This window comes from Papaver somniferum, chromosome 8 (genome assembly GCF_003573695.1).
Source record: "Papaver somniferum cultivar HN1 chromosome 8, ASM357369v1, whole genome shotgun sequence".
Lineage (NCBI taxonomy): Eukaryota > Viridiplantae > Streptophyta > Magnoliopsida > Ranunculales > Papaveraceae > Papaver > Papaver somniferum.
Genome location: NC_039365.1, coordinates 82584001 through 82656089, shown reverse-complemented (window position 1 = coordinate 82656089; position 72089 = coordinate 82584001). Strand labels below are relative to the sequence as shown.

The 72089-nt window shown below is 36.9% G+C and overlaps 2 long non-coding RNA genes across 3 annotated transcripts; both read left to right on the top strand.

The window, feature by feature from the left end:
* Positions 1-45793: 45793 nt before the first annotated feature.
* Positions 45794-47222, top strand: LOC113302903. 2 transcript variants are annotated; one of them, XR_003337180.1, is made up of 4 exons: positions 45794-45879; positions 46125-46266; positions 46349-46393; positions 47148-47222. It is a non-coding gene; the product is annotated as an uncharacterized LOC113302903 (long non-coding RNA). The 2 variants fall into 2 exon arrangements; XR_003337181.1 differs by lacking the exon at positions 45794-45879 and adding an exon at positions 45918-46004.
* An 11215-nt stretch (positions 47223-58437) lies between these two features.
* On the top strand, positions 58438-62410 carry LOC113306895. The gene is made up of 3 exons (XR_003338884.1): positions 58438-58537; positions 58648-58772; positions 59345-62410. It is a non-coding gene; the product is annotated as an uncharacterized LOC113306895 (long non-coding RNA).
* Positions 62411-72089: the final 9679 nt, after the last annotated feature.

Sequence of the window (72089 nt, the reverse complement as noted above, 5' to 3'; positions counted from 1 at the left end):
ATTGGTGTTGGTCATTCCTTTTTTGCTCTCGCCCGATATGGCCACATACTCTATTCGCTTAGGGGTCTCTCCAAAAAACTGAATTTTCAGATTGCAAATCAGAGTTTATTGTGTGACGCAATCCTGGCTGCGAGAAGTCCCTAGTCATCCTTTATTGTCTATATAATATCTCTATGTCGATCCGCGGCAAGGCGGAGAACCTCCAGTCCCCGAGTAATTCCATTTGAATCAATATTTTCCTGGACAATGCGCTTCAAAGCGTTGCATTCGTTGGTATGATAATGAATAAACCTGTGATAGTGGCAATATCTTGAATCTAGCATCTCCTGATCAGTTGGTGGACGCTCTACCGGGGGTAGTTGGTATACTCCCTCCCGTACCCAAATTTCCAGTAACTCTATAACTCTTCTGATAAGCAACAATAAGCGTGGATATTTTGAGTCTGGCTTCTCCCGCATCAGTAATTGCCGTGGCGGAAATTTTCGCATGCTTTGGCATGAAGCTCTCTTTGAGGGCGGAAATGACACTTGAGCGATCATTGATTCATGAGCGGACCATTTACTTCTACCGTATTGCTGAAATGTAATTTCTCTTGAGAGGCTGCATCAGCGACGACGACACGTAGTGGCTGAACTGGATAATGTTCATTGGCGCAGTGTTCGTTTGTATAAGCGTCTTGGTAGATTTCCCCATCTTCAGGTTCTTCTCTTTTCAGCAAAGCAGTTGTGGTTGCGGACTGTTGGACAACTCTTTGAACTTCTGCAAGGGTTTGAAGATAAATGTTTTCCAGCAAGGCTTCATAGGCAGGCTCTTTACCTTTGTCTTGTAGATGTTGTGGCGCACTTGGAAAGTCTCCTCCCTCGGTCTTGTGAAATTGTCTTGGCTTTATGTGTTGGCAGAATCCAATTGGCCGTTCTTCTGCTGCTCCTTTATGATGTGGCTACGTGCTCCGTTAGCATCCTCATTGGTAGAGGTGCAAACTTTAGACAAATATTTAACATACTTCGTATTACTCTTGAAATTAGCGAGATCCTCTGGATAATCCTTTGCTGTTTTTTTCCACAATCGGCTTATTATACTCTTCAGGATACGAAGCGTCTCGTTTTATCGCCTGATAATATCAACTTGGATGGCAACCATATCCTCTAGAATTTTTGTCATGTCTTCCATGGTAGTTGGCTTCCAGCTATTCATTGCTTCTGCAAGGTTGGAATGACCCGAATACATCTGGAAAGAATCTTTGACTGAAATGGGTTTCAATTAACGATTGAATTGGGCTTAAGACCAATTGGGATGGAAATTAAATTGAGAATTGAATTTACAACCGAGATATTGAATCTCCCACTGTGGTCTCCAATTGTTTATGGGTAAAAACTGTTTCTGTTGGTTTTGGTAAATGTGGGTGTGTGGATGAGAAACAAATCTAAACCTTAAACAAATGCACTGCACGGGAGTACTTTAGATTCGAGAGATCAATTTGTATAATCCTGGCCTAAACCAAGAAATGGTCGTTCCAGTCTTGCTTCGGTCACAAAGTGAAGGAGAAGGGTTGGTCTTAGGGAGGGAAGCGAAGAAGGTGTTGGAATCAGAATGGTTAATTCTGACGGTGTGGTTATTTTATGACTTGTATCAGAATTTGGAACTGGCTTGCGGAATGTAAGCTGTCAGTTCTTTGGTGTTTTCTGGATACTGTGTTGTTGTTAACCAAAACTCTTTTTTTGGGTTTAAATAGGTAGAACCTATTTATACAAGTCATATTGAACGCACCCTGATCTCGTAGAAAGCGGGAATGATTGAGTGAGGGAGAAGTGGGGTAATGTGTAAATGCCAGAGACCACGTTCCCACTATGAAGGAGACGGGTTAGTTTACACCCACTACTTCTTGCCGCCACTAACTGCCCTGCTTTCTGACACTTTCTTGCAATGGGCGTGTTGCACACCGCACGCTGTAAACCGCCATACCAGTAACCTGATGAGCATCCCCCAGTTTGTGACATGTTTGATGTCTCGAGTGTTTTCGTGGAAAACGTGTAGCTGTTTGCTATGTGTGGCAAGTCAAAGTCAGAAGACTTGCCGCAGGAAGATAACACGTGATGCTATTTAGGCTTTCCTTGGCTGATCGCCTAAGACTTTCCACAGGCCTGTCAATTCGGTGGCGAATTTGGACGGCTGAGATTGTAACTCATGAGAAAGGGTGGCCATTGATTATGTCCACATTCTGTTGGCATCTTTTAATAGCATAGTGGATCCATTGGCGCATGTCAGTGACATGGTGGGATAGCCAAAGCTAGGATTTGGCGTCGTGGCCAAAATTAGGGCTTGGCGGCATGGCCAAGCTAGAATTTGGCGCATATTGGTCTTAGACCCAAATACGGCTTCGGCAACATTGGCTCCAGATGCCATATCAAAATTAATGCCCTAGGGAGCATTACTTGGCTTGGTTGGCGTGGCAACCTTAGCTAAGTTAGAGTTTGGCCGAAACCCTAATTTACGCGTGTGGCATGTGACCGCGGCACGGTGACGTTTTTTGTGCAAACGGAACCATGGCCACGCCAGAGGAATTATCGTGAAGCCAAAACGTGGGATGGTCAAAGGAGCAAGGGAGGCTATGAGTGGCCATAGCATGGCGCCATTTTTAGGGTTTCCCAGTCCCACATGGCTCGTGGCATGTTGTGGGGCCCAAAGTGGTGTAATTTGGGCCACGACCAAAGTTAGGGTTTCAACTAATGCCACTAAAGGAAATCGTGTTCTAGTTAGGAAACCTTGACCAAACTCTGTTATGGCGTTGGCCACGAACAGAAAGTAGGTTAGCACATAGGCGCGCTATTTATTGCATGTTGGCACGTTCGGCATGCTGCTGTGGAAAAGTGGCACGTTTGGCATGTTTGGCATGCACGTTTAGGGCATTGACGCCTTATGTCATGTTTGGCATGTCACTAGCATGCCGGATCCGAATGACACGTTTGGCATGTTTGGCATGCCAATTAGCATGTTGGCGCGGCTTTTGGAAAGCCAATTCGGCATTGTGACCATCTGTCACAATTTTGCCTCTTTTAATACTGTGGCAGGTTTAGAGCGGCCTGATTGGTCGATTAACAAGAGGGGCATGCCAAGCATGGGCGTGGCCTCACTTCTAGAGTGTGTATGGTGGATTTAAAGCGACCTGATTGGTCGATGGAAAATAGGGCCGGCAAGTATGGTCCCAGCCACAACTCATGTGCATGTGGCGGGTTTAAGGCGACCTGATTGGTCGACGGGAAATAAGGGCCGGTCGAGCAGCATGGGGTGTGGCCACTTGCAAGTGGCGCCAGCTGGCCTATGGCATGTCCACACCTCCCTTTGTTTTTGCTCCTATTCCGCGGCTCCTTTTATTCCTTGTTTTCTGATTGTGGGTAGGATTTTGCACCTACTAATCCATGGCGGATTAATTTCCTAGTTCACCTAGGCTTAACTTCGACATGCAAGGTCTATAATACTGCGCAGGGCGCAAAACTCTAATTTTTACAAATTAGTCAGGGTAATATATGAAGGGTAAATTTATTAAATACCCTTAGTTTTGACACCCAATAGATATACCCTTATACAACAATATAAATATCCCTATCATTTAAATACCTTATCCATTAAAAATTAGATTACCTTAATACCCTCATTTACAATATTATTTTCCATTTAAAAATCTTATCCATTAAAAAATAGATTTTTCTATTATTTCACATCCACCAGCAGCACCATTTCACCACCACCAACAGCACCGCCGCCACCACCACTCCGCCACCACCACCACTTACTAAATACAACCACCAATAATATTCCACCACCGCCACACACCACCACTTTTGTTGTTGTTGCCGCCGCCATCAATATTAGGTGTCAACAACTGAAGTTGATCCAAAAAATCAAAAGTTCAAAAATATTTGTCAAATTTGGTTGTTGATTCAATTTTTCTATTGTTGATACACAAACATTGGTTGTTGACTCCCTAAACTGAGGTCAATTTCTATTGTTGATACACAAATATTTGTTGTTGACTCCTTACACTAAGATCAATTTCTATTGTTGATACACAAATATTGGTTGTTAATTCCATTTTTCCATTGTTGATACACAAACATTGGTTGTTGACTCCCTAAACAAAGGTCAATTTCTATTGTTGATACACAAATATTTGTTGTTGACTCCTTACACTAAGATCAATTTCTATTGTTGATACACAAATATTGGTTGTTGATTCCATTTTTCTATTGTGGATACAGAAACATTGGTTGTTGACTCCCTAAACTAAGGTCATTTTCTATTGTTGATACACAAATATTTGTTGTTGACTCCTTACGCTAAGATCAATTTCAATTGTTGATACACAAATATTGGTTGTTGATTCCATTTTTCCATTGTTGATACACAAATATTGGTTGTTGACTCCCTAAACTAAGGTCAATTTCTATTGTTGATACACAAATATTTGTTGTTGACTCCTTACACTAAGATCAATTTCTATTTTTGATACACAAATATTGGTTGTTGATTCCATTTTTCTATTGTTGATACACAAACATTGGTTGTTGACTCCCTAAACTAAGGTCAATTTCTATTGTTGATACGCAAATTTTTATTGTTGACTCCTTACACTAAGATCAATTTCTATTGTTGATACACAAATATTGGTTGTTGACTACCATTTCTATCATTCTTTATCATTCGAGCCTCACCACCACCACAATCACCACAACAACTTCCACTACCACCAGCACAACACCAAATAAACACAATTCATCTAAACCATTACCAGTAAACAATTGAAACACAATCAAAATCACAAGATCATTGACACCAATACTAGTGCAATCAAATGTTTAAATCAAATGTACATTGAAAACAGATTCAATCATTACCGTCAATAGTTGATGGAGTAGTATTCAGAAACTTGTCGTCCAACCTCACCACCACCACCACCACCCCGCCAGCAGCGTACAACATTTCCAACACCACAAACAACCAGAATCACCATTATCTTTATGACCAACTTTAATTCATCATTCCAACCAGAACCAACACGATCTCCATCATCAAAATTCATCGTTCTAACTTCACCAGCATCACCAACACCACCATCAGACAGAATATCCACCAACACCACAACAACCATAACCACCACTATCTTCAAGACTGATTTTATTTCATCATTCGAACCTGAACCAACAAAATCTTCATGACTGATTTTATCTACATACTACCACCACCAGCAGAAACTCAAACTAGAGAAAGAAGATAATCAATTGATAGATTGAAATACATGCCTCCTTCATCGCCGTCGCCACCACCATCATTGTAGATATGGTATCTTCCTTCACCACCACCACCATCACCACCATGATCTTCTTATAATAAAACAGAGATTTGATATCCTCCTTCACCACCGCCACGACCTTCACCTCTATTATTCGAAACTAGGGTTGCTGATGGATCTTAAATTCGAGCTTGTTACTCTATCGATTGAGAAGAAGAATTTTCAATTGAAAAGCTAAACCCATTGAATCTATAACAGACATCAAAAGAAGAGGAATACTAACAGTTGATAATGATTATCAAGCTTGATTTCTGGATCTGAATCAGGTGAAAAATCGATCTAATTCAGGTGGTGATGCTGCTGCTTGTGATGGATTTGCTGGAAGCATAAGAGGTGCTTCCGGAACTGATGACGAGATCGGTGGAGGTGGTGGCGGAGGTGACTGTGAAGATGTAGTGGCGGAGATGACGATAAATAAGTTGATTTTCGGTTTTTAGTAATGAAGAAGAAGAAGTATCGAATAGATTAGGGGTATTAAAGGAAGTATCTTATAATTGAATTTCTTTGTTTTTAGATTAGGGGTATTAATATAGTGGACAAGGGTATTTTTGAAGTCCATGAAAAGGAGGGGCATTTATATAATTCCCACATATCTGAATCTTGTGGATTATCATAAAATTGATTGAATTCTATGTATTGACACAGAGTTCTTTAAGTTTATTGCCAAAGAGCAGTATGCTTTCCGATTGAGTACTTTTATGCAAGGACCTTAACCTTGATACTTGGAAATTCGTGCTACTCTGCTGCGAGTGAACACAGATTGTCATGCCATATCAATATTAAGGGTTCATCCGGGGAACATAGCGTAGGAAAAATACTCCACAGGCTCCGGCATTAGTGAGTAATGTATCTAGGGGCTTATACACTCATTAGGCTCTATACTAGTGAACAATTCATCTAGGAGCTTGAGTTTCAATATAATATGAAGAGAGACATAGGCACTCATCATATTTTGATATATTCTCCGAATTCTCTGCGGAATATAGACATATAAATGTCTACTGCATATGATGTCAGGTCAGGTAGATAGACTTTTACAATTTTCGCTCTATAATAAAAACCAACATCAACAAAAGTATATCAAAGAGTTATATCTCAATTTCCCGATTCAATCCTCACTCAAAAAAATAGAAATCTGTGAGCCTGATTGAATAAAAGAGAAATAACTTGAACGGTACCAAAGACCAATGTTCAAGGACCAATCAATTTCAATCAACAACCAAAGGTTGGATGTACCAATTGATCGATTCAACGCACAACCTGTGATATTTCAATTATATAACAAAATATAATGCAGAAAAGAAATAACACAGACACCAGAAGTTTTGTTAATGAGGAAACCGCTAATGCAGAAAAACCTCGGGACCTAGTCCAGATGGAACACACACTGTATTAAGCCGCTACAGACACTAGACTACTACAAACTAACTTCGATATGGATTGTAGTTGCACCACAATCAATCTCACACTGATCCAAGGTACAGTTGCGCTCCTTACGTCTCTGATCCCAGCAGGATATTACGCACTTGAGTCCCTTAGTTGATCTCACCCACAACTAAGAGTTGCTACGAACCAAAGTCGAAGACTTTAATAAACAAATCTGTCTCACACAAAAAAAAGTCTACATGAATAGATAAAATGTATCCACAGAAATACCTACGAGTTTTGTTCCGTCTTTTGATAAATCAAGGTGAACAGGAACCAAATGATATACCGGACTTATATTCCCGGAGAACATCCTAGAAATATCAATCACCTCACAATAATCTTAATTGACTAGTGAAACAAGATATTTTGGAATCACAAACGATGAGACGAAGGTATTTGTGACTACTTTTTTATCTTGCCTATCAGAGAAATTAATCTCAATCCAATCTTACGATTGTACTCAAATACGATAGAAACAACAAGATCGGATCACGCAACTATAGAGAAAATAGTTGGGTCTGGCTTCACAATCCCAATGAAGTCTTCAAGTCGTTAACCTACATGGTCTCGAGAGAAACCTAAGGTTAAAGGAGAATCGACTCTAGCTTATACAACTAGTATCACACAGGAGGTGTGGGGATTAGGTTTCCCAATTGCTAGAGTTCTCCTTTATATAGTCTTCAAATCAGGGTTTGCAATCTAAGTTACCTTGGTAACAAAGCATTCAATATTCACCGTTAGATGAAAACCTGATTAGATTCAAGCTAATATCTTTCAACCGTTAGATCGAACTTAGCTTGTTATACACAAATGAAATGTAACTTCATTTAGGTTTGAGTAACCGTACCTAAACGTATACACCTAGTTGGTTCAACAATAGTTAACCAATGGTTAGCCATATGAGCACTTTCATATCAACCTTATTCATCTTCACCATAACTAGTTCAAATGACTCAAATGATCAAGTTAAAGAGTTTTTCAATTGCTAAGATCTCATAGAAGTATACAAGACATAATCAAGGCAAAAACGATTTTGATTCACTCGAATCGATTCATGAACATTATATCCACGGTTTGCAAAGGTTGTATTCCTTAATTTATAAATATCTTAGTTCACGAATAAACCGTTTTTAGAAAATAACCCACTTAAGTACGCATACGGGTACGCATACTTAAGTACCCAGATTGAGCTTATTTTTGGTTCACAAACTCCAACAGGAATTCGCGGGATGTGAAATTCTGACAGTACGCGTACAAGTACGTGGACTCCGGTCATCCTAAACCAGTAAAGTACGCATATTTTGGTTCAAGGATTTTGGACTTACACAAGTATGAGTTCACATACAATGTTTATATCCATTCAAGGTTATATATTCTAAACTCTCATTTCAATCATTGAAACATTCTTAGAGGATGTTATATAGTTGTTATCCACAAACTATTTTTCATCAAAGCGGTTTTCAATAGATTGAAATGATCAACATGACTTTCGTCACGAGTAAAGATGAACTTGGCCAAAGCGAAAGCTTACAAACATATATTTCGATATATAGATAAGCGAGATAAACTCGGCTCGAAAAAGCAAATGTATATAATCGAAGTATATATATCAATACCAATTTTGTCTCAAGATATGAGATAGAGTAGATATACTTTTGAGTGATAGATAAGTTCAAGTCTCCACATACGTTTTAGTCGATGAAGATCGACCAGTTCCTTGAGTAGTTCTTCGTCTTTGCATGATGAACATCGTGGAGTCTAGAGCTCAACTACACTTAATATGTTAGTCCGAGACTTAGCTATAAGTAGACTAGAAATCAAGACTTATAGTTTTAGCAACTAAACTTGACAAATAAACTTGAGATAGCAACGCTTGCGAGTTCGACCGAGCATTGCTCTAACAATATCCCCTTTGTCAATTTTAGTGAAAAAACTATCAATACATATGGAATACAAAATAAATAAACTTTGCAGCTTCTCATCCACATGCTTTATCTCCTTGGTTTTTCAACATTACTCGAAATCTTCGTCATTTCCAAGTACTCCTATGATTCCAAAGGTATTCAATTTAGCATCATCGTTATTGAAGATCCGTAGCCATAACAATGAGAAAACAATAACTCTCAATCATTGTTATACAATGTCATAGTATTATTACACAACATCAAAGTTCAATTGTATGACAACTTTGACAACAATACTATGGTGATATGTACCACTCCCCCTTAGTCAATACTTCATCTCACATGAAAACCACTCCCCCTTACATAATGATCCGAAAACCATATGTATTTATAGTGTGAACTACGCATTAGTTCTCCCCCTTTTTGTCAATAAAATTGGCAAAGATACGAAAACTAGTGGGATCCTAATGAAATTTTCAAAGAGACACTTCATGACCAAAAGAAAGTACATATAAACTTTTTTAGATGCAATCATATAGTCGAAACTAAATGCATTCATCAAAGAGTTTATAAAGATACAAGATAACCCCTATAATATTCCACAGCCGCACTCCCTACAAAGATTTGGCAATTAAGCACAAGTTCAATTAAGAACTCTCCCCCATAAAATGTCATTCCCGGAAGAACAACAAGAGCGACCTTACTTTCACAAGAAAAGAAGGATTTATTTGGACATTAACAAATCAAATAAGAATATGAATTTGTATCCAAAAATCTCTATTAAATTAACCACAAGAGAACCCATGATTAATTTAATTGGAAATGCTCACATAAGAGAACTTACGAAGCCGCACAGTACTTTCACATAGAAGTGGATCAGGGAAAAATCAATACCCCGGAATATACAAATATTCATTCTATTTTCATAAATATTTGCATAATGACATCATATACTTAATCTTTGTTATCAAAAGTTCATTCTATTTTCCATCGATATTTGCATAAAGACATATAGTTCAAGATTTCATCAATATTTGCATAAAGTTCAAGATTTCATCTTGCAATATATGAAATCATAAAGATTTGCATAAAGTTCAATATTTCCATCAATATTTGCATAAAGTTCAAGATTTCATCTTGCAATATATGAAATCATAAAGATTTCTCTGGACATTAACAAATTACATGAAACATGAATTTTTATCCAGAAACTCAATTAAAATTAACCACAAGAGAACCCATGATTAATTTAATCGGATATGCTCAACATAAGAGAACTTACGGAGCTGCACAGTATTTTCACATAGAAGTGGATCAGGGAAAAATTAATATCGCGGAATATACAAAGAATCATTCTATTTTCATCAATATTTGCATAATGATATCATATACTTAATCTTTGTTATCAAAAATTCATTCTATTTTCCATCAATATTTGCATAAAGACATATAATAGACTTAACTTTTGACATATATGGGATAATCATAGTTCACGGATGCAAACACACATATCCCATAACAATTTTTGCAATATATAAAACCAATAAAGATTAATACTGCAAAATCATTTTCCAAACAAACTTTAGAATTTAAACAAATAAATCTAAAAACATTGCAAGATGAAAACGTTGGACATAGCTATGTGTACTCACAATAATGGCTATTCCAAACCCTAGTTTTTCTTCTTAAAAACACAAGAATAAATTCTCATAAGAAGTTTCCTAGACATAATCAAAACAAAATCTAAAACCCAAATAAAACTGATAAAACATAAAAAACTAATCATCATCTTCATCATCAGAGACCATAAGAGTGACTTGAATCTTACCCATGTCATCCTTGATTTCTGGAAACTTAGTGGCAATCACAAGTAATTGTTCTTGCAAACACCTTACCTTGACACTAATCTTATCAACACCTTTAAGAATTTGATGAAGAAGATCCATGGATGAAGTATCACATGAGCCATCAAGGTTTTCACATCTTTGTCTCTTGCAAGCATTCTCTCTCATACGTTTGAAGGTACATGGACGAACAAGCTTGGGAGTCCTAATGGAGTTGCCAATCGGAGAAATGGAGAAGGTGCGACAAATTTTCTAAATCAAGCATGGATAGCCTAACTTATTATTGGGAGATGTCATTGACAACATTTGATAAATAATAAAGTCATAAATGTCGAGACTTTGAGTTCCCAACTTAAGGAAATAGACCAACTCTGCAAACTCACGACTCCAACGAGAATTCTCAATCGTGGAGGGACAAAGATTAGATATACCAAATTTTCCAAAGGACATCAAAGGAAGACTAAGATTATTGGTAGGAAATTTTCCCATATTCCAATCAACACTCTTACCACACAGACCAATAGAAATGGTTTCATAAGAAGGTCTTTCATGACTGGGTCTTGGTAGGCGAAAACTCCCTAAGGGAATTTTGGTAATCCTTGAAATCAACTCTCTATTTACATGAATCCTTTGTTTATTTATCATGGTCTAGAATTCCATGTCATTACAATTAACATCATATATGTTAGCATAGAAGATTCTTGTAAGAGTGTCAAAACCTTCACCAAGACCATCAAAGATATTTCCAACATTGAATTTTTCAAAACAAATCAAATCCTCTTTATGCCCACTAGTAAAATCCAACTTCTTTTCTAGAATAAACCCATTAGAAGAAATTCTTTCAAAAACCTTCCCACAAGAATCATTGACAAATCTAATTCTAATGGAATTTTAGTCTATTGGTAAGTTCATGCTAGAAGAAGATGAAGAACCCAAGTTTTTTGAAACCTCTTTTGAAATCTTGAAATTCTTCATGAGATCTTAAAAATCAAGAGATTAGTGGAAGAGATTACTTACTTGATATGTTTCTTGAAAACCCCTTTACACCTTTTGACCTTCAAGAAGGATTAATGGAGAAAACACACAAACCTTAAAAACGTTCACGAACACGGACAAGATGGGAGGAAGAAGAAGGTACGCGTACTCTTCTTTTATATACCCAAGAATGGGCTCGGACCCGTTTCTGAACCGCGACCCACAAAAGGAATGTGGGATTTCTTAGGTGATCAAACACCAAGGATATGCAACTCGCGAAGGCACACAAACATGCGAATTGACAATGCAATAGAAAACAAAAAAAAATAACCCAGGTACAAACAAATCAAACCGTTTCTTGCCCCATCTCAAGATATATACAAATGGGGTAATTCCAACAAGTTACCAAGTGGCGAGATGTGCAGAGAGATCCTCATGCACTATTTCCGATTGATATTTGTGAATAGTACCAGTGATATAATCATAGTGATGATGATAATCAGGGTTAACAAAGTTTTCTAACTTCCTTTTCATATGACCAGAAAGGAGATTTTTCCGATATCTTAAACTCGTGTCAACAATACGAGAACCCGTTTTATTGGACCTACTTGTGTTGACAACGTGTTTAGTTCGTACATCATGATTGCATGATTTTACATGTACGGAACTTTGATCGTATCGATTCTTATTATTAACCTAGTTAAGCTTTCCTAAGAATCTAAAAACGTTTTCAAATGCTCTAAATAGATCTTTGTCAATTGATCCATCACGATAGTATTCGTCAGAAAGATTAACAGTTAATCTAGTGAGATTCCATATCTTTGAGCGTAAAGAATGTTTTCTCAATATTCCTTTCTTTTTAATTTTTCCTTTAGATTGTTTCTCATCATCTAACTTTTCCAAAATCTTAGATGGAATGAGGTTACCATGAGAAACAAGAGGCCTGGTCCATAGTAATATTTGAACAATCTTTAAGAAGTTCTGGCATGCGTTACAGATGCCGAGAGCAAGTTTCCCAAAGAAATTTCCCATAAGTACAAACTGTAAGGATCAGTCAAACACGAAATTATTAGGTTTATAGTGTTTGCATGCTATGATACCAATTGAAAAAGTGGGGGTCTAACAACCTCACCCAATATTTCGCTTAGCAATCTGTATGGACTAACTCCAATATACTTTTAAGAGAATCAACTAGACAGTTAGACTCAATCTTAATAAAAAGTATATCAAAGAGTTATATCTTAATTTCTCGATTTAATCCTCACTCAAACAAATATAAATCTGCGAGCCTGATTGAATGCAAGAGAAATAACTTGAACGGTACCAAAGACCAATGTTCAAGGATCAATCAATTTCAATCAAAAACCAAAGGTTGGATTTACCAATTGATTGATTCAACGAACAACCTGTGATATTTCAATTATATAACAAAATATAATGCGAAAAAGAAATAACAAAGACACCAGAAATTTTTTTAACGAGGAAACCGCAAATGCAGAAAAACCCCGGGACCTAGTCCAGATCGAACACACACTGTATTAAGCCGCTATAGACACTAGCCTACTCCAAGCTAACTTCGGACTGGACTATAGTTGAACCCCAATCAGTCTCCCACTGATCCAAGGTACAGTTGTACTCCATACGCCTCTGATCCCAGCAGGATACTGCGCACTTGATTCCCTTAGATGATCTCACCCACAACTAAGAGTTTCTATGACCCAAAGTCGAAAACTTTAATAAACAAATATGTATCACACAGAAAAGTCTACATGAATAGATAAATCTGTCTCCCACAAAAATACCTACGAGTTTTGTTCCGTCTTTTGATAAATCAAGGTGAACAGGAACCAATTGATATACCGAACTTATATTCCCGAAGAACAGCCTAGAAATATCAATCACCTCACAATAATCTTAATCGACTAGCGAAACAAGATATTGTGGAATCACAAACGATGAGACGGAGGTGTTTGTGACTACTTTTCTATCTTGCCTATCGAAGAAATTAATCTCAAGCCAATCTTACGATTGTCCTCAAATACGATAGAAACAGCAAGATCGGATCACGCAACTATAGAGAAAATAGTTGGGTCTGGCATTCTAATCCCAATGAAGTCTCCAAGTCGTTAACCTACAGGGTCTCGAGAGAAACTTAAGGTTAAAGAAGAATCGACTCTATCTTATACAACTAGTATCACACAGGAGGTGTGGGGATTAGGTTTCCCAGTTGCTAGAGTTCTCCTTTATATAGTCTTCAAATCAGGGTTTGCAATCTAAGTTACCTTGGTAAAAAAGCATTCAATATTTACCGTTAGATGAAAACCTGATTAGATTCAAGCTAATATCTTTCAACCGTTAGATCGAACTTAGCTTGTTATACACAAATGAAATCTAACTTCATTTAGGTTTGAGTAAGCGTACCTAAACGTATACACCTAGTTCGTTCAACAATAGTTAACCAATGATTTAGCCATATGAGCACTTTCATATTAACCTTATTCATCTTCACCATAACTAGTTCAAATGACTCAAATGAACTAGTTAGAGAGTTGTTTAATTGCTTAGATCCCATAGAAGTATACAAGACACAATCTAAGCAAAAACGATTTTGATTCACTCGAATCGATTCATGAACATTATAGCCACGGTTTGCAAAGATTATATTCCTTAATTTATAAATGTCTTAGTTCACGAATAAAAGGTTTTTAGAAAATAACCCACTTAAGTATGCATACGGGTACGCATACTTAAGTACCCGGATTGAGATTGTTTTTGGTTCAAAAACTCCAACAGAAATTCAAAGGATGTGAACTTGACAGTATGCGTATTGTCAATACGATAGAAACAACAAGTTCAGATCACGCAACTATATAGAAAATAGTTGGGTCTGGCTTCACAATCCCAATGAAGTCTCCAAGTCGTTAACCTACAGGGTCTCGATAGAAACCTAAGGTTAAAGGAGAATCGACTCTAGCTTATACAACTAGTATCACACAGGAGTTGTGGGTATTAGGTTTCCCAGTTGCTAGAGTTCTTCTTATATAGTCTCCAAATCAGGGTTTGCAATCAATGCAACCTTGGTAACAAAACATTCAGTATTTACTGTTAGATGAAAACCTGATTAGATTCAAGCTAATACCTTTCAACCGTTAGATCGAATCTTAGCTTGTTATACACAAATAAAATGTACCTCAGGTTCGTGTAACCGTACCTAAACGTGTACACCTAGTTAGTTCAACAGTAGTTAACCAATGGTTATCCATATGAGCACTTTCATGTCAACCTTATTCATCTTCACCATAACTAGAACAAATGACTCAAATGAACTAGTTCGAGAGTTTTACAATTGCCTAGATCTTATAGAATTATACAAGACATAATCGAAGCAAAATCTTTTTTTGTTCACTCGAATCGATTCATGAACATTATAGCCACGGTTTGTAAATTGCATTCCTTATTATATAAATGTTTTAGTTCATGAACAAACCAATTTTAGAAAGTAACACTATTAAGTATGCGTACTTAAGTAACCGAATTTGAGTTTGTTTTGGTTCTCAAACTCAGCAGAAATTCACGGACGTGAACTTTCCGCCAGTATACGTACGGGTACGCATACTTAGGTAACCGGATTGAGTTGGTTTTGATTTCCAAACTCAGAGGAAATTCACAGTCGTGAACTTCCGCCAGTATGCGTACGAGTATGCATACTTACCCAGTCTTCATCAACCATTTAGTACACACACAAGTATGCATACATTTGGTTCCCGGTTTTGGACTAATACACTAATGTGCGAATACACTAAATGCTTATATCCAAAGATGGTAACATGTTCTAAACTCTTTATTTTAATCATTGAAACATTCTTAGAGGATGTTATATAGAGGTAATTCACACTTTATTTTTCATCAAACCGATTTTCAATATATTGAAATAATCAACATGACTTTCGTCACTTGTAAAGATGAACTTGGCCAAAGCAAAAGCTTACCAACACATATTTCGATAAATAGATAGGAAATGTGTATAATCGAAGTCTATATAGCAATACGACTTTTGACTCAAGATAGGGGATAAAGTAGATAGAACTTTTGAGTGATAGATAAGTTCAAGTCTCCACATACCTTTTAGTTGATGGAGATCCACCAGTTCCTTGAGTAGTTCTTCGTCTTTGCATGATGAACGCCGTAGAATCTAGATCTCAACCACACTTTCTATCCTAGTTCGAGACTTAGCTATAAATAGACTAGAAATCAAGACTTATAGTTTTGGAACCTAAACATGACAAACAAGCTTGAGATAGCGACGGTTGCGAGTTCGATCGAGCAGTGCTCTAATAATCTCCCTCTTTGTCAATTTTAGTGACAAAACTATCAATACATATGAAATCCAAAATAAACAAACTTTGCAGCTTCTCTTCCACATGCATGATCTCCTTGGTTCTTCAACATTACTTGAAATCTTAGTCACTTCCAAGTACTCCAATGATTCCAAAGATATTCAATGCAGCATCATAGTTGTTGAAGATCCGTAGCCATAACAATGAGAAAACAAAAGCTCTCAATCATTGTAACTTAATGTCATAGTATTATTACACAGGATCAAAGTTCAATTGCATCACAACGTTGACAACAATACTATGGCAATATGTATCACTCCCCCTTAGTCAATACTTCATCTCATATGAAAACCACTCTCCCTTACATAATGATCCGAAAACCATATGTATTTGTAGTGCAGTACACATTAATTCTCCCCCTTTTTGTCAATAAAATTGGCAAAGGTACGAAAACTAGTGGCCTAATGAAATTTCCATAGAGACACTTCATGACCAAAAAAAAAAACACATATCAACTTTTTAGATGCAATCATACAATCGAAACTAAATGCATTCATCAAGGAGTTTAAAAAGATACAAGATAACCCCTATAATATTCCACAGCCGCACTCCCCACAAAGATTTAGCAATTAAGCGTAATTCAATTAAGAACTCTCCCCCATAAAATGTCATTCCCGAAAGAACAACAAGAGCGACCTTACTTTTACAAGAAAAGAAAGATTTCGTTGGACATTACAAATCACATGAAACATGAATTTGTATCCAAAATACTCAGTTAAATTAACCACAAGAGAACCCATGATTAATTTAACCGGAATGCTCAACATAAGAGAACTTACGGAGCCGCACAGTATATGCATAAAAAATATGGATCCAGGAAGATCAATACTGCGGAATAAACAAAGATTTATTCTATCCTTCATCATTATTTACACAATGACATACAATAGATTTAATCTTTGTAAACAAAAGCTCATCAATATTTTCATAATGACATAAAAGGATTAACTTTTGTTTGTCAAAAGTTCATTCAATCTTTTATCAATACTTGCATATCGACATACGACAGACTTAACTTTTGACCACGTATGGGACAATCATAGTTCACTGACGCAAACACACATATCCCATAAAAAATTGTAATATATAAAACCATAAAGATTAATACTTCAAAAATCATCTTCCAAACAAACTTTAGAATTTAAACAAATAAATTTAAAAACATTGAAGATGAAAATCATTGGACATAGCTATGTGTAATCACAATAATGGCTATTCCAAACTCTAGTTATTCTTCTTAAAAACACAAGAATAAAATTCTCATAAGAAGATTTACTAGACATTGAGACCTATGAAAAATTCTTTATCGTCCCTGAACTCCTTGTCGTCAACAGCCATTGGAACATATGGTTCGTGAAGAAATGAGTCAATTCCAACAAACCTTCTAAGATGATGATGTCGAACCAGGGCCTTCTGAACTTTAAGAGTTCTCATAACAAGAGCCTTTATATGTTGAATCTCCTTTCTTGTCTCCTTCAACTCTTCAAGAACATCAGAAAACTTCTGAGGATTTGAAGGAACAACTCTTGGCTTCCTCATTCCTTCTTTTTCTTTTCAAAGTTGGAGGTATCAGAGATTTTTCCTTTTCCTTCATGATTGATGGCTTAACAATCATATTAATATCTTTTCCATCAGAAGACATGATGTTTGGAGTATCCATATGCGTACAGGTTTGTGAGAGGAAATTACAAAAACTGAACAAGCAGTCTTAGGTTAAAAATAGTTTTAGAGAAGGAAAAAGATATGTAGGGTTACGAAACCTTTAACACAGGTTCGTGTATACACAACTCTCAACCCTATAAAAGGTAGAATTATCTATTTTAACCCTCTTTTACTGATTAACCAGGGAAGTTCTTTCCAATATCAATTAGATATGAAAGGCGACATGAATTCCAGACTTTACAATGCTCTCAGAGAAAAATCTTTAAAAAAAATCAAAAAAAATCAAAAGAACTAAAGACTTTTCTTTTCTTAAAGCCTGAGATGTGCACAATCTTGTCTCTTTTAATCAGGCACATGAGACAAGATGCACTAACCAACACAATTGAAGTTGTGCTGGGATGAACAGTAATCTGTCCATCACATCCTTTTTGATCGGAATTCATAGAACCCTGTTTCTCATAGAATTTAGACCATAACTTTGTTTCCAATGGTCTTGTCTTATCCTTGGAAACTAACTTTTTTGACGAAGATAAAATCTTACATACCTCTGCGGTGTTTTGAACAAGTTTAAGCTTGTTTGCTAATCGATTTGCTCTTCGTTGAAGTTTGTTGACATGTCTCAATTTGTGTTTGTACTTGTAACACTTTGATAGTTCATGACCCTTGAGCGAACAATATGAGCATGTCAACCTGGAATATGATTCAGGTATCCGAGATGTGCAAGCTGCTAGACACATAGTAGAACCTGGAAAATTAGACAGAGAGTTTCCAACGGAAAGGTTAATTTTTTCTTCCAGATTGGTTGAGTTCTCTTCTGAAAGAATATCAATATTGATGTATGTATTGCTACAATTATCAAAATCAATATTTTCACAAAGAAGTGCAACACTTGATTTTTCATCTTCATTAGAATCATAATTGTCAGACATTTCATCAAAGTTGCAGCAAGACCTTTGTTCCCAATGTATTTCTTCCGATTTGGACACTCATTTGCAAAATGATCAAAACCTTTACACTTGAAGCACTGAGGCATATCCTCATCACCAGTCTCATCATTATCCCTGTTTTTAGGAGGAACACGATTATGGGGCTTAACTAATGACCTAGATTTATCTCTGGAGAACCGTTTACTTCTTTTCAAAAGAAGGTCCCTAAACTGTCTTGTGATCAACGAGACTGACTTGTCAAGATATTCATCTGATGAATCAGTCTCAGAAAGATCATCTTCAGAGACGCAAACACTTTTACTTTTATCAAGTAATTTAGTATTCTTTTGTGCTTTGAAAGTAATATCCTTCCCAGATTTGGATGTATGCTCATGATCAAAGATCTTTAGCTTCCCAACCAGAGTATTTCTGGAAAGCGTTACGAGATTATTTCCTACAACGATGGCATGCTTCTTAGAATCGTATCTAGATGGCAGAGATCTGAGAATTTTCATCACAATGTCCTTTTCAGGAATGGTCTTACCCAATGCGAAAGATGCATTAACAATTTCAGACACTTTATGATTAAACACATCAAATGTTTCTTCATATGCCATATGAAGGTTTTCCCAATCAGAATTTAGGCTCTGAAGCCTAGCTTCATTCACACTGGTATTTCCTTCAAATGCGGTTTCTAAGATATCCCAGGTATCTTTAGACTTTGTGCACGTAGACACATGATGCTGAAGATCTGGGGTAATGGCATGTATGATAGCATTTAATCCGTCAGAATTTTTCTTTGCATCAAGGATTTTATCTGGACTATATATACCAATATCCTTAGGTCTAGACACATCACCTTCTGTATCAACCGGAGGAGTATAGCCATTAACAACACGTACCAATGTTTGAAAATCACGAGCTTGAAGAAAAGCACGCATAGCAATTTTCCACCATAAGTAGTTTGAGCCACCGAAGACTAGGGGTACGTATCTGGATATAAAATTTCTGTCCATAGAGTCAGATCGCTACAAACACAGACTTATAAGGTCTTTAAACGTGTTTGCCTGCTCTGATACCAATTGAAAAAAATGGGGGTCTAACAACCTCACCCAATATTTTCCTTAGAAATATGTATGGACTAACTCCAATATACTTTCAAGAGAATCAACTAGACAGTCAGATTCAATCTTAAGAAAAGTATATCAGGGAGTTATATCACAATTTCTCAATTCAATACTTACTTAAGCAAATAGCAATCTGCGAGTCTAATTTAATACAAGAGAAATTAACTTGAACGGTACCAAAGACCAATGTTCAAGGATCAATCAATTTCAATCAACAACCAAAGGTTGAATATACCAATTGATTGATTCAATGCACAACCTGTGATATTTCAATTATACAACAAAATATAATGTGCAAAAGAAATAACACAGACACCAGAAGTTTTGTTAACGAGGAAACCGCAAATGCAGAAAAACCCCTGGACCTAGTACAGATAGAATACACATTGTATTAAGCCGCTACAGACACTAGCCTACTACAAACTAACTTCGGTCTGGACTATGTTGAACCCCAATCAATCTCACACTGATCCAAGGTACAGTTGCGCTCCTTACGTTTCTGATCCCAGCAAGATACTACGTACTTGATTCCCTTAGATGATCTCACCCACAACTAAGAGTTGCCACGACCCCAAGTCGAAGACTTTAATAAACAAATCTGTATCAAACAAAAAAGTCTACAGGTATGGATAAATCTGTCTCCCACAGAAATACCGACGAATTTTTTTATGTCTTTTGATAAATCAAGGTGAACATGAACCAATTGATATACCAAACTTATATTCCCGAAGAACATCCTAGAAATATCAATCACCTCACAATAATCTTAATCGACTAGCGAAACAAGATATTGTGGAATCACAAATGATGAGACGAAGATGTTTGTGACTACTTTTCTATCTGGCCTATCGGAGAAATTAATCTCGAGCCAATTTTACAATTGTACTCAATACGATAGAAACTGCAAGATCAGATCATGCAACTACAAAGAAAATAATTGGGTCTGGCTTCACAATCCCAACGAAGTCTTCAAGTCGTTAATCTTCAGGGTCTCGATAGAAACCTAAGGTTAAAGGAGAATCGACTCTAGATTATACAACTACTATCACATAGGAGGTGTGGGGATTAGGTTTCCCAGTTGCTAGAGTTATCCTTTATATGGTTTCCAAATCAGGGTTTGCAATCAATGATACCTTGGTAACAAAGCATTAAATATTCACCGTTAGATGAAAACCTGATTAGATTCAAGCTAATATCTTTCAACCGTTAGATCGAATCTTAGCTTGTTATACACAAATGAAATACACGTTCATTTAGGTTTGTGTAACCATACCTAAACGTGTACACCTAGTTGGTTCAACAGTATTTAACCAATGGTTAGCCATATGAGCACTTTCATATCAACCTTATTCATCTTCACCATAACTAGTCCAAATGACTCAAATGAACTAGTTCAAGAGTTGTTCAATTTGCATAGATCTTATAGAAATATACAAGACACAATCGAAGCAAAATCGTTTTTGATTCACTCGAATAGATTCATGAAAATTATCGCCACGGTTTCCAAATAGCATTCTTTATTGTATAAATGTTTTAGTTCATGATCAAACCAATTTTAGAAAGTAACACACTTAAGTATGCATACGGGTATGAGTACTTAAGTAACCGGATTTGAGTTTGTTTTGGTTTTCAAACTCAGCAGAAATCCACGGACGTGAACTTTCCGCCAGTATGCGTATGAGTACGCATACTTAGGTAACCGGATTGAGTTGTTTTTTATTTTCAAACTCAGCAGAAATTCACGGTCGTGAACTTCCGCCACTATGCGTACAGGTACGCACACTTACCCAGTCTCCATCAACCATTTAGTACACACACAAGTATGCATACATTTGGTTCCCGGTTTTGGACTTACATATACATTAATGTGCGGACACACTATATGATTATATCCAAAGATGGTTACATGTTCTAAACTCTTTATTTCAATCATTGAAACATTCTTAGAGGATGTTATATAGAGGTTATTCACACTCTATTTTTCATCAAAGCGATTTTCAAGATATTTAAATAAACAACATGACTTTCGTCACTTGTAAAGATGAACTTGGCCAAAACGGAAGCTTACCAACACATATTTCGAGAAATAGATAAGCGAGATAAACTCGGCTCGAAATAACAAATGTGTATAATCGAAGTCTATATAGCAATACGACTTTTGTCTCAAGATACGCGATAGAGTAGATAGACTTTTGAGTGATAGATTATTTCAAGTCTCCGCATACCTTTTAGTCGATGAAGATCCACCAGTTCCTTGAGTAGTTCTTCGTCTTTGCATGATTAACGCCGTGGAGTCTATAGCTCAACTACACTTTCTATCCTAGTCCGAGACTTAGCTATAAGTAGACTAGAAATCAAGACTTATTGTTTTGGCAACTAAACTTGACAAAAAAGCTTGAGATAACAACGCTTGCGAGTTCGACCGAGAAGTGCTCTAACACAAGTCTCCACATACCTTTTAGTCGATGAAGATCCACCAGTTCCTTGAGTAGTTCTTTGTCTTTGCATGATGAACGCCGTGGAGTCTAGAGCTCAACTAAAATTACTATCCTAGTCCGAGACTTAGCTATAAGTAGACTAGAAATCAAGACTTATAGTTTTGGAAACTAAACTTGACAAACAAGCTTGAGATAGCAACGCTTGCGAGTTCGACCGAGCAGTGCTCTAACAATCTCCTCCTTTGTTAATTTTAGTGAAAAAACTATCAATACATATGGAATACAAAATAAATAAACTTTGCAGCTTCTCATCCACATGCTTGATCTCTTGGTTCTTCGACATTACTCGAAATTTTAAACTCACTGTTTAAAATGCCAAAAATCTCTATATTTGATATTTGTACATAAACGTGGAATTCTGTAATAATATTAATACGAAATCTTTCTGTTAAAAAAAGTACCTGGTAACACATCCATGATGACAAACAAATAGGATTAAAATCACGTTAATCTTTAAAAAGTAACTCATCATCCATCTCGAATGAAACTTTTTTGTTTACATATGTTAGAAAAGTTTAGTTGACGGCGTGTTTTATTATTACTGAGATATGATAAAAAGGGAGAAAACGAACTCTTATTCATTAAAAATGAATTACATACAACTATGAAATAAATATTTTTGTTATAGGGAAAGCTAAAATGTTTAGGGGGAAAGATGATTTCCAGTCAAAAAAAAAATCGATTAAAGAATGACTGGGGCATAAATAAAATAAACTCAATAATCTTCCATCTTGAACACCACCCATGTGTCCAGTGTTCGTCTTCCTGTTGCATATATTTTTTATCGTAAAGGAATTCTGAATAAATTTGTCCTCGGTGAATTGATTGTTGTTTTATGATCTGATATTCTCGAACATATAGAACCAAACTCCAACTATATTAATACCCATTTGGATCCCGACTATCTAGTTACAATCATACCATCGCAATTGAATAGATAAGTTTATGATCTTATCAAAAATAAATCACCACTCCCAGCGAGAACATGGATTTTTCAAGTTTTATTCCCTATAAACATAATCTATTTATAACACAATAATTAGCTTTTATTTAACTGATCACAAATTACACAGTTAAATGTCATCGTCAAAATAATGATCGACATATTCATATGAATCTAAACTGTTCAGAAATCACATGGTTAAATCCAGATTATTGCAGCCATGTTTCAACCGTAGTTATGAATTTCACAACCAAATTTTTTTGGCCCTTCGATTCTACTTGAATGATTAAATCCCATTTGAGGTCTTAGCATTTTAGAAGTAAATCACTGATTTACATAATTTAAGTATGAGTAAATAAGGAACTTTCAAAACACAGAAAATTGTTCCCCGAGAACATGATCTTTGTAATAAAAAAAGATAATATGTTTTTAGGGGACGATCAGATGTTTCAATCAAGATGGAATATGAATAAATTCTTTTACGTTATTTTTTTTTAAATTTCAGCCCTAGTCATTGTTAACCAACTCCGTTTGACCGGAAGTCAGCTTACTCCATCAACATTTTAGTTTTCCCTATAACAAAAATATTAGTAAACACTATTTACATATGTAAAGACCCTTAAGCACGCCAATGCTATTAGACCAGTCATGGGACGATTTAGTCAATAATGACGTAATTAGTTAAATATGAACAATAAATGTAATAGAAATTAATCAAGTAATAATTTGGACAAACAATTAGTACCTTTCAGAAAGTTATGCGAAATGGATTACAAGAACGTGTAAATCGGATACCCGACGAAGAAGATATCGCAATACGAAATTTGGATGTTGAAGTTTGACTAAAGTCAACCGGTGTTGACTCGACCGTTGACCGACGAACCTTGACCTTTTGACTTGACGTGACCTCTTTCTGGGAAAAAGGGCTACCCTTAGTTATCTGTTAGTGTTGGTAATAGTAAAACATAATAATTAGGGTTAGGTTAAATCAATTCCTGATCATAATAATTAATTACTAAGATTATATAAATTAAGATATTTATGTTTATTTTTATAAGTTTGGCTAGAAATGTTTAATTACATCGACTTAGCTTTCTCAGGTAAGTGCTAACTGCTCGTTAGTATGGTATCTTTCCTTCATTAATGAAGTTTCTCTATTAAAGTTCATTTAAATAAGATATAAGAGGTACTGCGTACTCTCCTAATGGACCGGTGCGAGTACATACATATATATACTACCATGTTCGCACGTGCATAAGGAATGGGTTCACGAGGTCCATTTTAGTTGAACCTTTTCTCTTTTCTGTTAATTAATAAATTAAATTACATATATACCCTCAGTTTTATTTTTATGCATTTTTTGTCAATGTATAATACAGGGACAAAATGGACCAAATAAATTTACAGCTTCATTTTTACTGTAGATGAACAGTTGAGGGTAATTCCCTTTATATAATAGAATAGATATAGAGTCGGAGTATAAATGTAGAGGAGAGTTGGCCGACTATGATAAGGGATAAATATCCCTCTACATGAGACACATCAAGGTGCAAATGTCTTTCCCTTGCTAACTTTGTGGGTCCCACAATTACATGTGTTACCCGGTGGATCAACCACCTATCCAACCTTTACATAATACTCCCCCTTGGATGATCATTGTTCCATATATGTTATTTCATTGAAGCTTTGCTGGTAAAACCCGATGGGACAAAATTCGAGTAAAAAATTTATTGCCTTGTCAAAACTTTGTCAGAATAATTTGGTATGACAAAAACTGGCTGTAGGAATAAAATTATAACACTTGGAGTTTTAGTGTGGAGTTGGATGTCATGAACTTTCTCTTTTTATCGAAACTACGTCAGGGAAACCACTTGGGACAAAGCCTAAACGTCTGTGCAAGGAAAACCGCTAAGGAAAAAACCTGAGCGCCTACAATTCATAATAATGCCGACATCGATGCGTGTGTTTTCTTAATAAATGCGCTTATCCAATATCGCATCTCAAGAAAATATATGGATATACATCTCTATGTCATTAGAAACCTCATCAGGAAAACCCATTGGGAAAAAAACCTAGACGTAAGAAAACATGAGTCCTTTGTTGCCTCGTTAAAACCTTGTCCAGAAAAACCCAAAGGGAGAAAAACCAAGACGAAGGAAAAAGAGTACAACATTTTGAATTGCGGATAGTAGTGGACCCTCATAAAAACCTTGACAATGAAAAAATCAGTGGGACAAAACCTTGACTAAGGAAAAAGAGTACACGGCGTAACCTCCAACAATTCCATATCCATAGTCTTATACGGCTTTACTTCCCCTAATGAGTATCCAACTCAGTTGATCATTATTTTTTATAGTATTGCATAGGGATCACGAACCATCTTTCAATGACTTTAGCAGCTTCAACTTCCTTTAGTTGAAAAAATTGGTCTGATCTACCTTTGTGCAATTTCTTAATGATCATCTTGTTGTGCCAACCTTTTATTCTCCACTAGTTTTGTCTGAACAATCATAGTCCATTGGAGGATAAACATGTATCTTCTACTACCAGACCATTAGCTAGGAAAATATTTAGCTGCTTTAACAAACCTGCCAAAAATCAAAACTTAAACAGTCTGATTATAGATTTTCTCCGTGGGAGACATCCAACGATTGTTTATGTGACGGATCAAGCTTAATGGTACCACAAAGATGAGGGAATTTTCTTTGGACCAATGTCTCGATATTGGTGTTGGAAAGACCCAGACTTACATGTTTATACTACAGACCCAATATCAGGTACCTATAGCATATAGCAGCTGATGTACCATTTACACATCCCTTGTGTAATACAAACCGCAAAGTGATACATCCCATTTATTGAGATGTCAATCGATCAATCTAAAAAGTAAGAGATCGCGTAGCTGTAATTATATCCATTTAAACATGTCTAAACCTTTAAGGCTGACTAAATTAATGGACTTCCCTATACAATGCTCAACCAACAGATTGAGACCTTGTTTTACCGAGAATTTTTTGTCGAACTCCTACTTTAAGCATTTTTGTGCTTTGGAGAATTCTTCAGGAGTTCCAATCAAGTAGATGTTGCATAAAACAAACCTAGTAAATGCAAAATTATATGGGAACAAAAGATGGTTCACATATTCCTGAACAATATAAGTATTCATTTAGACGATTAACCACTTTCGTCCTTATTGAGAAAATACATATGACATGGTAATTCTACTGATAGGCGAAAACCTTCATGAATTTGTATGCAGTTATTTGTATCTAGTATTTCATATATATTCGCAGCAACCACATCCACTAGATGCACATCGAGTCCTTAAAGAGTGTCAGACAAGTAGTTGCATCCGTAACATGAAATATGTTTCTTTGTAATCCATCTCAGGTTTCTGCGAAAGACTTTGTACCATTAGTTGACTGTGTTTTTCTCACTATAGCAAACATCCAGTTGTATCCATCGAGGGTTACATTATCGGATGTCGATACCGCAAACACCCATCTGTGGCCAAGAGTAGCTCACATTATCGAGTGTTCTGAGGCAATACAAAATATGCAATTTTGCGGAGAAAACTGTTACTCTACCTTAATCCCTCCTTTCAAGTAAAACTAATCATTCCTTTGATGACATTCCTCTATAAAGAGTGGTTTAACTCCAACATCATCTATGTCGGTATCAATGGATACTTTAATTATGTCATCAACATTCATTAATGATAATCGTCAATTTCTCCATTGCATGCAAGCTTTATTGGGATATCCTCATTTTGAAGTTTCACGGCCTTTGTAGAGACGTTCTCTTATTAGGAGAACTATACTTAGAGAAATCAAATCTTCCTTTGATAGCCTCTTAAAGAGTTTTATCTTTCAATGATTGCGACTGGCTCTTCCTTAAGGAGGTACAAAATATTTCAAATCAACTAGGCATCTACGTTGTAGTGTGTTTTAAATGACACACTAGATACTATATACACAATCTTCATATGAAGCAAATTTATTTGTAATTTCTGAAGATACCAAATCTTTTACATGTCCTTCATTATTGAAAACATCAAGATGAGATACATCCTGGTTTATCTTTGTGCAAACCAGGATACTTCACGCCGTTTTTCAGGCGGCAGCCTTTCCTCCCCCAAACGATGGGAAGACTTTCTCATCAAATTTGCAAATCTCTTAGTAGAGTAGTAACAACAGTGGAATGCAGTACGTCTCAAACGGAATACATGATAATGGTTTCATGAGTAATAGTTCAAAATGATTTATGAATGAATTAACTAAACCATTCAATAAATTCAAAAGAACAATAGAATACTCACCATAAATGCCCAGAGCATCACTAGGATAATGCAACATCAATGATTGACAAGCAATAGTTTCACTTAAAAATCTATATGAGTATAGATACACAGTTATCACCCAGGTGAGATGTCGAGTCATTTATGACTACCAAATCATACTTCTATCAACCTGGTTAGTATCTTTGGAAACTCGTTGTCAAGAGGTGAACACTTTACAAAAAGTGACCTTATTATTCTCATTATGCTGGGACTAAGGTCCTAAAAGCGTATACAAGTGAGATAACACCTTAATATGGACTGAGGTCCATATCTGCTTATCATATAAACTGTGTCGATAATTCCTTTGCAAAGGGGGATATATATCCACAATGATTTCAGTATATACTTTTAATATTATCGACAACCACTTAATAATCAATTAATAACGATCTCACATCATTCTCTAGAGTACGAGGATATTCTAATCCATTCGGTACCAAATTTCAACATGCGGACATTCTTCGCCATGCGATATCAACGCAAATTTCATGGACATGCTCCTCGTCGGGAGATATCAACTCATAACTCAAAGAGAATATGGACGTCATCTGATTAGATTGGCATACCTTGCATAAGAGGATTTCGTATATACTCGTAAGCATATTTCAGACGAAACAACCGCTGCGATTCCATGGAAGCCTTGCAAGGACTTTAATTTACGCCGAATAAAGCAAGCGTACTCTTGATAAATCTAGCATCAGATTAATCTCCAACACCTAAGGAATTTCTTGGTGTGATAATTTAGATGAGACGCAATTGGACTTAACCAATATCTTCGAAGATTGTCCCCCTGATCCTTAGGCGGGAAAGTCTCATCAACAAACCTTTCAGTTCCGCATTACTCTACCTATCAATGGACCAATTGGGTGCAGAAAATCAAAAATAACACGCAGCCCAGGAGAGGTAACTAATCAGGCTTCCTCTTTCTTTTACTGTCCAGATGGAATAATTTTAAGAATTTACATTTCCAAGTAAAATCTGTAAAATAAATTCTGTGAACATAGACACTTTCTCAATATCAAACCCAGTCTTGCCAAGACGACCGATAGCGATCAACAACAATGAACGACATTTCAAATGCACGTACCGTGTCTATTATATCACAACGATAGCAGAGCTCTACCAGGATCGAAAATGGAATATTTAAACCATTCATTATGCTACCCTTCTGTATTTCTTCACTTCTGGTTTTTCAGTGTTACCTGACTCTCAAACCTGATAACTATTCTGGTTCCCATATTCAGATATGCCTACCACAATTTCATTTTCCTCATTTTCCGTGTCTATTCACTTGTTAGAAATAGATTTATTATTTGCATAGGTACTGCTACAAATTTAATTCACCAAATTTGTGATTTTTAGGTAATAGCTTAGGGGACGAGAAGACATGATATTAACTGTAAATATCTGAAAAAGCGGAGGTCTAACAACACCACCCAATATTTCGCTTAGCAATCTGTATGGAAAAACTCGAATATACTTTTAATAGAATCAACAAGACTCAATCAATTAAAAGTACATCAACGAGTTTATATCTCTCTCTTGATTTGATTTCCTCAAACTGAAACTGCGAGTACTAATCAAATACAAGGAATAACTTGGATGGTACCAAAGACCAATATCCAAGGATCAATCAATGATAATCAACAACCAAAGGTTGGATTACTCTAATTGATGATCTAACGCACAACCTGTATTATTTCAATTATAAAGATAAAACAATATAATGCGGAAATTGAAATAACACAGACACCAGAAATTTTGTTAACGAGGAAACTACAAATGCAGAAAAACCCCGGGACCTAGTCCAGATTGAACACACACTGTATTAAACCGCTACAGACACTAGCCTACTCCATGCTAACTTCGGACTAGACTGTAGTTGAACCCCAATCAGTCTCCCAATGATCCAAGGTACAGTTGTACTCCCTACGCCTCTGATCCCATCAGGATACTGCGCACTTGATTCTCTTAGCTGATCTCCCCCACATCTAAGAGTTGCTACGACCCAAAATCGCAGGCTTTAACAATAAACAAATCTGTCTCCCACAGACAAGTCTATTAAAGGATCAATCTGTCTCCCACAGATAAACCCTAAAGGTTTTGTTCCGTCTTTTGATAATAATCAAGGTGAACAGGAACCAATTGATAATCCGGTCTTATATTCCCGAAGAATAGCCTAGAGTTATCAATCACCTCACAACAATCATAATCGTATGGTAGCGAAACAAGATGTTGCAGAATCACAAACAATGAGACGAAGATGTTTGTGATTATTTTTTATATCTTTCCTATCGGAGATATCAATCTCAAGCCAATCAATCTGATTTTACTCATACGATAGAAAGATGCAAGATCAGATCACACAACTACGATAAAAGAAGTATCGGTCTGGCTTCACAATCCCAATGAAGTCTTTAAGTCGTTAACCTGGTTTTAGAAGAAGAAAACCAAGGGTTAAAGGAGAAATGACTCTAGCACGCAAACTAGTATCACATGTAAGGTGTGGGGATTATTTTTGCACGATACTAGAGGTCTCCTTTATATAGTCTTTCAAATCAGGGTTTTTCCTTCGTAACAAAGCAATCAATATCCACCCTTAGATGAAAACCTGATTTAGATTCAAGCTAATATTTCTCAACTTTTAGATCGAAAACTTAGCTTGTTATACACACTTGACGATGCACGCTTCTAGTTTTGTTAAACATACCCAAATGTATGCACTTTTTGGTTTAACAATAGTTAACCAATTGGTTAGCTATATGAGCATTTCATATCAACCATGTTCTTCTTCACCATAACTACTTCAAGTGACTTCAAATAAACTAGTTAGAGAGTTGTTCAATTGCAAGGAAATCTCATGTAATACACAAGACACAATTGAAGCAAAGATGATTTGATTCACTTGAATCGGTTCATGAACTTTTATATCCACGGTTTGCAAACTGCATTCCTTAGTCTTATTAAGTTTAAGTTCAGATATCATCTTTATATATATAACCTTCTTAAGTTCGCACACTAGGTTCGCGGACTTAAGCAACCGGGCAGAGTTTACAAACTCCAGCAAAAAATCTCGGAAAAAGACCTTATGCTGGTTCGCGGACTTGGCAACAAGCCATACTTCCGGTTTCTCTTGATCAACAAAGTTCACAAACTTTGGTTCAAGGAATAGGACTTATGCACATATGTGTTTCCACAACAATACTTATGTCCATCATTGGTTATGTGATCTAAACTCTCATTCCAATAATTGAAACATTCTTAGAGGACATTATATAGTTGTTACACCATTTTTCGTTAAAGCAATTTTCAAGATGATTGAAACTTACTAGGTAAAGTTAAACTTGATCGAAGCAAAAATCTTACCAACACATATTTCGAGATATAGATAGGCGAGGTATACTCGGCTCGAAATACCAAATGTGTATAATCCAAGTCTATATATATAGATACGACTTCTTGTCTCAAAGAGTAGGAGATAGAGTAGATATACTTTTGAGTGACAGATAAGTTCAAGTATTCACATACCTTTTTGTCGAGAATTTCCACCGGTTCCTTGAGTAGTTATTCTACTTGTATGATGAATCACCATGAAGTCCTTGAGCGATGCTCAACTACACTTTCTATCCTAGTCCGAGACTTAGCTATAATGGACTAGAAATCAAGGCTTATAGTTTTGATCACTAATATTGACAAACATGCTTGAGATAGCAACGCATGCGAGTTCGACCGAGCAATGCTCTAACAATCTCCCCCTTTGTCAATTTTAGTGACAAAACTATCAATACATATGGAATACAAAAAAAGATAAAGAAACTTTTGTAGCTCCTATTCCACATGTCTAATCTTCAGCATTCCTCAAAATCTTCGTCACTTCCAAGTACTCCAATGATCCCAAAGGTTGTAAGTTTAGCATCACCGTTGTTGAAGATCCGTAGCTATAACCATGAGAAAGCATCGGTCTCGATCATTGTTATACAGTGTCATAGTATTATTACACAGCGTCAAAGTTCAATTGTATCACAACTTCAACAATAATAATATGGTGATATGTGTCACTCCCCCTTTGTCAATACTCCATCTCATATGGAAACCACTCCCCCTTACATAATGATCCGAAAACCATATGTATATGTAGTATGAACTACATATTAATTCTCCCCCTTTTTGTCAATAAAATTGGCAAAGGTACAAGAACATGATCATAATGAAATTTCCGAAAGAGACATTTCATGACTAAAATAAAAAAGTACATACCAACTAATTTAGATGCAATCATAACTCCAAAGCTAAATGCATTCATCAAGGAGTTTAAAGATACAAGATAACTCCTCTAAAATTCCACAGCCGCACACCCCTCAAGATATGACCATTAAGCACAAGTTCAAAAGAACTCTCCCCCATTTGATGTAGGGATGTAAATTCGGGCAGGCCGGGCCGTCCGACCCAAAAACTAAGACAGGCCGGGCAGGCCAGGCTTAATATTTGTGAGCCCGTAAACAAATTCAGGCCGGACAGGCCGGGCACAAGTAGATAATTTGCTACCCAAAGACCTCCCAAAGCCCGCTTTTTATACGGGCAAGCCAGATCGGGCCGGACAGGCCACTATTTTGATTTTTTTTTTTTAAGTTTAAATTTTCAAATGAACGGTATTAAATACAATATCCTTTCCTTTCCAACATCGCATATCATAAGTGATAGTATTATTTTATATTTAAATTACACTGACAAATATTTAATTTTAGCCTATAATAAATAATTAATTAGAGTACAATAAACTTTCTAATAAGAAAATATATTACCATTAATGTTTTGAAAAGGTTAATTATAAGTAAAAAAACAATTATATATTTTACTTTTCTTGACACAAAATTGACAATTATAAAATTGTAACTTTTAAGTCTTTTAAGAGGATATTAAATGATTAATGGCACATAGTTTTGATGGCATTTCTATTCTCATTGTTATGTTCATCATCATGTGTCTACGGGGTTATTTATCGAATAGAAAAGTTGTGATTGTACATATGCTAGAAAAATTCCTTGGACGCCTTATCGGCTTCATTATCATTAGTCTACCCTATCATCTGTGTTAGCTAAACGCAGTTATTATGAATGAATTCTGTAGTTGGTCTACGTCACATGGTTTGTTTTTCTCTTACCATAACTTACATACACGTTTTTTCTTATAGTGAGTTTCAACTTATTCACGAGCTATGCCTATATGTGCTATCTGCATCTCAAAGAACTGAGCTATAAGAGCAACACTGGCTACGTTCACGCTTTCCTTTCATGGTTTCCTCTGGGCTACGTATTTGAATCCCCACTGGTTTGCGCACTAATTACTAGACTGCTGCCATTTTTTGTTTCAAATAATGAAAATTTAGAGCGATAAAAAAAAGTTCATGTCTAGTAAAACACTATCTTTTAATCAATCCTGGCGTCTCTTCCTTCCAATCTTCTGTAGGCTAATTGACTAATGCATTTTTCTTTTCCTTTTTTTTGGGTATATTATAGCTAAAGACACTTTTGAATTTCTTTCTGTGGCAGGGTGTGGCAGCATATAGGAATCTTACTCTCCAATGTTTGTCTGAGGTACTGTTAAACTTTCTCTCCCCTCATCATATTAGAGTTCCTCGTTGTTCTTTCTTTGATGTGCTGATATTTAGGTAGCATAGTAACTCTTTTACGTTCACAGGTAGCTGCCCTTCAGTTTAGAGACTTCTATAACATGAAGTATGTGAAAATGTACATTGTTTTCATTTCACAAGTACAGGTATTTCAGATCACGAAGGACCCAAATTCCTAACTGATAATGACAAATATATATGTCCGGTGCACTTTGTAACTTGAGTTTTAACGATTTTCTTGTCTTCTCTTGTATTTGTTGACTAATACATTTGTGTAACTAATATATCATTTGTTGTAGCCTTGTAGGGATGGAGTTTGATTCTAATATATTGAGTTTAATGCTGGAGATGAGGTGGCGGTGTTCAGTTCATGTAGTAAACATGCTTATGTATCCTTCTATTATAATGTTTGGTGCAAATTATGAGGTATGTGATGCATTTTGCCTTAGTCATTGGAGATATTCACCTTCCCGTAGTTAAAGAACCAAAAGAATATATCCCTTGCATGCTATACATTTCCTTAACCTCTTTATCAGATTTCCAAGCAACTCAAGACTGAGAGCATCACTAGTCAGCTCTGTCTTCTTCACTGGGCTTAACAGAAGCACATGGTCTACAATTTGAAGCTAGGTCCAGGACCCAGCTGTGGCTGGATCATCAATATAAGCCTTTCTTTCAAATCTTAGAAAAGATTTATCGCTTCTTCCTCTTACCCAAAGGTCAAGAAATCTGGCATGAGTTGTTTCTTGTCTCTGTGAATGCTTTCATATTGCTTGCACGATTTAATGTTGAGACTGTTGAATACAAGAACATTAGCTTCACTATCTGGCATGTCGGGGTCAAGAAATATATGAATTTTGCTACATTTTTTTGTTTTCTGTTCTTTTTTGCATTTTATGCTGTTACAAAGGTAATTAGTAATAACATTTCTTTTACAGATCCCTCCATTGTAGAAACACTACTTCCAAAACACATAAGGTCTTATTTTCGTAGTTGAAAGCAATGACAAAGACCGTGTTATTTAGGCAAGGGATGAACTGCAGACGAAGTTTAGTGAGGTATGTGATAATATCAAACTCATTAATGTTATCGCTATTGTAGTTTACTCTTTATACTGATTTTGCAGGTTTCCTTGTGGTTTTTGTTTTCCAGCAAACATATTTCATCTCCTAGTTTCCCAGTGCATATCTTGTTTGGTGCAGTCCTAGTCCTAGGAAAATGAGTGCATCTCCTTGTCGTGCTTTATTGCAGGCTTTTGTGAAGTTTGTCTAACCGATAAAGGTGGCATTTTCTTACTTCAGCTAGTGTTTTTATGACCTTGCTTGGTGCTGACTTCATGAGAATGAAATCTTTCGGCAAAGTTGAAGATTTTGCGGAGACTCTGATAAGTAGTAGTGATTTTTTTGCTTTAAATGAAGTTTCCTCGCTCGTTTGATATTGGACTGTTGTTGTTCTTATTTGAGAAGTCGAAATCTATTTGATGAACAGGTTAGTAAACTAGATAGAAGTTGGAAAAAGGGCATCTGCAAGACTTACCGCATGCAAAATTCTCAGACGGTATTAATCCATCCAGGTACTTTCTTTGTTTCTATGTAAAATTCTCCCTTTTATTATTCTTATCTTCCGTGATGGGAACTGGATGTTGATTTGTTTCACTTTTTGTCTCAGTAGGTAGAAGATAACGGAGAAGAACATGAAGAGCATGGAACCCAAGAAGAAGAGGCTGTTGATGTCGATGTTGATTCTACAGATGGCGCTATTGTTACAATTCTTTTTGACAATGGCTACTATCATGGTGTACATTGGTTTTGCAGGTCACAGATATGAGTAGGTGCGACTATTTACAAGGCTGGTTATGAAGCAACAAGAAGCTATACTTGTTTGAGCATGTGGGTATTGAATGCTGAGCTTGTCTCCAGTCTTGTGCCTTTAAGATTGTACCTACTACTGCTATTACACTTCACATTACAACTGCAACTGCAGAATTTCTATGTTATGAAAACTTAGGAAATGTTTACATACTTATCATTTTTTTGATACTGCGCACAGAATTTGTATGTCCTTGGAACTTAAGAAATATTTCCAGCTACAGATTGGAACTTAAGAAATTTATATGTATTTCCTAAGTAGTTCTTTTCAGAGGTATACAGAATGAGTTGATGAGTTGCCTTAGTTCTTTTCATAAACTAAGTAGTCTTTAGTTTATGATTTCATGAGTTGCCTAAGTTCAATGATGATTGGTGTTTATAATTCAATGTATGAAATGACTATGTATTGCCAAAGTTATGTCTCTTAGAAACTTATGGGTATATACTTTGAATGTTGTTGCCTAAGAGCTGAAGAATTTCACTGTAAATTCTGCCTGGAATTGTTGCAGGGGAATGATTTCCAAATGAACAGGGAAACTGAAGAATTAAAACCTGATTAAAACGTAAATAAATAGTGGTTTTGACTGGTCCAAAACCTGATTTTGACTTGATTTGACCAGGTCAAAACCAGGGTTTGACCAGTCAAAAACACTATTTTTTTGATGTTGCAAAATATTTGTAACTGCGATGAGCTGTTGCGAAATTCCAGTTTCGCAACTATTTGAAGCTGTTGCGACCATCTAATTTCGCAACTGTTTCGAACTTTTTCGACGAATTCACTTTGCAACAGTTTAAAACTGTTGCGTCCCAAAATTCGCAACTGCTTATGAGCCGTAGCAAAAAATTGCAACATCGACTGTTGTAACAGATTAAAACTATTGCAACCCCTCTTTGCAACTGAACTAGCCTGTTACTAAACATGAAAAATGGTGTAGTGGTATCTTTATCCAGACTCACTCTTTGCATGTTCTTTTGAAGTTTGGTGACTCTTTTGTTGCTTTTCTTGAATCTCCAATAGGTATCTTTATCATGCCTTGAGTGTCCACAGAAGGAGCAGATCAATGTTGATTTTTCGTCTTCGTGTAAGTTTTCCTGTTTGACACAACACCCAACCATTGTTTCCTGATTTACAGAATCCATCACTTTACTGTTTTGCTTTTGAATCCTAAACCATGATTGTTTCCAAAGGATCTCTGACCAAACAACATTGCTGCAATTTTTTCAGAGCTTCCAGACAGCCTTTGCAGGTCATCTCCGAGAGAATTAATCTCTTCTTCCTTTAGAGACATGGTTTTGACGAATTTAATATGAAGATGCTCTATCTCAACATTTTTCGTCTGGAGTGATGATTCAACATTCTTCAAGGAGGCTTTAAGACGAAGGTTCTCTTGAAGAATCTCTTTATTCAGGAGATTAACCAACTCAGTGTTAAATTCAAGTTCCGAAACAGAAGTTGAAGTTGAAAGAGAATCTGAAGTGAGGGCAGTAAATCCATTGCACCAGTTAGACTCATCTGAGTTGTATTGAGAAGTATCGTATTCTGTTGAATTATTTTCAGCAACCAGAGAAGATGGAAAACCTGCAAATCTATTCTTCCTTTTTATTATATTGTTGAACTCTTTGACTATTAGTGAATGATCATATTCATCAGCCCAGGATAGATGAGAGGAATATATCTCAGGTTTGTTCATAGCGTTGAGTGCGAACGTTTTTCCTGTCTCTTGATCAAGAATTCTTAACTTTCCAATTAGTGAAGTCTTGGAAAGTATATCAGGGTTATTTCCCTCAAGGATGGCATGATTCTTAGAATTGTATCTTGATGGCAGCGATCTGAGGATTTTCATCACAATGTCCTTTTCAGGAATGGTCTTACCCAATGCAAATGATGCATTAACATTTTCAGACACTTTGTGGTAAAAATCATCAATCGAGTCATTATCTTCCATCTGAAGGTTCTCCCAATCGGAATTAAGGTTTTGAAGCCTAGCTTCCTTTTCATTGGAGTGACCTTCAAATACGGTTTCTAAAATATCCCAGGCATCTTTAGACCTAGTGCAATTAGACACATGGTGCTGAAGATTTGGGGTAATGGCATGTATGATGGCATTCAAACCGTCAGAGTTTTGTTTTTCAAGTATCTTGGCAGGATTATATTCACCAATATTCTTGGGAACATTTACGTCTCCAACTGCCACAGCGGGAGCATCATAGCCATTAACAACATATACCCATGATTGAAAATCACGTGCTTGAAGAAAAACTCGCATAACAATTTTCCACCATGAGTAATTAGAGCCATCGAAGACTGGTGGTACGTTAATAGAGATAGCACCTCTGTCCATAGAGTCAGATCGCAACAAACACAGACTTGTAAGGTCTTAAACGTGTTTGCCTGCTCTGATACCAATTGAAAAAACGGGGATCTAACAACACCACCCAATATTTCTCTTAGCAATCTGTATGGACAAACTCGAATATACTTTTAAGAGAATCAACAAGACTCAATCAATTAAAAGTACATCAACGAGTTTATATCTCTCTCTTGATTTGATTTCCTCAAACTGAAACTGCGAGTACTAATCAAATACAAGGAATAACTTGGATGGTACCAAAGACCAATATCCATCGATCAACCAATGACAATCAACAACCAAAGGTTGGATTACTCTAATTGATGATCTAACGCACAACCTGTATTATTTCAATTATAAAGATAAAACAATATAATGCGGAAATTGAAATAACACAGACACCAGAAATTTTGTTAACGAGGAAACCGCAAATGCAGAAAAACCCCGGGACCTAGTCCATATCGAACACACACTGTATTAAGCCGCTATAGACACTAGCCTACTCCAAGCTAACTTCGTACTGGACTGTAGTTGAACCCCAATCAGTCTCCCACTGATCCAAGGTATAATTATACTCCCTACGCCTCTGATCTCAGCAGGATACTGCGCACTTGATTCCCTTAGATGATCTCACCCACAACTAAGAGTTGCTACGACCCAAAATCGCAGGCTTTAACAATAAACAAATCTGTCTCCCACAGACAAGTCTATCAAAGGATCAATCTGTCTCCCACAGATAAACCCTAAAGGTTTTGTTCCGTATTTTGATAATAATCAAGGTGAATAGGAACCAATTGATAATCCGGTCTTATATTCCCGAAGAACAGCCTAGAGTTATCAATCACCTTACAACAATCTTAATCGTATGGTAGCGAAACAAGATGTTGCGGAATCACAAACAATGAGACGAAGATGTTTGTGATTACTCTTTATATATTGCCTGTCGGAGATATCAATCTCAAGCCAATCAATCTGATTCTACTCGTACGATAGAAGATGCAAGATCAAATCACACAACTACGATAAAAGTAGTATCGGTCTGGCTTCACAATCCCAATGAAGTCTTTAAGTCGTTAAACTGGTTTTAGAAGAAGAAAACCAAAGATTAAAGGAGAAACGACTCTAGCACGCAAACTACTATCACACGTAAGGTGTGGGGATTATTTTTGCGCAATACTAGATGTCTCCTTTACATAGTCTTTCAAAATCAGGGTTTTTCCTTGGTAACAAAGCAATCAATATCCACTGTTAGATGAAAACCTGATTTAGATTCAAGTTAATATTTCTCAACCGTTAGATCGAAAACTTAGCTTGTTATACACACTTGACAATGCACGCTTCTAGGTTTGTTAACCGTACCCAAACGTATGCACTTGTTGGTTCAACAATAGTTAACCAATTGGTTAGCCATATGATCATTTCATATCAACCATGTTCTTCTTCACCATAACTAGTTCAAGTGACTTCAAATGAACTAGTTAGAGAGTTGTTCAATTGCAAGGAAATCTCATGTACTACACAAGACACAATTGAAGCAAAGATGATTTGATTCACTTAAATCGGTTCATGAACTTTTATATCCACGGTTTGGAAACTACATTCCTTAGTCTTTTTAAGTTTAAGTTCAGAAATCATCTTTAGATATATAACCTTCCTAAGTTCGCACACTAGGTTCGCGGACTTAAGCAACCGGGCAGAGTTTACAAACTCCAGCAGAAAATCTCGGCAAAAGACCTTCCGCTGGTTCGCGGACTGGTACTCACGCAACTAGTTTTTCAACTCCAGCAGAGTTTCTCGGGATGAGAATTTCGGAAGTTCGCGGACTTGGCAACAAGCCATACTTCCGGTTTCTCTTGATCAACAAATTTCGCAAACTTTGGTTGAAGGAATAAGACTTATGCACATATGTGTTTCCACAACAATACTTATGTCCATCATTGGTTATGTAATCTAAACTCTCATTCCAATCATTGAAACATTCTTAGAGGACGTTATATAGTTGTTACACCATTTTTCGTCAAAGCAATTTTCAAGATGATTGAAACTTACTAGGTAAAGATAAACTTGATCGAAGCGAAAATCTTACCAACACATATTTCGAGATATAGATAGGCGAGGTATACTCGGCTCGAAATACCAAATGTGTATAATCCAAGTATATATATATATATATACAACATACGACTTCTTGTCTCAAAGAGTAGGAGATAGAGTAGATAGACTTTTGAGTGACAGATAAGTTCAAGTCTTCACATACCTTTTTGTCGAGAAGTTCCACCGGTTCCTTGAGTAGTTCTTCTACTTGTATGATAAATAGCCATGAAGTCCTTGAGTTCAACTACACTTTCTATCCTAGTCCGAGACTTAGCTATAATAGACTAGAAATCAAGACTTATAGTTTTGATCACTAACATTGACAAACATACTTGAGATAGCAACGCATACGAGTTCGACGGAGCAATGCTCTAACAATATCATTTAAACAAATTCAACACTTATTATAGCCCGACATTTGTATATTTACGAGGAAAGTTAAAATATGCAGATCTCGTTGTTGCTATAACGATATATACAAAGTGCAAATTAAGCACTAGATCTTTAAACCTAGCCGATGCATATAATAGGCGCATATTGCATGTCGTAAAATTCACGGAAGCACATAAGGCCACAAATATGCGGATCTCCTTATTTCTCGCCCCATCATTTTATACGACGCATATATCTTCTCTAAAAAAAACCGAACTATTTACCACAAAAATCATTGGTGTAACAAGGAAGAAAACATTGCAAAATGTAACACACGCGGTTCTAATATAATACCGACAAATTTCCAACTTCGTCAGGGTCGACGGAATATTAATTTATCGAAGTTGAAATAGGAACACATTCTTTATATCTTTAAAAGAAATTGTCTCGATATCAATTGTAGGTCATTTCAAGGACTGTTGATAGAGACTGGCTAACCGTGTTAACCTGGTATCCATTTTTCATCGTATTCCGACCTTAGGTGGAACGACTTTCAATTCCGGAGATTATCATAACAAAGGAATATTAAAATTTTGCTATCCCTCAGGATGCAACAATTTCTCGCTCTGCCGATATTAAAATCGTTAATACTACAAAAATTATTGGCGTACCAACAAAGGTAATTTTATTCTCTATGCTATCCAAAAGGACGTGGAAAACCTCTCGTTGGTTGGCTAAAGAGGAAAATATCAAAACGCTACAAAACTCAAATATTTGGCAAAATTCGTAAAACGAATAACACCACAAATATGAGGCGTTGATAATACGTACCTATTTTTGGACACCTCTTCATATACTATACTAGGATATGACCCGTGCCTTAACGGCCCGGGTTATTGGGTACGACAATAATTATTTTTTCCATTTAAGTATTGTTATTTTGCGACATGTCGAGTTTGCTCTTAATTGGGAATCAATAATTTTCATCTGATTGGTTAACCGTGTACCCATTTCAATCCTTATTTATAATATCAATATCATTAATCAAGTCAATGGAGACGAAGACTGATAAATTGCCTAATTGCTTTATTAATATCACTCAAATTTCCTTATTGCTGCCTATAGTTATTTTTGACTGATATGATCCTAACCATTACCACCATTAAACATAATATTTTATTTTATTTTAACAAAGTTTCCATTCGGAAGCTTAATAGCTTAATTTTGGCTTTCCTCAGCCGATGATGTTTATTCGCTCAAGTGAAAGTGATAATTTCCCTTATTCTTCCTTATCCAATCAATTTCCCTTGACCTAGCTACCCGTCGGCCTTGGCATTGGGCTGAATTCCCTTTTCATTCCGTTTCCATTCTTTTGTAGTAATTTCTCCATAAGATACATCCCGTAATCCAAAATCTATTCTTCCGTTGGATCTTTTATCCCATACTGTGTTGTAAGCGTGTGTCCGAGATCGTCGCATATATCCAATCCAAATTTTGCCCAAAGAATTTCTGGTTTCAACGGGCTACAATGAGTGAGTATGATACTAAAAAGTTTTCGCAGCTGGCATCCAGTCTTCATCATCACCGCCTCTTTTAGGCATTTCTCCCATTCTCTGGAAATCATCATGCGTTCTTGCACGGTTTTGTTGGTGCTAAATGTTATTTGGCTTGCCATTAGTGTGTTCTGCATGTTTTAAACAGAATAACAGGATTACTAAGACATATTTTTTCCATTGGTAAAACCGACTAAATCTAATAACTTTTATAAGCCTAAAGCAAGGCAGAGTAAAATACCTGGTGTTAGGGCAAGAGACGTAGGGCTGAGCAGCTTAATCGTGGTCACCGAAGATAACAAGTCGAATATATTTTGAAAAGAATGTGATCGGAATGGAAACTCCTCGCTGGCTTTATATAGGCCAAAGTTTGGGTATCATAAATCAACGGATATCTTATATATATATATATATATATATATATATAAATAAGGTAAGAATGATTTCCAGGAGAAACTTTCGGTAATTCGTATATGAATACTTTTTGCTTCCAAATATATTGTTTATTTGTAAACGTTATCATAATCCACGGGATTTTTTATAACGGTTAAGCATTGAAATCGATAGTAATTTGCAAGTGGTAACCGATACGATAACATGGGATCATCCTTAAAACAAATGATCCCGAAACATTGATAGACATCCACATTCTTTCTCGAATCAGTTAACCTTCAGTTCATTTTAAGTATGGTCATTGATTTTTATTTTTTTTGTAACAAAATTTCTTGATAGTTTAGAAAGCTTCATTTTTTAAACATAATGTAAAAAAAAATCAAGGTGCATGTGGCTCTTTCTATGTATAAAGGAGAAGCTACATTTTTTTAACATAATGTTATTAGACGAAAAAAAATCAGTTGAACCGCATACAAAGTATATATCGTTTGTGGTGTGTCAACTTAGCACAATATCCATAAAGATTGTGTTGCTTTATAAAGGGAAATACCTCTATATTTCTTTCCATTACCTTAAAGATTCATATACTAAACATTCTTTCTAAGATGCATCATCTTATAAGAAACATATTGTTATTATTGAAATTGAATGGGAAGCAACCAACAGATTATTGCTTCAAAAACAAAAAGGGGAAAAACAAAAAAAAACATGCGCGCCACATAATACTTTGTTAAATGCAACTTTGATTTGTTGATTTTTGAATCATCAGCATACAGTTAGCAATCTCGTTGTAGCCAATTAATGTTTAATTTTCTTCTCCATCGCTTGAATCTTGTTCATAACACGAACTTTCTTCATCCCAATAATCCTCGAAACGGAGAAGATACCTGCATCATATTTATTTTAATTTAATATATCGTTCCTACCAAAAAGATAAATTTAAATAATACTAAATATTAGTTTAGATAAGGAAAAACTTAGCAGACCTGGGTGTAGGTTCTTCGACCTTGGTTTCACACCGAGTGCAGCCATAGTCGCCGACCTCACCTACCACTTTGTCCGGGCACTTATTGCATCCCAAATAGTACCAACCTTTGGTAGTTAAAACGCTGGTTGCACTTGATTTGACAATGATTCGGTTCATTGCCTGCACACATTTGTAGTAACTCATAGGTGTCAGTGAGTTATGCAGCCACAATTGATATTTTAAAATCATGGAACTAACATAGAAAGGTAGATATGCACCTGTTGTGTGGCGCTCCACTTGCATTCCAACAATTCAGAAATTGTTTTTGTATTATCTAGCATTGTGAGGTCAACAACTGATTGCTTATTGTGGTCGGGAAGCGTTATTTGTCGGGCTGGAGTTATTCGGCAAGATCTGTGTTACCCATTTTAAACAATCAGAATTTAACATTGTCTGCATAGCAACATCAAAAAAACTTCAGAACACACCTTTATTTCATGTCAAGAACTTCAGGAATGGCGAGGTTGAAGAAAACCTTAGTTGCATTCGTGGAAGACAGAAAGTACTTGCCTGAGGAAAAAAACAGGGGCATAAATAATTGAACTTGATAAGTAATGGCCATTCTAAAGGATCAGGTGGGATGAATAGTACCCTGATATTTCCGCACATAGGTGGATGCTACGACGACGACAACAGGTGTATCTTTTATTCCTACAGTATCCAAGTTACGGTTAAGCTCATTTGTGGCCTCACCCCATAGAGGTATCTTCACATTGTTCCCGCTGGAAAAGAGATGTCGTAAGTGGAAAACAACGATTATATAGAGTTAAAAATGCAAAGCATGAGAGTTGGTATAGACAAATACCTTAGATTTTGCAGAGTGAAGTCTCGCATCATACAATGCTGACCATTAGCTTTTTTTATGTCTTGCAGATTGGTGAGGCTAGTCAACACACCTACGACATCTGTAGAAAGGAAAAAAAAAGGTAACACATAAGCTGAAAAGTGGATAGAGGTGTGCCGAATGCGATGACTATTTTACAAGTACACAGTAAGATTACCCCTAAGATAAGTGTTTTCCGAATTGGACTCTAGTTCTTCAAACTGCGAAAAAGTGAACTTGTGTTGAGGAATAACAGGCGAAGTTCCGCCCAGACATTTGTCCTCGGTATCCCAGTTGAAGAAAAGGCGGTGTTCATTGTGTTCTGGGTGGAATATCCTTTTTCATCCAGAATGGCGAACTTTTTCAGGGAATATATCCCACCAACGCGCAACAATAGATCAAACTTCCATATGAGTTTTTTTGGGACCACACCATGTAATTCATCTCCCTCGTTCAAATGATATAGTTAGCGGTTCCAATTTTGTTTAATGAGTGAATATTCATAGCACATAGGCAACATATCATAGACTACTTCAGATGCTTACATTGTCATCAAGCATGAAGACGTCCAGGCTGGTGACCTCGATGGTCCCCATGAAATCTAGTTCATTCCACTTTCTTGAGATTCAAACGCGAGTCATCCATTTTGTGCCTTCCTCGGCTTCACCAATATGGGAGAAAGTTTTGTAAGTGTTTGCAGAACTTTTGGAAGGGTTGTTGACAATCTGGGATCCCATTTGGAAATACTGATAGGGTATACACTGCACAAAATTGGAACCAATTCAGTTCATGGTATATGTTAAATTGAACCATATATGAAAAAAAAAAATATTAAATGGGACTTATTAGAGTGATGGGTATGGCCATAAGGACTTATACCCAAGATGCAATGCAGAACAATCTAATACGCATAAGAAGACAATCATAATAAACAAAATTGAATCACCTAAGATGTTTAGTAATCCGATGATGTTCTGAACACAACAATTTGAAATTTACAATAAAGCAATAAAATTATTAGGAATTCAATTGGTAGGAACCACTCATTCATAGATTTGGCAATTGTAGACAGGAATCGATAAAGTAAGAAACCCAAAAAAAAAATAAAAAATAGAATTGACTGACCTAAGATTTTCTGAACACAACAACCGAATACCCTGATGATTTTCTGAACACAACAATGCGACAGAAACATGGTGTGATGATGAACTCGTCTAGGGTTTATGTAGGGATGCTGCTGCATGTAACGGATGAAGAAATTATTAGTGGGTCTTTAAAGAAAACCCGTTTTTGTTTCCTTAAATCAGAGGAGCTAGGTAAGAAGAGAAGATTAGGTGAGGATTTTGAAACGTAAGAGGGAGGAGATTTGTTGCGTAAATTACCGCTGATATTATTGGAATGATAATGATTTCGTAACTGACGGAGATGGACTGATGTGAGCGGTTGGATGCGAGCGCAAAACGTGGGTTGATCCTGAACCACGATTTGTCTCTCCACCCTGAGCGAAAATGAGAGCAAATGTTAGCCATCGATCATAAAAAAAGATCCTTTTGAGGCCCGTCGGATTGGCAAAAACACACTTGTTTTTGTTAGAATGATAACTGCATGTGCTCCAAATAGCACACACATTACATGATAAGATATCTAACTTTCTCCGTAACAAGTTTAATCAAAATAGGAAACGAAGTTAGACACTACAAAAACTTATGCGTAAAACCACTCAACAATAGTTAAATAAAATATGCAAACATTAAAGAGAATTATCCTTTTCAGTATCGTCAACCCCCACGTCGATCGCCACAGAGCAACTCGTACTGATAAATTTTTATAAGTTTGACTAGAAATGTTTAATTACATCCACTTAGCTTTCTTAGGTAAGTGCTAACTGGTCGTTAGTATGGTACCTTTCCTTTGGTAATGAAGTTTCTCTATTATAGTTCATTCAAATAAGATACAAGAATTAATGAAATAAAAAATGAAATTCTTATTATTAAGTTTCAAAGCGTACTCTCCTAATGGACCAGTACGAGTACATCTATCTTACAAAAACAAATGTCTTTTCGCCAATCCAACTGCTCTGAATTTACTTTTTTAATTGATCGACGACTCCAGTTGTTTTAAAAGTGTAAAAAAGTGAAAGAGATAAATCCCGATTTAGAATGCACCCACTTTCAACTACCTAATCCAACGTTTGTGAGCAATTCAAGCACAAATGCTTACGGATCATTATGCCTCATTGATATCATCGCTACGGTTTCTGAAACGCTATGGTATATGTAACGCTCAATCACATGTTCACGTGTATAAACTTCTACAGTTTAGTATTCCATTCCCACCAGCATGTCCACGAAAGGATTATTGGTTATTGGTGTTGTTAAGGTAAGCATCGGGTTCTTCTCCCTCGTAACCCCTATATTTTTTGGTATCTTTGGTTTCACCATTTCATGAGTTGTTTGTTCACCTCTAATTGTGATTTAATCATATCTGAAAGAAGTGTTTCACTAGTTAAGTTGTTAACCCTCAATGTGTATTTCACTTTTTGTATTGAATTCCGATATTTGGGTTATTGTAAAAAGTCTTTGAGGGGATGTCTAATCTGATTATAAGATTTTACTTTATCTCAGGTTTATCTCGGTATGGCACCTATACGAATATTTTCTGCCCTCTCATATTATATGATCAACATCCTTGGTCTGAGTAACAGAGCTGATTGTACGTTTTTAATCTCTCAAGATTACTCGATCACTATTCTAAAAGTTCGACACTGTAAGTTTTAATTTTTCCTAAATTTGTATTTGATTTAGTTGTTCTCAATTGGTTTTTCTTAAATTTTGATGTGTTGCTGCAGATTTTTGTTGATATAGGGCTGATTCGAGATTAGCATCCATCTCAGGTAAATTGAACTACCATTTTTAATTCTTGTGTTTGTCAAATCTAAATGGTATGTGATTGTTGTTTGCTTAACCATATTGTCTGAATCTGAATCAATCCTCCAACAAATACGTTTTCCCCTATTTCACTGCTCAAAGATGAATATTATGAATTTCCCTATCAATTAAGGGTCGTCTAACTTGATGCACCAGCTGAAGTTGATTTCTATTATTCGGTTGGTTTTACTTTAGTTTCGTGGTAATGTGTTTGATGAAATGACTCGAAGAAATGTACATGGTTTTGAAAAATATATTGATGAGTTTGATTGTGTACACTGTTTTGAGCTGAAAATAAAAATCAGAACCATTGGTGTGTTCGACCGAGTATCCTTAACAATTATTCATAGATGGTATACACCAATCAATTTCATTTTTTGGAGAAGCTCAATAGCCCTGGCTTGATTATTGATTCAAACTACATTTTTCGTGTACAATCAATTTCATTTTTGGGTGTATGCCGTCTATCCTTGACAGAAAGTAGCCTGCCATTTTTTTATTTGTTGGTGGCTAACTTCTTTTAGTCTGAAGTTTTCCTTGTCTTTGTTATACATAAAACAAGATTAAAAACAACATACAGTTTGTTTTGGTTAATCAGGAAGAGGACATAAATGTCTCTATTTGCATAGCCCGTCATTTTTTATTTTTTTTTGGGTAACATCATTTTGTTTTTCCGGTTATTACCAGGCTTCTCATGATTGTAACTTTTAATTTCTGCAGAAAACAGAAAACTCAATAGCTTAGAATGAGCTGCCCCCGGTCTTCCACTGGATAGATATGAAAACCTCCTCACAGGCAAGTTTAATACCCTTCTTAATAATTACGAAGATGATTTATTTCTTTTTACCAGTCTGTCTACTTAGGCGAAGTTATTGTTTGTCTACTTTGTGTTTTGCTCTGCACATTATGGTGAAAATAAGCTATTAAGAAAGTAGGAACTGAGGTTCCCAAGGTAAATGGCCATGCTATTTTCATAGTTTGGAGTAATGAACACCATACCCAAGGTGATGGTTTTAGTGTTGAGAATGATGGCTGGAGTAATGATTTTCGTAGTCTATGTGAAGATCTAAGGTGGTTGTATCTTTTGAAGAGCTCTTGAATGTGGGAATGTACTACCAAATAACGCTTACTACGTTTAACAAGAACAAGCAAACCAATCCGAGCTTCATGGTGACCGGGTTGCCTTACCCTGGACAACCCCCACCAGCCACTCCCTCAAGTCTTGTACTCACAACTGCCAAAGATGAATGAGATCCCGAAGTATAAGATAATTAAAATACCATCCAGAAGGACTTGGTTAGATTCTAACATGACGCCGAACTCCACTGTGGTTAGCAGTGTTGAATACTGGAGGGCATGGATCTTTTAGTTTTTAGGAGTTTCTTAGTGTTTGTCCTTTCTACAGTTTATGCTTCTTAAAATTCCAGTAAACAGTTTCTATTATATGCTCTTTTTTTGTCGACTATTAGTACCTCTTTCACATGGATCAATAGTTAGGGAAAGAACAGTTTGTCGCCGGCCATTAGTACTATCAATCTGCAGGCACAGAACAATCTACACTTTAATTAGTCAGATTTGAAGAACGAGTTTTAGTCGTAAACGAGAAAATTGGGAATGAGCTGTAATGGTATTAATTTATGTCACAAACGAGAAAAATAGTTCTAATCATGTTGAAATTGTTGTCACCTGCATTAGAATTCAAATTATATCATCTGCTCAAAAAAATTGGTTTATGGTTTGGAAATGTTCATACATTTTCACTGGGTCACAGTGGAAATTTTTTGAACGATCCATTATTAACTTTTTGGTTTTACGAGCATTTGTGCTTAGACATACAAAGACTAACTCAGTTCGGGTTAATTAAATATGGGGCCACTATTTAACTCCATTTTGCTTACTGCTCAACTGAAGTCGTTAAGAGTGTGAGTATAATAGGAGTAGTCCTTTGTATGAATTATCATTTGAACCAATCGGAACATTTTCCCAGAATCGTGAGTTATCTCGCTCTTATTACGAATATGAATCTGCAATAGGTTGATGAGTAGAGTGCAGAAGATTGGGAAAATGAAAGAATAAAGAATGGCGTAATTATTTGATTCTACTACTATGTGCTTTTGTTCTATTTTTAATTTAAGTTGGTCGAATTTGTGTTTTTTCTCATAATGGATTTCGTCAATCTGATTTGATTTTATATGACTGAATTATATTTTCATATTTTGGGTTTTTAGTAATGAATGTTGGTTTCTTCATCTTATTTTTCAGCTGTGAATCTGATGCCATTACCAGATGAATTTAGAACCCTTAGAGGATGCATCCTCATCTGTTTTCGAGAGATGTGATATAACTTATCAAGGTTAAACAGTGGTTGATAATTTCTTTCATGGTAAACCCTACATAAACCCTGCATCTTTGCAGTTGGATCGATGTCGAAATAACTTAAGCTTTTTAGTAAGTTCTTATTTGAATTTGTTGAAGGTCATAGAATGGTGCATTAGTGGATTTTAAGGAAAAAAATTTGGCATCACAAGCACGACGATAGCTAAATAAGTACCCATCTATTCCGCTTGCCATTTGATATCATCTTTCCTCTTTGTCATATGGAATACAGAATTTACATACTCTCAAAGAATTAATACAAATTTGTAAGCTTATAAATTTCTATCTCATTGATCCATGTTGGTAGTTCATATGAAGATTTGTATTTATCTGGGTACCCTCTTGGTTTGTACGCATATCTTGGGACGAAATTAGTAGATATGTAAATATTTCTGTTGTCACTCATTTTGGGTAAAAGAAATCGGAGGTTTGTCATGAGTGGGTAGCTTTAGGATTTGGCGAGTCTCATAATCGAGGTCGTGATACAGGTTTACTTTGCTTTGTATTTGAATGTCACTGCTCCTATAAAATTTTCTTGAATTCGGCTTATGGTTGGGTATAAGTACCCAGCAGGAATTTCGTTACTTTTTGTTTCTTCCTTTTTTGAATTGATATGGTATTAAGATTGTCCACTTGGATAATGGCACCAGATATTGAGTTGTAGAGGAATAAATCGGCTGACAAACTTTGTGGAAATTCCGCATCAAAAGCTCTTTGAGTCTTGATTATGCCAGAAATCAAGAGAACAAGCAATTGATACATTACAAAGAAATGAGGCTAACAAAAGCGGACTTATAATTTCCCTGTTAAGAATAAATAAGTGATTTTATATAGTCTTTGTTATTGATGTTCAAAGTATTATTATTGGCATTGTCTGTATATTCATTGATGTTCAGAGGTTTCTCCAATTACCACCAGCTCCATCTTTGGAAGCATATAGTAGGCCTACAAGTGGTACGCCGTTCAGAACATGATGATGATTCTTAACAACCTCTTGAAGTTGTTGTTAATGCAACTCTCAAGTCCAGCTTTTACGCTTAGAGGGATCATATCTCTATCTCCATTATAAAATTATCCATAGAAAAATATCCAGGAAATGTTTGTGGAGATTCTAGTGGTAAAGGAAAGAAGGCAGAGGCTTGGAATATAAAGAAACAGATTTCATGGACGTGGAAAGAAGGTGAACGTTGGTAGCAAGGAATGCGCATGGAGTATTTATGCCCGAATGTGAAATGAAAAAAAAAAGAAGATGATTTTAAACAGCCTAAGAGTCCTCATTCCTATGAAAAGCAAGGAATGCAGCTTTCGAGAGATGGAGCCAGTAGTTTGTGGTCCTCTTCTGCAAAGCATGGAACGGGATCAATCTGCGGTAAGCTGACTTTGTTTTTGTTTCTTATTTTGAGTAATTTTGCTTATGATGATCTTTAATGAAGGCAGTTTCATCACATACTCAAAACAAAAAAAAATAATCCAAATACTCTTTCCAATCCTTTCTCATACAATTCACTTGAACAGCTTATAAAACATTGCAAGAACACATCTTAGCATGTTGAAGATTTATTGTAGGAAGTTGCAGATGATTCAAATCATACGAAAATACAGATTAATTTCACTCATCGTGTGACTGAGCTGTGATTCATCCTTTGTGTTTTCAATTTAAATGAATGAAGACGGAATGTTATTTGGGAGTTTTCTAGGGCATTGGCATTATAACATTTATCGAATTCGAAACATTCTAGCAGATTACGAAACCGAATTAAATTTTTGGTTTCCATAATCTAGAACAACAAACAATTCCATTTCGTGTGATTTGCAGAGAAACCACAGATGACAAGAATACTTCGGATGAGGACAACACGACGACCCCTGATGTATCCTACTTCAGTAATCAATGACGATATATCACCATGCATTCAGACGTACGCTGTTACAAAATGGATGTATAATGCACATTGTGGAGCACTTCACTGGATTGATGAAAGGCTTACAAAGTCATATCACAAGGATCCTTTGTTGGGCTTCTGCTTTTTTGAATGAGAGATAAAGATTGTTGGACTTGAGGGTACCTCCTAAGGAGATGGAATTCCAAAAGAAGTGCTAAATAATTAATGCCTATACCAATACTACAATCGGAAAAAATGGGTCATTTGTCCAAATATTTTTAAAACATGGTTCAAATGGACGAGTATTATGGGTGAAATGGACACCAAAAAAATAGTAAGGATGGAACTGGATTCATCCTGACTTAAACTTAAAAAATAGCAAGGATGAAACTGGATGCATCCTGATGTAAATCAAAAATAAGAAAAAATATTTAAAAATGGGTAGGATGAAACTGTTTACATCCTGACTATTTTTACATTTTTGTCCTTTTAAAGTTTAAACAGTATCAAAATCTAAATGTCCTTTTCACCCAGAAATTGTTGATTTTAGTCTTTTTAACCAATTTTGTGTACTACAATAGTGTGCTGCCGCAATTTCCTGTAGTAAAGATGTTAATCATAATACATGAGAGGGCAAATCATGTGATACTGATAACTTATAGAATACATGTGGGTAAGGTGCGTTAATCATTTTTATTAGATGCTTATAGTTTCCAAAGTTAAGTTTCTGCAATATGGTAGCGTGGTTACACAGCTGCTACTAACCCGTATTCATGATGCTATTATTTTTACTCATCGATGAGTCATGTTATGGGACAGCGCGCTTATGCAATTTTAGTAATGATGAGCTTTTGTACCTGCATACTGTAGTTTCGCCTGTTCAATTTTCTTATAACTTTTACTGCTTTTATCCCTTTTCAGCCAGCAATCTGACTAATCCATATTTTTGCAAGTATAAGTATTCCCTTGACAAGGTATACGCTGATATATTTCAAAAAAAATATTCTTGAAGTTCTTAAATATTTTTTATGTCCATGCATTATATACTATGCAATCCTTCATTTTCTAAGTATCACCCGAGAAGATCTCAGCTGGATGTCTCGAGAAGAGTTGTTTTGAACAATCTGCCAGTGTCCCAGAAGTAACTCTTCTTATTTGTTTAGTTGTATTCCTTTTTGTTGTTTTTGCTTCTTTTTTTTTTGACTGAAAATGGCAAATTTTATAGGAAAAAACTCAAGTCACTAAAATAGTGACAAGAAAGCTACAAAGGATCAGTGAAGCACTGCATCCCAATTACAAATGAGAGTTGAAAGAATTTTTTTTGAAAAATATCAGTATTCAAAATCCATGAAAACAACAAGCATTTTACTGCAGTTATCATCTGCACTGCATCCCAATTACAAATGAGAGTTGAAAGAAATTCTTTTGAAAAATATCAGTATTCAAAATCCATGAAAACAACAAGCATTTTACTGCAGTTATCATCTGCACTGTATTGGAAAAGCATTTTTTTCTCTTAATTATATGCGTATTCTCTTCTTTCCTTCTTCTAGAGGTTTGAGGATTGGCTTTATGTCCACCTCTTTTCTGTTTTTTCTTTTCTTTTTGATTAATAGAATCTCTTTGCGAGTTCTGCCAACAAAAAAAATAAATAAAAAAATAACGTGCTAGCTGTAGAAGTTTTTTCCAGTTGATTTCCTCTTTCTTAAATTTAAAAATTTCAATGATTAATCTTAAGCAATACATTGGATAAATCTTAATCTTAAGCTCTATGTAACTGAGGGCAATACATTGTCTAGGAACTATGGAAATAAACTGAGGGGAGCAACCGGAAGTGTGGCAATGATAGTAGTAGACGGAAGGGATAACCTGAAATCAAGAAGAGTGGAGGAAAAAATACCTGGCGTTTTTAGGGGCCACTCAAAAGGATTTAGGGGCCATCAATTTATACCCAGCCAAAGACTCTAGTTAAGGGGTACCCTATATGATATTGAAGTTACATAAATGCCCTTCTGGTAAAACTATATAAAAACCAAATCAAAAACAATTCTACTCATTTCAACTCGTCTTCTTCCAGTTTCATATTATCTTCCGATTGTGGAAGAAAAAAAAATTTTCCTCGTTCAACCGAAACATCGCCGCGAATCGTAAAATCAAAACATCGTCGATTCGATTATAAAACAATGGATAAGAGAAATGAAACCCGCAGACCTAGAACCAAAAATGTTGCTCGGGGTATCGATCCAAACATTGGAATTTTAGCAAGAAATAAAGAAATTCTTGCTGCAAATGAAGAAGAACGCGAAGAACGCGAAGAACAAGTACCCGGCAATGTAGTCGGTGGTGGCGATTCCGAGACTCAAACACTTCGTCAACTTCAAATGGCCCCAATTAGGTAAGAATCTATCATTTTTGGGGTTTATTTCGCTTTAATTCGTCGAATCGAGAAAAAAAATTTCTAGGGTTTTCGGTTATTTATCCAGATTCGGACGATATGCATGCTCATTTACTTCCGAATGTAGTCGTGTTCTTCATTTTTCAAGAACATCGACAGTATTCGGGAGAAAGATTTGATGATTATCTGCCGATATTGGTGGCCATATCTTCCTGGATACAAACTGCTAATAATCAGTAGTTTAATGAATTTTTTGGCTACCGAATATATTTAAGTAGACACAAAGTATTCGGAAGAACACTCACTACCGAATGTATATATTGAAAAAATCTCAAAATTTATGATATAGGAAAAATCCCATTTTGGGGCCAGTATTTATTCGGAAGACAATATAATGTTTTATACCTCCGATTGTGTAGGATAAAATTTTAGAGTTTCCAAACTCCAGTTGATGAATATTCGGTTGTAAACGTGTTTAGTTATATTCTGATTGTTTTTCATTCGGAAAAAATATGTGTCTTCTTACTTCCGAATTTGTACATTCGGGTTATAGAGGTGCACTTTTTCTTCCGATTGTGTAGGATGAAAAATTTACAGCTTCTGAACTCCAATTGATGTATATTCGGTTGCAAATATGTTTAGTTAGATTCTGATTGTTTTGTATTCGGGAACAATATGTGTCTTCTTACGTCCGAATGTGTACATTCGGGTTATATTTCCATACTTTGTCTTCCGATTGTATAGTTTGTAAATATTGTTCCTTTCTTTGTTGTTTAGACAAAGTCGAGAAGGGAGGAAGAAAGTGACAGCTAGTGCTAGGAGGGAAAGGAGTGCCAAAGATAATTCAGGTGCTCAACAAAGCGAACAAGAACAAAGCAGTCAACAAGGAGTGCAACCAACTGTTGAACAACAAGGCAGTGAACAAGGGGTGCGACCAAGTGTTGAACAAGCCGCTCAACAAAGTGCAGGACCAAGTGTTGAACCAGTTGAACCAGGTTTTTTCTTTAACTCTATAACTCACTCTATAGTTATTCAGTAGACAATACATATGATGCATATCCATAACTCCAAATGACGCATATTCGGTAGGAAATTATCCATCTCTTTTCCCGAATGTTGGTTATTCGGTGGTTAAGTACTTACTTTGTTTTCCGATTATATAATCGGAAATATTCTTTTGATATTATAACCGAATATACAGGCCAGAAAAGCTATAGGTTACTGAATTCCAAATGACGCATATTCGGTAGGAATTGATCCATCTTATTTTCCGAATGTTGGTTATTCGGTGGCTAGGTACTTAATTGTTTTCCCGATTATATACAATCGGAAATATTCTTTTGATATTAGAACCGAATATACAGGCCAGAAAAGCTATAGGTTACTGAACTCCAAATGACGCATATTCGGTAGGAATTGATCCATCTTATTTTCTGAATGTTGGTTATTCGGTGGCTAGGTACTTAATTGTTTTCCCGATTATATACAATCGGAAATATTCTTTTGATATTAGAACCGAATATACAGGCCAGAAAAGCTATAGGTTACTGAACTCCAAATGACGCATATTCGGTAGGAAATGATCCATATATATTTTCGAATGTTGTGTATTCGGTGGATAGCTACTCAGTTTTGTTTCCGATTATATATAATCGGAAATTATGTTTGGAAATTACTACCGAATATACACAATCTATTTACTAAAACTTTGTTTCTTATGTATATAGGCATGGATCTATGACCACTTCCCTATCCTGAAGTTGGCCGGAGAGAACCCGGGGTGGTGCAAAGGTACTCCTAGAGGAACAAAGTATATATTTGAAGACAACCGTTCTAGGACAAAGGAGCAGCAGTTGATTCGCATGAGGGAGATTTTGGACCAATTGAAGGCCTCAGACGTATGCTTTGATCCATACAAGGAAGATCGAGTCAGTGGGCATATACATGTTCGGTCGAACTTTGGTTATCCGTAAAATCAAATCCAACACTATTGCGGCGGGTTCAAGTTATAATTGTATCATCAAAGACAAACCAGCTGGTTATGATAGACTGGTGCGTGTTCTTATATTTTTGTTCATTTTATATTATTCCTATAAATCTTAGGTAATTACCGTTTGATGTTATGTCATTACGTATAAAAAACAGGTGAATAGGTTCAAGCGTGTTTCCAAAATGTTAACTGCATGCTTGAAGAGTGGAGATCCCATGCCAGCTGAGAAGATCAAAGAGGCTAGAGATCTAGTTGATAATATGGATAACGAAGATTATGCTGCCCAGTTTGGGGAGAAAGTCACGAAGAGGCATCAGCCCAAGGTGGCAGTATCAAAGACGGGTAAAAGAACTCGAGCTTCATCGAGCGCTGAAGCTGCTCCAACTGAAGGTGCTCAAACTGAAGGTGCTCAAACCCGTGGTCGTGCAGGACTGGGAGGTAGTCACGGTCGTAAAGTAAAGAAGAGCAGATAAATGACAATGATTTTTGTTGTACATTCGAAAATTTGTTTGGGTAACTAAGTTAGACAAGTTCAAATGACAATGATTTGTGTGGTATATTCGGAAGTTTTGGTAACTAATTTAACTTCCGATTATTTCAAAGACAAAATTTGAAAAGTATAAGTTTTTCCAAATTCTGATTTTTGGGCCATCGTACATTCGGAACTTTATAAAAAACCTATCCTCCGAATATCACAAGTTCAAAACAAACCACGCCATGGCTCCAGGTGGTTCCAAGGGCCAATATTGAAGGTTAGACATCCCATATTCGGAAGTTTTGGTAACTAATTTAACGTCCGATTATTTCAAAGACAAAATTTGAAAAGTATAAGTTTTTCCAAATTCAGATTTTTGGGCCATCGTACATTCGGAACTTTACAAAAAAATTATCCTCCGAATATCACAAGTTCAAAACAAACCACGCCATGGCTCCAGGTGGTTCCAAGGGCCAATATTGAAGGTTAGACATCCCATATTCGGAAGTTTTGGTAACTAATTTAACGTCCGATTATTTCAAAGACAAAATTTGAAAAGTATAAGTTTTTCCAAATTCTGATTTTTGGGCCATCGTACATTCGGAACTTTATAAAAAACCTATCCTCCGAATATCACAAGTTCAAAACAAACCACGCTATGGCTCCAGGTGGTTCCAAGGGCCCATATTGAAGGTTAGACATCCCATATTCGGAAGTTTTGGTAACTAATTTAACGTCCGATTATTTCAAAGACAAAATTTGAAAAGTATAAGTTTTTCCAAATTCTGATTTTTGGGCCATCGTACATTCGGAACTTTATAAAAAACCTATCCTCCGAATATCACAAGTTCAAAACAAACTGTTTCCTGGAACCAAACAACACCATAATCGGAAAGAAAGTTGACTCATAAAATAACCGAATATTACAATCGGTAGGTTGTTTAACAAAATAATCTACCGATTTCGTATAATCGGCTAGTTTTTATATTAATAATACTCCGATTACATCCATTACATAAAGTTCAAACGGCCTTAACCTTACAATTTCGTCAAAAGCACCTAAATCCATACTCCTAATTGACCATAAAAGTATTAAAACAGATCATAACTTCCAGTGACCATAGAAATTGTCCCTCTTGATTTTGTAGCATCCTTCATGTTCAAATCGTTTCCCGTAGAGGTCCACATACCGGCGATCCGCAAGATTTCTCTGAAATTACGAATGAGTAACAAGTTAGTACTAACTTTTGTTAATGTGAATTGGAGTTACAGAGATACTTACTCGTTTTTCATACGTCCACCAAGGAAAAGCGTTCCTAACAAACCGTTCCTCATCTTCAAGTTTGTCAATCTCCTTATCTAGCGCATTCTTTCTCATCTTAATGTCATTGGATGATCTTCGAATTCGATTACCATCTAAGGCCTCAAATACCATTAAGATACGGTTCCATATCTGCTCTTCGGATTCCGATTTGTGGAGCTTGTGAACACGATCATGAGTAGTTACCACAACCCACGCTCTATAAATAGCACAATCTTCTTCTTCGGCAAAAGCAATATCCATGTTTTTTGTTATGAAAATTAAAACTGAAGAGAGGAAAGAGTTTGGTGCAATTGGGGTGATAGATATGAGTTTCTTTATATAGGTTTAGGGTCCAACGGCTCTTTTTGTTTTTCCCAAAAACTCCAACGGCTAATTTGACGAAAGTTGAATGTGGAGAAACCAATAATCGGTAGGTATTGGATTTAGCATATCTATCGATTATGGTAGCTTTCAAAATTTGAATTTGCGGCAACTTATAATCGGTAGGTTTTGTAATATATTTAACTCCCGATTAACGCTGAATCCAAAACACGAACCAAGAAATACTGCACCTCGTATAATCGGACGTCTGGCAAATATTTTGGCCTCCGATTGCATTCGGAGGGTAACAATGTTATCATATCCTCCGAATATATAAGCGTAATTTCGCCATTACGAATTACGCGAGATAAGGACTGGCTACATTTTCTTTTTGGGTGACCTTTTTTGTTTTATTGTTGGCCCCTAAATCCTTTTGAGTGGCCCCTAAAAACGCCAGGAAAAAATAGTCAGCCAGTTTAAAAGAAGATTGGAAGTTTAAAAGAAAGGGTAATGAACCTTGACGTTTAAAAGAAGATTAGACGGTGACACCATAGTCAGCCAGTTTGTCATTATAGACATGTTCAGTAAGCTGTGAAATTTGTCACTAAAAGAATTCACAGCTAATTCAAATCTTGTAGGTGCGTGGATAGGCTACATTTCAAAAAACAATAGTGGTACACAACTAAGATTCTTTTGTCATACATATCAATGACCTCCACCATCCCATATCTGCTTTGATATCTTGAATTTTTGGTACTTCGGTAGAAACTAAGCAAAAGTTTTGCTTAGGTTTGAGGTTTTGAAGTGCGTACAATAACATTCCATCTAACCATTTTATACACTTTGGTCAGAGTCGATGCCAAAGACATTTATCTAAACTCTCCACTGTACTATAATCAGCGAGAAGAAAACATGTTTATATAATCAAAAAGGAAAAAATATGTGGCTGCGACCAGGGTACGAGAAGAAAAATACGTAAATCTCTATTCCCGACTATTAGAAACACCAGTGTAAAAATAAAGATATACTCATACAATGGATATGTACGTCCACTTATGTTCACTAATACCATCAGCAAACAAAAACCCGTGCCATTACGGCACGGGCTATACCCTAGTCTATATTATAAAAAAAAGTGTTGTCTATGTAGCATGTTAAATCCGACCATAAATTTAAGGGAGTGCTGTCTGTGTCGTCATCTCACGGCACGGATTGAAAGTTAAGGGAGGGATATTTTGGAGCGTTCGATCAGAAGACAAGACAAGAAGACGTTTCCTAGTACAATATACAACTCTGCTTCTTACTCGCGGCTAACTGGATTGCTGTTTATAGAACAAATTCTGAATCTAACTGGATTGCCGTTTATGGTATCTTTGTGCACGCTCTATATAAGAAGCCTTCCCCATGTTCTTCCTTCTTCTTCGATGTCGTTCTCTGAATTAAATTGTATTGATTGGGGTTTGTTGATTTTCTTCAGGTTTTTTTACAGGGTCGATGTAGAATCAGAAAGATGTGCAGTTTTTTACAGGGTCGATGTAGAATCAGAAAGATGTGCAGCTTTCTAGGGTTGTTGTAACCGAATTCATGCATGGAAACGATTAGGTATTACTATTATTTATTTATTTTGTTTGAAATTTAATTGATTACCAATCATATCTTCTTCTTCATCTTTTCAAGCAGCTATCGATGGAAAACAGAACACAATACTGCTGTGTTTGATTAGGGATTAATTTATATCCCGAGAAAAAAAGTAGGGTGTTTGAAGCAAATGGAAAGTTTTGATTGATTAGGAATTACTACTCATTAGTTTTTGACTGTGTGTAATTTTGAGATGGTAGCTACAGATTTTAATGATTTTGTTGGGGTTCAATCTGAGGATTTGTTTTGTTTTAATTCGGTTCTTTATTGTTTTGCTTTTTCTTGCCGGGTTTGTTGATAGACATGGTGGTCTATTATTCAACTGTTTTGATTCTTTTGAAAGCTTTCATTATTGGTAATATTGATGATTCTGTTGAAGATCTTTGATTCAAAGTGGGTGGCACAGAAGTGATGCACTGAGACTATGATGATTTTCATCTAAGGATTTTATATGAGGGAACCATCTTTGAAGCTCAAGGGTTTATCTACACGAGGCTCAATATCATGACTTAACAATACCAATGGTTTTAATGCAGGTAATCTTCTTAGTAAAAATATTTGCAGTTCGTTGATGAAGAGATTTTCTGTTTCGGCGAAACCCTATGCTATATGCTATCTAATTCATGAAGGTAATTTTTTTTATCAACTTCACTTCTAGAACTTTGTATTTATGTTCATGTGCATAAGATAACAAACAAATCCAGTGGCATCTATTTGCCCATAAGCGTCAACAGGGAGAGTGAACTTGCCTATCAGAACACACAAAATTCCCTCAAGTCTGTTTAACTTTTTTTTTTCTTTTTTATGAAGCATAATCAACTTATTATTGCGAATCCCATTTCCTCTCCAATTATTAGTTTTTTGATTATATATATATATATATATATATATAAATATTTGTTTTGAATAGTTGATCTCAGATTACTGAGCGTCTTCGACATAGTAGTTTGAACATGAGTATTTTATAGTTTCGACATTGTTTGAGAATCTAGGTTGTATTCCCAGTACTTTGCATATCCAATAGCAGGCTTTCATTAAGATAAACCTTGATGTCACTCTAAATTGAGTTAACCTACTAAGCTAACCTATGGAACTGTGTATTATATGGAGTACAGAACTGTGACCAGCAATTAGAAAACCTATTCTTGAAATTGAAATATATAAAGTCAGTATGGGAGTCTTACATTTGATATCTTGGATACAGTTTGCATTTTTTCCACTAATACTTGAATCACTGTTTTTCTCTCTTTTTTGTTGTTGAAAAGTACTTGATTATTAGGAAGTGAAGTACTTGATTATTAGGAAGTGAACTACAAGTCTAGGTCAGTATAATTTAAGGACATTCAATGAGTTGCTCAAATATAGCATGAGAATGGATTATGCTCCCAGTTATTCTTTATGGAAAATATGCTTCTATGATTTTACCGGTTGGAAGTTTTCATAAAGGTAATGGCACCTCTTTCATATTATGGCACATTAGAAGTTTAAGTACAGACATATAATGGTTTTCCTCTTAAATTTTGGCCATATCTCTTTTGCCGGTTGGAAGTTTGCATAAGGTAATGGCACCTCTTCAGTTGATGCAAGTTGAAAGCTTACCCAAGTTTTGGTATGCACCGGCCTTGATCTTTTAATTGTTTAGCTTTACTATTTTCTTTCAGTAATCTCCACATTTTCATACAACTGTATCTACCATTCAATTTCCATCTGCAATCTTTATAACAGAAAATCACAACACTACGTACATTACGGATGGAGTTTGGTAAATAGTAAAGTAGACTACTGTTTCAGCGCTCTATACACAATATCGGAACTAAGTTAAAATTAGAATTCTAAAACTAACTTAATTTTATAATTAAAAACGACTAACTTACAAGCTCAACCAAATCACAACTAATTTTAACCAACTCACAACTAATTTTAATATGGATATTATGTTGGATCCCAAATTTTCTAATCAACGCTCATCAACAAAACAGCAAGACCCCAGGCTCCAACTAAGCACAGGGTTTTAGATCCGGGCTACCATGACCAAACTAACTAAACACGGTATTATAACTTTGCTAGAAAAATCCTATGGGACTGATCCCCAAGAGGCAATAACAAGTTTCAATAGCCGAAAGCAATTTACAACAAGTCCAAGCGACCATGCTCCCCATCACTGTCTTAGGCCATGGTCTTAATTTGACGCGCCACTAATTCTAAAATTTACACAATTGACATAACTATCATCTGCTGGAGGCTAATGTTTGTTTTTTTTCCCCAACCAATAACTTTCCTAATATAATTAGGTTACCTAAAATAACTTCTTAATTAAAAATGACTAATTTTAGTGCCAACCATTAATACTTGAAAGAATTTACTGGTCCATGGCACGGGGCTGTAGGCCCAATTAATTTGAAAAACGCTTTGAATTAAAGGGGCAACGATCGGGGCTGTAAGTCCCAGTTAATTTGATAAGATCAACAAAACACCATATTTATAGACTAACTCTCTAGATTTCAACCCAACTATGACTAATTTTAATTTAGAAACCACGTTTAACCATAAATTTTCCTATCTACGGATGGGTTGTAGGCCTGACTAATTTGATCCGACCAACACCTGGGGCCGCAAGCACGATAAAAAGTCATCAAAAAAGTTATCGATATAATAAAACTGAGCCAACATAGTCATTTGTATGACATAACTCACCAACAAGGATACAGACTGTAAACTGAAAAATCAAAAAGTGTTGCTAAACTCCGATAATGAGATTCTTACGACCCATCCAACCGGTACATTGAACTTCGGGTTGTAGACCTGATTATTATGGTCTAACAAACTATAATATGACACGACTAACTAAGTACCGGTATCGTACCTAATGGTTGGGGCCATAGCCATGACCCGCCTAACTATACACGGCCTCTATCACTAAAAGGTGATTGAAATTTTGTGAGAGGATATTTACCTACCAACCAGACAACAAATAAAATTCAAAAAGAGTTGAGTCCCGGTCGTAAGCCGGGGTGGTACCTAGTATATATATATAGAGTACAAATGTAGAGAAGAGTTGGACGACTATGATAAGGGATAAATATCCTTCTACCTGAGACACTTCAAGGTGCAACCGTGCAAGTGTCTTTCCCTTACTAACTTTGTGGGTCCCACAAGTACATGTGTTACCCGATGGATTAGCCACCTATCCAACCTTTACATAATATTCATGTTTATCTTCTTTTTAATTTTCAGTAGGAGGTGTTAGTTTGCAGGAAGCAGGAGCTGTGGGATTTATAGAGAAACAGAGAGGGAGATTTATAATTTGGAGGGAGGCTTCTCTAGGTCGATAAAAAGAGAAAAGAAAACGTAATAAGAGTAGTGTGTTTGTAATGAAATATGATAAGGAGTTGGAATAAGAAAAGATAAATATCAAGAGAGAGCTTAGTTGATTATGATTTTAGGATTAAAAAGTACAAATTAGAGAAGCTCTGAGAAGAAGAGTTTCTATAATATCAGTAGAATATATGTTGAGAGTGAGTTATGGTGTTCTTGAAATTTTGAAGGAAAAGGTTGATGTTGATTGGTGATTTGAATTAAGGATGCAAACTAGATAAGCTAATACAAGGTAACCTTTCTAATATATTCTTATATGATATTATTGATTTGGATATGTTCTAGATATTGATAATAACTAAAATCAATCATGTTCTTAATATTTGAAATCATGATTTTATGTATGGGTTTTGTATCACTGACCTTTATCTAGAGACATTTATAGGTACCTTAGAGTAATAACTGGACCTAGCCCGATAAACAACATTTGTCGTACGACGAGAGAGGATTACATGGATATAAGGGTTGTCCAAATCGGTTGAGTGGAGAATTAGTGGTAGGTCGGGAAACCTACAATAAATATACTGTAAGTGCACAACGTCTAACTAGTAGACAATGGCAAGTACAGGTCGTTCTCACGAGGAGTGTGAATATACTACTACAAACTAATATCAAAAATAAAATAATCAAAACTCAACATTTCAGACAATTGTGGAATTATAGCAAAGTAATAATACGTAACCAAATATGTGAAGGTGTTAAGGTTCCGGGAATCAGTTACAGGTAAATTATTGCATTCAATCACAAAGGATTTTGAAACGAAAGATATTTCATTTAACGGTTGTCGAAAAGGTTTATCAAAAAGATTTGTTCTCACCTTAAAGTGGAATTCTTAAGCACTACATATACATGGCATAAATAGTCAAACGAGATTCATAATTCAATTTTTACAAAGGTTCAATGAGTTTTTCTACTAATCTAACTATGAACTATGCATGACATAGCTCATGAAAAATGTAGCTAGAAGGTAAAATATTGATAGAGAGACAAAACATTAGCATTAAGTTCAATTGGTAGAAAACCCATGTTCAAAAACACAAATAAATCAACCTACAACTTCATCCTTTCACTCTAACATGGATTAACTCGACATGGCTTTCCCAAAAACCATAAACAAATAAAAAATCAATAGCTAATCAAAATGAAAATGGAGAACACAAACTGCAAACCCTAGTCTTAGTTTCTTGTTGTCGTCGGCACAGCAGCCGCAGCCTCATACCCCTCTTTTTGTTCTTCTCTCATTCCAACATATGTCGCTGCTGCGAGGAGACAAGAGACCTAACAATATCTACCAAGGCCCAGTCCATACGGGTCCATCAACTTCCAAATTCCGGCCACATTGCCGCTAACTTGCCTATTATGTCCGTCCAAACTTGGAACACAACGGCTGCAATCCCACAGCTTAGCTAGCGTCCTGACTACTCCAGTTCCTTGTTGTCTTCAAACATTTCCTTCAATTGACGATCCATTGAGTACATGGTTCTTCTTATTACAGGAAGCAACAGTAGCTTTCTATTTGTATCGATCCATGAAGACTCCACTATTTTCAACTCTCAAAACATTAACCTATGAAATTTGTACACAATCACCCAACTCACGGCTAACTTTGTTTACTGACAATTGCTTCTCAACCAACACCAAAATGCCCCACAAACCATGGCAGTAAACTCTTCTTTTGTTGTCATCTCTATAGAATCTCCAGCCGCAAACTGACCCAAACAAACCCCTCAATTCAGATCGCGTCAACAACATCCAGTCTCCATCTCGCTCCTTTCATGGAAAAACCCCATATGAATCTCGACCGGCAGTAGCAACTCGTCCAAGCTTGGCCAGCAATGAACTCCATCTTCTTTACTGCGAACAATACCACTTTCCATACTTCCAACCAACGTATACATGTCTCCACTTTCTTCTCAACCGAGTCCATTACAAAACCCGACCAACAACTAACCCCATCTTCTATCTAGCCAGTAGCCACCACCAATCTGTTGCCTTTTTCTTCCGCCACAACAAACCAAACTCAACAGCAGTTTCCTTGTTTCGTACATCTTCTAATTTCAGTTGCAGTTACTGTAAGAATTCGAGAATCACCACCAGCAATCATGGCTTTGCTGTACCAAAACTATATATCTATATTCTCCTTCCAGCCAATATCAGCTGCAACAGCTCAATTACACAAACCCACTCAAGCATCACCTGCCACAATCTTCAGCTGATCACCACCAGTTTGAATTCAAGCTTTTGTTGCCAATCCATTCGAGTACCAGTTTATAGTATGTAGGTGTCAATAATCCACACATCCAGGTGGAGCAATCCTGGGTAACGAAGCATCAACAACAGATGAATTGTGAAGCACCAAATCATCTTATTCGGACTTGGCGCGAGAAAAGAGACACCAAGGAAATCCGTGAAGACAATACGTGTAAAGATCGGGGGTGACTGAAGAGATAACCATCGAGTACAAGAGCAATAAATGCACTGACGAAGTAGTTGAGAAGATAAGGAGAATCTGTTCAAAGTAAGACTCGTCTAAGAACATCAAGGGCGACATCTTCTACACTCACCAAGTAATCTACATCGGATGGATGGACGTCGGGAAAAGACACCACTAGGATCGGCCCTACACCTCAGATGAGACATCACCATTCACCCGAGAAGGACATCAAGGAAGATGTACCGCGACACACACTGTAACTTGGATGTATCATCACTTGTAGCTATAAATAGAGAGCTATGTAGAGAGCTAGAGGGGCAGGTAATCAGTGAGGGAAGAGAGAATACCAAGAGCTTGTAGTGAGAAAAGAGATCTTGCTAGTGATTCTTATCCTTTGTAACCTTGAAATTAAGTAATAAGATCATCATTTCTCCCCCGTGGACGTAGGTAATCATACCGAACCACGTATATCTTGTGTTCTTGTGCATCCCTTGCTTGTTTACTTCATGGCGCGTGTGTATTTATGTCTCTTGGATGTAGAAGTAGGGTTTTCCGCATCTACATTCTGGTGCCGACTAAGGGGACCGTGTAACATCATTTGATACCTTGCATCAAAACCATTAAAGAGAGATTCAAAAGCTCCTAAAACATCTTTGGATGTTAGTTGACGCTAAGTGAAAGACTCTTGTGGTTATGAGTTGATAGTTGAGTCTTTTAAAACCTTTTTTCTCAAACTCGGGTCTTCTACAGTTGTTTTTATCTAGTCTTTGTTAAGCTTGCTGAGTCTTTGCGTCGAGTCGAAAATTTCTGTTAATGGTCTGAACTGTTTTGCTCTTGTTAAACAAAACTTTTTCCGCCCGTCGAACAAAAACTCCTTATCTTACGATCTTGAGTCAGAGAAACTTGTGGTTGATTTTGAAAATATTTTCTTTACGTCAAAACCTTTGAAATAGTTAAGATCTTAGGTTTGAGTTATGTTCGATCGTGTTTCCTTCTATGACTTAGACGATTTGGTAGAAAACTTTGGAGCTCCCAAAAAGATCATCTTTGATGCTTGGTAGAAGCTAGAACGAAACTTCATCTCACTGGTCATATCTCGTCGTGGGTTAATTAAACACAACACGGTCATATCTCGTCGTGGGTTAATTAAACACAACAGTAGCAGGGGAAAAATCAACTCAAAATCATTGAGTTAGGATTTTCCAAAGCTATGGCTAGAAGGGGGATGGTGAGTACTTCGATGACAGTCTCATCTTGATCCCATAACAAGAGCCTTACAACGCCGTTAGAAAGCCAACAGGTCGAGAAACCTTGTTTTGGAAACTTCTGCAGTTGAGGCACCGGAAAAAAGATTGACGGAAGTCATCATTACGAACCCTGTCCAAGAAAGAAATTTTCTGATCAAGCGTACGGATAATTAATGATTTTTGGCACAAAGAATGTTAGGACAAATAATGATTAATGCATGGCAAAAGTACCGAAAGCGACGTAGCAAAATAGCAATTAAAAAAGTCGTCTTATTAGTCAAAATCACTTGGTTTGCTGAGTTCAGCATGTTGAAGTAAAAAGGAATCGTACTTGTTTGAATTTTTTCTTTTTCAGAAATTCGGAACTGTTGTACTTCATCCTTAACCTTTTCGAAAACAGTCCAAAGTGAGGTGTTGTTTATTTTGCTGACGTAGGTAGGGGAGGGCGAGCCGAAGAGTATCAATCATACCCGAGACGATGGCAAGTACTTCCGGGACGGGCAGGATTTTGAGGAATCGAACGGTAGCAGGAACTAGCGCGCGGGAAGGAGTAACAGGCTCTCGACAAAACAGTCGACAACCTCAGCAGGAAGAATCCCAGGTACCGGGGGGAGGCATGGAAAATGTCAACGAGGAAGTCGACCTAGGCCGAGACGATGATCCTTCCCCGAGAAGATTAAGGATCAACCCGAGCCAAATGAGACTAGAGGACATGAGAGACGGAATGACTGCATCAGACACAAAGAACGACGAGGAAGCGCAAATGATGCGAGAGGACCGTAGACGAGCAAGGCAACGAGCGAAATACCGATTTTCCTTGGAACAAGAAGGTGAGAGGCTCATAGGGGTGCAACTAGAGATGGGAAATCCCACCAGAGACATCCCACCGGTAGCAACCGCTCCCCCTGTAATTCCTTCTGTGGCACCACCGGTTCCACCACCCAACAGGGTAGGAAACCATGCAAATGGTCATTCCAGTCACGAGAGTACAGACCCGACATTGCTAGCAATCCTGGCCAACCAGATAAGGAAGGAATACATAATGAGGTAATTGCAGAGAAGAAATCTTCCACTAGAGCATGAAAACTATCAACTTCGAAATCATAGGTATGGGTCACGAGGGTCATCGAGACGAGGAGCTTCCAGCAACCATACCCGATCAAGGCAAATCCAAACTCCACCCACTGTCCGAGGGCGCATACCCGACCCTAACCGTACGAGAAGCGGGTACGGTTCTCCCGAGAACTCTTCAACTGACGAGGAAGTGCATAACGGGAGACTTGAGGCGGCGACTGAGGCCTAACTTAAGCAGCTTGAGGAGATGGTCAAGAAATTGGCTGGAGGTGGCGAAGACGATAAGCTGGCAGAAGTGATTAGCGAAGCGCAGAAAACTCCATTCACCAAGGAGCTTGAGGGATCTCCATTCCCCCCTAAATGTACACTCCCAACTTTTCCTTCCAGGTTCGATGGCACTGGCGACGCAGGGAAGCATATCAAGATGAATAGCATGTCCCTATTGCAATGGAAGAACTATAACGTGGTTATGTGCAAGTTTTTTCCGGCAAGTCTGGAAGGCGAGGAAAAGAACTGGTTTTATACTTTGCCTGATGAGTCCATTGGAAACTATGGCGTCCTAGTGGAAACATTTCTTGAAACCTATATGCATAACATCATTGCCCGCCAAAGGGTAAATAAGTTGTCCGCACTGGCACGAAGGTTCAGGGAACCCTTAAGATCTCTAACGGATAGATGGAGGAAGTTATGTACCGATATCGGAAAGGTCCATGTCGATCAACAGATCTTCGGGTTTGAAAACTCATTAGGAAAATCCGACCCTATTTGGATAGCAATGTACATCGAGAAACAACAAACGTTAAGGGAGATGAGGAAGATGCAAGAGCATTACATCGCAAGAGGAGATACAAGAGGGGGTACAGGATAGAGGAGTACAAGAAGCTATTGCGGCGGTGGAGCCTATCCCTCGGGGAGATACAAAACGATCATAGAAAAGGCCGATGGCACCACAGCAAGCCTCGGGTAAGAAGGAATGGGACAAGAAGGAAAAGAAGCCTCGTCACGAACCAAGAACTTACACGCCTCTAAACGCACCATTGGAAGAAATATTCAAGGAAGTAGAAAAGTGAAGCGACATTAGATACCCCAAGACCAGGGGAATCCAATTTGACGAGATAAGAAATCATCCTGAGTTCTGCCATTACCATCAGTACCGAGGCCATTCGACTAACAATTGTCGAAAGGTAAAAGATATCGTCCAACATCTGATCCGAGATGGGTACTTGCGACACTTTGTTAAGGAAACGCCGACACCTACCCAACCCGACGTACCAGTGCACCAAGTGAGGATCGATCGCGGAACTCAGTTTATTTGCAACACCATCTCGCACTCGGCAACTCAAGGGTTCGACTTAGGGACCAACATTACCTCTAGGATCCACAAGAGGGATCGAGCAGGAAAAGAGATCTTCAGTGTGGAAAAAACTTTACCTATGGAACCCTGGATGATGCAGCCGATCACCTTCTCACCAAAGGATGTTCCTTCGAATGGCCAAGCACATGGATATCCCCTAGTGATCACCTTGCTCATCGAGGAATGGGGAGTCAAAAGAATATTGATGGACAGTGGGAGCTCAGTTGAGGTCCTCTTTTACGAAACGTTTAAAAGAATGGAGTTGTCTGATGACATTTTAATCCCGTCAACTTATCGGATTTACGGCTTCAACGGTACAGTGACCATACCAAAGGGAGAAGTCACTCTCAGAGTTTCGGATGGACAGGGATACTTGGACACGCTTACCACCTTCTGTGTGGTAGATGTCGTATCGCAACCCCCAAGAGGCGATCCTCGGCAGACCTTGGATTGCATGCATCAAAGGGGTGGGTGGTGGAAGTATTAGGCAACCCCCAAGCCGTGACATAATGCATGCAGTTAGATATCCAGCAAAATGAAGAAAGACGATCAAGACAACACCGAGAAAAGAACAAAGCCAAGGAGATAAAAGCAGGGGAAGAATTGGAAAAGGTGCTCTCACAAGCCATCACAGCTTACGAAACAGGCGAGAAAGAGATCTTATAGCAATCAAAGGAGGCGACATCGGTTGAAGGGCAAACCGAGCATTCGAAGGAGACAATGACCAATTTCTTGGCCTTAGAATCTACCCGTCAGGTTAACTTAGGGACCGAGGAAGAACCGAAGATGATAAGAATTGGAACCCTTCTAAAGGACGAACAAACAGAGCAGTTAATAGCTCTATTGAGGGAACACATGGATGTATTCGCCTGGAAAATGCATGATATGGAGGGGATCGATCCAGAGGTATGCTCACATCATCTAAGGATAGATCCCAAATTCAAGCCGATCCAACAAAAGATGCGAAGAATTGCACCCGAGCTACAAGCCGCAGTAGAGGCCGAGTTAAAAAAGCTACAAGTAGCTGGGATCATTCGAAAGGCTCAATACCCGCAATGGATATCAAACATGGTGATAGTCCCTAAAAGGAATGAAGGAGTTAAGATCTGCATTGACTTTAGCGACTTGAATAAAGCTTTCCCAAAGGACAACTTCCCTCTCCCAAGTATCGATCAGCTAGTGGAATCCATAGTTGGATATAAGGCGATAACACTAATGGACGGGTACTCGGGATACAATCAAATTTCCCTGGCTCCCGAGGATCAAGAACATACGTCTTTCTTTACTCCTAGAGGGTTGTATTGCTACACTAAAATGCCATTTGGATTAAGGAACGACGACGCCACATATCAAAGGTTGGTGGAAGATATGTTCGAGGACAAGATACACAACACCATGGAGGTTTATGTGGACGACATGTTAGTCAAAAGCAGAGTAGCATTCAACCACATCGATGACCTTCGGGAAATATTTCAAACAATGAGAAAGTATAAGATGCGAGTAAACCCGGCCAAATGCACTTTTTGGGTTACCTCGAGTAAGTTCCTGGGGTACATAATTACCGATAAAGGCATAGAAGCTGACCCAGACAAGATTAGAGCTATATTGGAGATGTCTTCCCCAGTGACCATAAAGGATGTACAGCGGTTAAACGGAAACTTGGCAGCACCAGGGCGATTCATCTCACGGTCTTCAGATAAATGTAAAGATTTCTTTGGGACGTTAAGAAAAGGAGAGAAATTCAAATGGAGCGAGGAGTGTGAGGAGGCATTCCAAAAAATTAAGCAACACCTCGCGAGCCTACTAGTGTTACAAAGACCTGAGCCCGACGAAGTGTTTACCATATATCTCGGGGCAACGAGTTATGCCATAAGTGCAGTCTTAGTCAAAAATGTAAGGGGCAGAAGAGAAGCCTTTGTACTTCATAAGCAAAACTATGAACCCGACGGAAAAGAACTACACCAATATTGAGCCAACGGAGAAGAACTACACCAAAATTGAGAAATTGATACTATCCTTAGTATTTGCAACACAAAAGCTTCGAACGTATTTCCAAACTCACATAATTTGAGTACTTACGAATTCTTCCATAGAATCAGTGCTTGATAATGCAGCAAGGTCGGGACGGATCTCTAAATGGAGTGCTCAAATCAAACAATTCGATATCTTCTATGATATGATAACGGCAACAAAGGCACATGCAGTAGCCGACTTTCTGGCAGATTTCCCTTTAGACGATGAGGATGAAGTCGAAGACATTCCAGGCATGGAAGAAGACCGAGAAGATCCATACGACCTCCTTGAAACCTGCAGTCTGACGCGATGGGAAGTCTTCGTAGACGGGTCGTCCAATAAAGATGGGCCGGGCTTAGGGCTAGTCTTCACCACACCAAAGGGAAGAAGATGGTTCACTCCTTTAGTCTTGAATTCAAGGCAACAAACAATGTCACCGAGTACGAGGATGTGATACATGCTTTGCGGCTGATAGTCGAAATGGGGGTCCACGACGTGAGGCTAACTAGTGACTCTCAGTTAGTTATTAGGCATATCAACGGCCAGTACGCTATACATGACCCAGTATTGCAGAAGTATTGGGAGCTCGCCCAATTTTATATCGGACAAATACCAAACATCAAGTTCCGACACATTTGCAGAAAAGATAATCGACATTCGGATGCGATGGCATACATCGCCTCCCTACTAACAGACCCGAGCATTGAAGGCGTCAGAGTCATGAGAATCCTGATGCCATCTGTACCTGAGCCAGTAGACATAAAAGCATATGTAGAGGTAACCACGGCCGATAAATATGAAGTCGGCGATTGGCGAAAACCCATTCACCGGTACTTGGAGACGGGAGAGTTACCCAAGGTATGACCTGAGATCAAAAAAATTAAAAGCAAAGCAGCGGCGTACGAACTAAGAGACGGTGTTCTGTACATAAAGTCCTGCCTAGGGCCACTGTTAAGGTGCCTAAGCAAAGACGAGGGGCACTCAATACTAAATGATCTACATTATGGGGCCGCGGGCAATCATAGCTCGGGTCGGAGATTGGAAACCCTGTAGATGGTGGATTTTCGACAAGGGATAAAATCATAAAACCATAAGTGTACATACTCCTGATCCAGCGATCAAATGAGTATTGAGGCTCATGTCTCTCATCGAAACATGAAAGCTCATGCCGCAAGAACCTCTGACTGAGAATACTGTCTCTTAGACATATGCAGATGTGCAGTCTCTCAACTGAGACAACGACATATCTCATGAATACTGAGCAATTTCAGTAATTACTTTTATATAGAATCGAACGATTGGACGGCTCCTAGACAGCTTTCCTGCTAGTACAGAGGGATAACGTCTTCAGGATGTAACATCGTTTTTCCTGACTATATAAAAGACATGTATATAGAATCATTATGATTGGACGGCTCCTAGAAAGCTTGCCAGCTAGTATAGAGCGATAACATCTTCAGGATGCAACAACGTTTTCCCTGACTATACGTAATAAACATGACGCTTCAACAAGCTCATATTACTCAATTCTCAGATAATTAATGCTCCTAGACAGCATGCCTGCTAGTATAGATCCATCAATTAATTATCTCTAATCCTTAAATTCATTAACTGAATATTCATGAATATTCTACGTTCTTCATAATATTTCGTTACTTCAATTTGTGGTTCTTCCCAGCAAAATTCCATGAGTTAGTGATAAATATTCAACGTACGGGCATCTGAGCAGCTATCGAGTAAGCCCCGACCAAAATGGTGCAAGTATACTCAGCAATAATGCACTA